Raw genomic sequence first — 59,832 nt, 5'->3', positions numbered from 1 at the left:
TATAGGCAAACATTTGCAGGGAAATAGTTTACAGTCAACAAATATTTAGATATGCAAATCAAGTAACCTATGTGTGATCCCCTTTGATATATAGATGTGATTCCCTTTGATATGTGAGATTTTCATTTCTCCCCCAAAAGGGTATAAAAACAGCTAGTTTTTTGAGTTTGGGGCCTTCAGTTATGTCAGGCTATTGAGGCACAATTGAAGGTCCCAATATAGCTATATTGGCTTAAATAAACCCCATGCATTTGCAGAAAGAGTTGTCTTGGTTTTGTTCTTTTATCTCTCCCAGCCTCCCCAGGGCAGGACCCTAACAAAGTGTGTTAACAGGTAAAACAAGTGTCCTACATGATTATGGTTCCTGTACATAACACAGAGACCTTCCTCTGTATAGTCTGAGAGTGACTGGCTGGCAGCCTCCCTCCCTCACTGCCACTTCCTGGGCTGGCCAGGGCTGTTTTTGTGCAGGAGGCAGCTGAGCAGGCAGGGCTGTGAGGCTGCTGGCACAGAGGTACAGGGCAGAGTCGGCCCCTTCCACGGAGCTTATGTTCAGCTCCGAGCGAGAGTCCTTACTGAACTGTTGGACTGAGAAGCGCGCAGGGATGCTGCCTTTTCCATACTCTTGTTCACCATAATAAGAAACGAGGAAGTCGGGACCCTTTCCGAGGGCCTGTTGGTACCAGTACACATACTCATGCCCGGATTCATAGTTGCATCTCAGGGTCACTGGCTGACCCCTTGCTGTGACCAGGTGTCTGGGGCTCTGAGTGACCTCAGCATCCACAGGGCCTGTTGGGGAGCAGAGAGAAAGGGCTGAGGGCAGACCCAGGGGCGCCTCCTGCTGCAGCCCTCAGGGTGGGCAGGGGCTTCCCAGGCCTGGCAAAGCACAGCCCAGGTCCACTCTGTGCCCAGGACTCACCTGCTCCCAGGAGACCAAGGGCCACCCAGCAGAGGAGCCTGGAGCCCATGGCAGCCTCAGGGCCCAGACAGCCCTAGGCCAGGGCAGGCTCCAAGCTCTGTCCTCCTGGTGCTGATAGGAGCCTGTGCTGTGATGTCACTGTGTGATGTCACTGTGCGATGCTCCCTGCCTGCAGACTTCTTCTACCTTAGACAGGACAGTAAGGACCACTCGGTACCTTTATCTGCCTTAACCAGCCCTAAACCATGTGGACGCTGGGTTCCAGCTGGTTTCCACATCACTTTATGCACTTCTTTTCCTCTGCTTGCCCCTTGCACAGCCTTCCTTACCTACTCTGCTCATCCAGCTCTTCCTCTTTCCAGCTCCTGTGCAGCCCAGAGAGGTGGTTGGCTTCCTGCAGACTGAGATGCTGGAGATATTTGCATTGCCCAGGGGAAGATGCTAACAGTTTTTTAAATCCTCTAGCCCCAGGACACCAGCATTGACTCAAACCACTCCTACCTTGAGAAGATGTGACTTCCTCTGCCACAGCCTGTCTCCCTCCCAGGGGTTTGGCAGTAAGTGGGTGCACAGCATCCCCTGGTGACTGACATCCCACAGACTCATGGAGAAGCCCTCAAGGATTACCAGCTTCACCCCTTTCCCAGCCCTTGTTCTACTTTATTAGCAAAAAATTGTGTGAACAGATGACTAAAATGTTAATCTTTCTTCATGTTCATTTGCTTCATGGTATTTATATTATGCACAAATCAAGCACCTTTTCATGCAAATTTGTTAATGTTTTTGTTTGTTCTCTCAGTTGTTAGTTGAGAAAGCACATCTGAAAACCAGATAGTCTCTTTCCTGGGTGGACGCTGGCCAGCTCCGTGTGATGGCAGTGCAGGGAACTACATTCCTGAAGTAAGGCCATCAGTGGCTATCCTTTGCTTTGAGTCCTGTGGTCCTTAATGTCAAGGACAGAGCTGGGATATCGTGTAAGATTTATAATATTTCCAAACCCACTCTGGCTATAGAAAAAAGAAGAGCAGGTTTTGACTATGATGCACGGTGAAGGGAACACAGGTTTGGAGGGAAACAATGTGATTGAGACCTTCTCCTCTAGTCTAGGATTTGACTTTGCTAATATTACTTCCCGTCAAGCGTGTCAACAAGTTAAACAAGTTTCCTACATGATTATGGTTCCTGTACATAGAGATAGTACATGTATGTTCTATGTATACACATAGAGATTTTCCTCTGTACAGGCTGAGAGTGACTGGCTGGCAGCCTCCCTCCCTTGCTGCCACTTCCTGGGCTGCCCAGGGCTGTTTTTGTGCAGGAGGCAGCCGAGCAGGCAGGGCTGTGAGGCTGCTGGCACAGAGGTACAGGGCAGAGTCGGCCCCTTCCGCGGAGCTCACGCTAAGCTCAGAGCTGGAGTCCTTACTGAACTGTTGCACTGAGAAGCGCTCAGGGATGTCTCCTTTGTCTCTCATTGTGCCACTGAAATACTGAATGAGGAACCGAGGGCCCTTGCCCAGAGTCTGTTGGTACCAGTACACAGACTCATGCCCAGATTCATAGTTGCATCTCAGGGTCACTGGCTGACCCCTTGCTGTGACCAGGTGTCTGGGGCTTTGAGTGACCTCAGCATCCGCAGGGCCTGTTGGGGAGCAGAGAGAAAGGGCTGAGGGCAGACCCAGGGGCACCTCCTGCTGCAGCCCTCAGGGTGGGCAGGGGATTCCCAGGCCTGGCAAAGCACAGCCCAGGCCCACCCTGTGCCCAGGACTCACCTGCTCCCATTAGACAAAGGGCCACCCAGCAGAGGAGGCTGGAGCCCATGGCAGCCTCAGGGCCCAGACAGCCCCCACCCAGGCCAGGGCAGGCTCCAAGCTCTGTCCTCCTGGTGCTGATAGGAGCCTGTGCTGTGATGTCACTGTGTGATGTCACTGTGGGATGCTCCCCTGCTGCAGGCTGGGCCCTGGACCACGTGAAGCATGTCAGTAAGACTCTGGGTACCATTTCCTCAATTGTATGCCTCTTAACAAAGGATGCACGTGAACCTGGAGGACCCCACGTGCCCTTCTCTGACCCTCTGTCACTCTGGCCACCCCAGGTCCCTTCCCATCTCTTCCTGTGAAGCCTTGGGGAGGTGCCTGTTGGGGTCAACTGTGGATCCAGATATCGCTGCTATCCAGGTCAGAGGTGGCCAGAATAGTTTCTGTCTCAACCAGGATCCCTGTGAAGTCAAATCTCCTGCCTCCTCCCCATCAAGACCTCCATTCCCAAACCAGGTCCCCCTTCTGCAGGTGCCTTGCAGTTAATGGGCGTACAGCGCCTCCAAGTGGCCAACCAACCAGTCTCCTGGATTTCTATCTTCCCAGTGATAGAAATGAAGGGCACACATCCTCTCTGTGTCTACTCAGGCGATGCCCAAGATCCTTTCTCTCACACCCCCTTCTACTGCTGTCCCAGATGCTCAATTGTATGATACATGCTTTGCGTCTGGCGTCAGAGACATAGGTAGCATCACTCTGATGCCAGGAATTATTGGTTGCACCATTGCAATCCCTATATTAGAGGGAATGAGACAAGCATCAGGATTCAGGCCAAACAAATAAAGTTTGAGTATCTCAATGGGCAAGGAATATCAACGAGTGCTTTTATGTATGACTATTTATAAAGGACATGAAAAGAAGACAGAGACAAGCATACCCAAAGGGAGATGAAGAACTGTCCCCACAAATATCATCCTTGTATTGGAAACTGCCTGTCCATGAGCAGGTGGCCATGTATGCTCAGGACAGTTCCACGGGACAGAAGGACACGCAGCAGGGCCCTGGGTCCCCAGCCTGGCTGTTCAGACACATGCTCTTCCTCTGTTCCACTGTCTCCTAGGTAAGCCATCCCCTGCCTGTGACTACATGGGGACAGCTGGCCACAGCACATGAGGGTCAAGGTCTGGTTTGAAGGTGAGTTTTCACCTGTGGAAACATTTGACAGCAAAGTTAGAGGCAGACAGAGTATGATTCGATTTCTCCTCTGTGCCGTCATAGCTATTTGCTTTGTTTACGTTGATCCATACGGACATTTTCCCCCAGTTTATTTATTTCTGGATTTGGGGCCACACCCAGAAGTGCTTAGGGCTCACCCCTGCCTCTCTGCTCAGAAATCACTCTTACATGGAGAGTATCATGCTAAGTGAAATGAGTCAGAGAGAGGGGGACATATTTAGAATGACTGCACTCTCTTGTGGGATATTAAGTAGCATAATAGGAGACTAACACCCAAAGATAGTAGAGATACGGGCCAGGAGGATCTCTCCATGGCTTAGAAGCCAGCCTCACATGATGAGTGTAAAGGCAGCTATATAGAGAAGGGACCAGAAGTGAATGATGCTTGGAGGGCTTGCTCGGGATGGGAGATGCGAGCTGAGAGTAGACTATGGACCAAACACAAAGGCCACATAATACCAGTATTGCAAAGCATAACACCCCAAAGGAGAGAGAGAGTAAAAGGCTTTGTGCCTGCCATGGGGTGTGGTGGGGAATGGAGGGGTGGCAGGAGGGATACTGGGAACTTTGTTGCTAGTGAATGAATGGGCAATGGTGGAGGGATGGGTGCTTGATCTTTGAATGACTGAAACATAATCACAAAAGTTTGTAATTCTGTAACTGTATCTCACAGTGATTCATAAAATAAATTAATGAATAAATATTTTTTTAAAAAGAAATAATTCTCATTGATGCTTAGGGAATCACTTTATAGTGAGGAGGATCAAACCCCAGAGGCGGCTCTCAAGGCAAGCATCCTATTGCTGTACCATTGCTGCAGTCTTCAATTATTTCCGTTAAAAATTCAACTAGTAAACATTCAGGGTATTATGGGTTAGTTTAGACTTAAAATAGATTATACTTGCCATAACTGTCCATTAAAAATAGGATTTTCCCCTAGGGATTACCTGCCTCGTAGATAATTAAGCATGCACGTGAATTAACATGTCAGCATTATTTCTTTATATTTTATTCGCACACTGACAGAACTTGTTAGATTCTGGAGTCAACCACCCTCAAGGGGGGAGAAATGAACCAATTATGCAAATCACATAGTGAAGTTTAATTTTTGTTCCAGCTTGCTGGGGTCCAAGTGTCCCCCCAACGCTGCGGGGTTCAAAAAGAAATCTGAGCACTCGGTTCAGCAAGTTCTTATACTTTCATTTTGGAAGGTCAGCATTACTCAGCAGATTTTTATTACCTACAGAGTACACATATATTGTTGTTGTTGTTGTTTGGCCCACAACATCTGGCCCACCTGACAGTTACATTCCAGAGTCGACCTTGTCTTTGACAAAATGTAATCTTGTCAAAAGCATCTGGCTTTTCTGCTTTTCTTGTTCCTGGAAGAAGCCTTGGTCACTCAGAAGGCCCCAAAGCCTGACATGGTAGTTCTACAGCTAGTGGGTCTAACAAACTGACTGAATATTTGGGTGAACAAATAAATTTTAATTTTGAGAAATTGAAGATCTCTAAAGCAAGAGCACATTTCTTTCATTTCTATTTGGTGTGCATAAAAATTCACAGTGATGTGGCTCTCCGCCGAGATGTGACCCATGTGGTCAGACATGTGCGGCCTCTCCGTTGTTAGATGACCATGATCCCGGAGGCCAGCTAAAGTACTTTTGGTACCAGTAGCTTCTTGCAGAAATGTCTCTAGACTGTGAACTAAGTCAAGGCCCCATGCCACCCCAAGTGGGGAAAGGTTTTTCTCTCTCTGCTTTTCCTTTCCAGGGGAGAAAGGCATGGCGACCACCATCTCATAAGGACCACTAAAGAGAGGTACGAGCTTGCAATGATGCAATTTCTGGCAGGTATTTCCCTGGACTTAGTTACCAAAATACTAAAATACAGAAATCCAAAAACCGCACAGCTGCGATGCGGCCTCATATCTCTTCATTCTCAGCATGGAAAATAAATTATCAAATGCTTCCTTTTCAGCAGGTCTGATTTTTTGGGGGTGGGGAACTCCAAACAATCATAGTGAGTTTTTTTTTGATGGAAATATTGAATGTAATCAAAGTGAAGAGAAATTAAAGTGAAAATTATCAGCTACACAGGCAAGGGGATGGGGATGAGAGGGGAGGTATACTGGGGTTCTTGGTGGTGGAATATGGGCACTGGAGAAGGGATGGGTGTTCGACCATTGTATAACTGAGACTTAAGCCTGAATGCTTTGTAACTTTCCACATGGTGATTCAATAAAAAATTTTCTAAAAATTTATAATGATGGGACCCAAATATCTGTTGATTAGGATTAATACAGAAGGTATTCCTGTTCGTTCCCTGGTGCTAATTGCATGTACAGGACATAGCATTTTTCTTGCTAACAGCCTTTCCTGAAAAGACCATCTGACGATCTCATATGACAAACCTTTAGGAAAATGGCTCTTTGGCCACCTTTAAAAACAAAACAAAACTAGATGAAGAAATTTCAGGTTTGTTCATTTTGGGCACAACAAAATCAGTGTGTATTTTTTGCCCTGAGTCATAGGCTCCATGGAGTTCTCAGGAGACATGTTGTCAAATCACGAAAGGCAAATGGTGTTCCCACGTATGCTAATCGGAACCTGGAAAGAGGACGTCAGAGGCGAGGGAGTCTCTGGGGTGAGGAAGGGGTACACCAGCTTGAGGGAACAGAATGTGTGTGACTCCCAGATCCTTTACTTGAAAATGTGACCCAGGGGAAATAGATATACTTTATGTGAATAAGCAAGTGAATGAATATGCTTCCTTCATTATTCTGGGCCAATAAATCTTCCCTTACATGCCCAGAGAGCCTGTCTGCTGTACAGGTTGAGCCCTGCCTCCTGGCAGCCTCCCTCATGCCACTTCCTGGGCTGGCCTGGGCTGTTTTTGTGCAGGAGGCAGCCGAGCAGGCAGGGCTGTGATAAGCTGCTGGCACAGAGGTACAGGGCAGAGTCGGCCACTTCCACGGAGCTTATGCTCAGCTCAGAGCGGGAGTCCTGACTGAACTGTTGCACTGAGAAGCGCTCAGGGATGTCTCCTTTGTCTCTCATTTCCCCGCTGTCATACTGAATGAGGAACTGAAGGCTCTTGCCAAAGGCCTGTTGGTACCAGTACACATTATAATGCCCGGATTCATAGTGGCATCTCAGGGTCACTGGCTGACCCCTTGCTGTGACCAGGTGTCTGGGGCTTTGAGTGACCTCAGCATCCACAGGGCCTGTTGGGGAACAGAGAGAAAGGGCTGAGGGCAGACCCAGGGGCGCCTCCTGCTGCAGCCCTCAGGGTGGGCAGGGGCTTCCCAGGCCTGGCAAAGCACAGCCCAGGCCCACCCTGTGCCCAGGACTCACCTGCTCCCAGGAGACCAAGGGCCACCCAGCAGAGGAGCCTGGAGCCCATGGCAGCCTCAGGGCCCAGACAGCCCTAGGCCAGGGCAGGCTCCAAGCTCTGTCCTCCTGGTGCTGATAGGAGCCTGTGCTGTGATGTCACTGTGTGATGTCACTGTGGGATGCTCCCCTGCTGCAGTCTGGGCCCTGGACCACGTGAAGCTGTCAGTAAGACTCTGGGTACCATTTCCTCAATTGTATGCCCTTTAACAAAGGATGCACATAGGAGGGCCCCATGTACCCTTCCCTGACCCTCTCTCACTCTGGCTGCCCCAGGCCCCTTCCCATCTCTTCCTGTGAAGCCCTGGGGAGGTGCCTTTTGGGGTCGACTCTGGCTCCATATACAGCTGCATTCCCGGGCAGAGGTGGCCAGAATACTTTCTGTCTATGCCAAGATCACTGTGAAGTCTAACCCCCTGCCCCCTCCCCCTCAAGAGCTTCATTCCCTAGCCAGGTCCCCTTCCTGCCAGATGTCTTGTAGTTAGAGTGTGTACAGCGCCTCCAAGTGGCCACCAAACATTCTTCTGGATTTCTCTTTCCAATGAAGGGCACACATCCTCTCTGCGCCCTCTCAGGCAATGCCCAAGATCCTTACTCTCACACCCCTCTCTTTTGTTTTTGGTCAATAATATATGTTTTTTAAATTTATTTATTAGTGAGTCACAGTGAGGGTACAGTTACAGATTTATACATTTTCGTGCTCATGTTTCCCTCATACAAAGTTCGAGAACCCATCCTTTCACCAGTGCCCATTCTTCACCACCAATAAACCCAGCATCCCTCCCACCTCCCCAATCCCATCTCTCCCCTCCCCCGCCACTGTGGCAGGGTCTTCCCTTTTGTTCTCTCTCTCTAATTAGATGTTGAGATTTGCAATAAATCACACCTGCTCCTAATGCTGTCCCATGTGCTTGATCCTATAGTACCTTCTTCGTGTCCAGCGTCAGAGACATAGGTAGCATCATTCTGATGTCAGAAATTATTGGTTGCACCATTGCAATTCTTATATTAGAGGGAATGAGACAAGCATTAGGATCCTGGTCCTGCAAATAAAGTTTGAGTATCTCAATGAACGAGGAATATCCACGAGCACTTTTATATGACTATTAAAAATAGGACACACAAAAAAGGACACACAAACATTCTCCAAAGGAAGACGCAGAACTGTCCCCACAAACGTCCTCCTTGCACTGGAACTACCTGTCCATGTATGCTCAGGATGTCCATGTATGCTCAGGATGGTACCTGGGGACAGAAGGACACACAGCAGGGCCCCTGGGTCCCAGCAAGGGTTCGTCAGAAACAAGCGGTCTCCTTGGTAAGCCATTCCCTGCCTGTGACTACACTGGGACAGCTGGCCACAGGATAGAGGTGACAAGGTCTGGTGTGAAGGTGGGTTCTCACCTGTGGAAATGTGTGACATCAGAGTTAGAGACAGACAGAGCAGGGTTCGGTTCTCTCTGTGCCCTCATAGCTATTTTCTTTGTTTACGTTGGTCCATAAGGACAAATTCCCCCATTTTATTTATATCTGGATTTTGGGGCCACAACCAGCAATGCTTAGGGCTCACTCCTGGCTCTGTGCTCTGAAATCACTCTTGTCAATGCTTAGGGAACCACATATGGTGAGGAAAATCAAAACCCTTTGGCAACCCACAAGGCAAGCGCCCTATCCGCTATAGCCTTGCTGCAGTCTTCAATTCTTTCCCATTAAAAATTCAGCTAATAGGGGCTGGAGTGATAGTTTCAGTGGGTACAGTGTTTGCCTTGCATGTGGTTGACTTGAGTTTTTGCATCTCATATGGTCCCCTGAGCACTGCCAGGAGCACTCCTAAGTGCATGAGCCAAGAGTAACCCAGGCATTGCCAGGTGTGACCCTAAAACCCAAAAAAAAATTCAACTAGTAAGCACATCAATTTATGTGCTAGCTTAGACATAAAGAATAGTTTATACTTGCCATAACTGTCCATTAAAATAGGATTTTTTCCTTATGAATTATCTGCCTGGAAAAAATTAAGTATGAATGTGCATTAATGTGTCAGCATTGTTTCTTTATTTTCACCTGCACACTCACAGAACTGGCTGAATATTTGGGTGAGCAAATAAATTTGAATTTTGAGAAACTGAAAATCTATGAAGCAAGAAGCACACTTATTTCAGTTCTATATTGTGTATATATAAATTTACAATGATGGGACCCAAATATCTGTTGACTAAGATTCATATAGAAGGTAGTCCGGCTCTTTCACTGGTGCTAATTGCATGTGCAGGACATCGCATTTTTCTTGGTAACAGCCTTTCCTGAAAAGACCATCTGATGATCTCATTCGACAAGACTTTAGGAAACTGCCCTTTGGCCACCTTCACCGAAAAAAAAGAAGAAGAAGAAGAAGAAGAAGAAGAAGAAGAAGAAGAAGAAGAAGAAGAAGAAGAAGAAGAAGAAGAAGAAGAAGAAGAAGAAGAAGAAGAAGAAGAAGAAGAAGAAGAAGAAGAAGAAGAAGAAGAAGAAGAAGAAGAAGAAGAAGGAGAAGAAGAAGAAGAAGGAGAAGAAGAAGAAGAAGAAGAAGAAGAAGAAGAAGAAGAAGAAGAAGAAGAAGGAGAGAAGAAGAAGAAGAAGAAGAAGAAGAAGAAGAAGAAGAAAAGAAGAAGAAGAAGAAGAAGAAGAAGAAGAAGAAGAAGAAGAAGAAGAAGAAGAGAAGAAGAAGAAGAAGAAGAAGAAGAAGAAGAAGAAGAAGAAGAAGAAGAAGAAGAAGAAGAAGAAGAGAAGAAGAAGAAGAAGAAGAAGAAGAAGAAGAAGAAGAAGAAGAAGAAGAAGAAGAAGAAGAAGAAGAAGAAGAAGAAGAAGAAGAAGAAGAAGAAGAAGAAGAAGAAGAAGAAGAAGAAAGATAAAAGAAAAAGCAACTAGAAGAAGAAATTGCAGGTTCATTTTTGGCCCAACAAAATTTGTGGGTATTTTTTGCCCTGAGTCATAGGCTCCTTGGAGTTCTCAGGAGACATGTTGTCAAATCATGAAAGGCAAATGATGTTCCCAGTTATGCTCATCTGAACCTGGAAAGAGGAAGTCAGAGGCAGGGCTGCCTCTGGGGGTGAGGAAGGGGTAAGGAGTTCCCGGTACAGGTTGAGGCCGGCTGCCTGGCAGCCTCCCCTTGCTGCCACCTCCTGGGCTGGCCTGGGCTGTTTTTGTGCAGGAGGCAGCCGAGCAGGCAGGGCTGTGAGGCTGCTGGCACAGAGGTACACGGCAGAGTCGGCCCCTTCCACGGAGCTCATGCTCAGCTCAGAGCGGGAGTCCTGACTGAACTGTTGCACTGAGAAGTGCGCAGGGATGTCTCCTTTCTGTCTCTCTTCCCCACTGTAATACTGAATGAGGAACTGGGGGCCCTGGCCCAGGGCCTGTTGGTACCAGGACACAGTATCATGCCCGGATTCATAGTTGCATCTCAGGGTCACTGGCTGACCCTTTGCTGTGACCAGGTGTCTGGGGCTCTGAGTGACCTCAGCATCCACAGGGCCTGTTGGGGAGCAGAGAGAAAGGGCTGAGGGCAGACCCAGGGCCGCCTCCTGCTGCAGCCCTCAGGGTGGGCAGGGGCTTCCCAGGCCTGGCAAAGCACAGCCCAGGCCCACCCTGTGCCCAGGACTCACCTGCTCCCAGGAGACCAAGGGCCACCCAGCAGAGGAGCCTGGAGCCCATGGCAGTCTCCGGGCCCAGACAGCCCCTAGGCAGGGCAGGCTCCAAGCTCTGTCCTCTGGGTGCTGATAGGAGCCTGTGCTGTGATGTCACACTGTCATCTTATTCCTCAGGTGGTTTATGTGAACAAGGGAGGTGGCATTTTAGCAGCCTCAATAAAGGAATCTGGGGGGCAGGAGCGATAGCACAGTGGGTAGGGCATTTGCCTTGCACGCGGCCGACCCGGGTTCAATCCCCGGCATCCCATATGGTCCCCCAAGCACCGCCAGGAGTAATTCCTGAGTGCAAAGCCAGGAGTAACCCCTGAGCATCGCTGGGTGTCACCCCCCCCAAAATAAATAAATAAAGGAATCTACTGCCTTCTCTCTCTGCTCCTGTTGTCCATGGTAGTGCGGGAGATTTAGGAAGGATGAGTCAGTCAGTTCTGAACCCCTGAATGACACAGATGCTCACGTCAGCCTTTAAGCTGCACCGGAAGTCCAGACCAAGACAGGGACAAGGAGTTACTCTTCGCAGGAAAGTCAGTCCTGTTCTTCGCCAGGCCTTCTGCCTTTGTTGCCTTTCCCTCATAAAAAAGAATTTCAGGAGGAGATAATAGTCAGGTATGGCAAGTTTTTCAGGGAGCTAAGGAGAGGAAGGTTGAAGTACATGCTCAGGAGCGAACACAGGCTTCTCTAGAGCAGAGAGAACATCCCGAAGTCAAAGTCTGAAACTTCACATGTGGTGTGGAGGGGTGGTGCGGGCGGCTGCATGCCCAGTGATTCCCGCTTCCTCCTCTGCCTGGTTTATAGATGTTTTCTCCAGCCGTCCCCCCGCACCTCCAATGCTAGGGCGGTTGCCGAGGGGTGGGAGAGCAGTTCATGGTCTTCTATTGATATTCTTTACTCTAGTGCTGGAGCGTCTCCCTGGGGGTCCAGCCCACTCTCCTCTCTTGGACTTGGTCTGGAATTCTGCCTCTCAGTGGCTTTCTGGGCTCCGCGGATGGGTCTGCAGTACCCAGCATCGTCATGCCTCCTTCAAGTCTCTGACAGCTTTTCCCCAAAATGCACTTCCAGGATCCACGTTTCTCCCTGCCTGCTACAGTCACTGCTGTGATGGTCCCCGCCCGGCTCTCCCTGGGCGTGTCAGTAGAGACTCTAGGAGCCATCTCCTGCTGTGAGGTCCCTCCACTAAGGGTCAATCTTCTGTGCCCAAGTACTCTCGGGTACCTTGTGTCTCTGCCTTCCCTTGCCTCCGGTACCAGCTTCTTCTCCCTCTACTTCCCGTGCACCCTCAGGGCTTCCTCGACCAGTCAGGTGCTGGGTGCTGTTCCGCTCTCCCGCACTGTGGATATGTGTCGGCTTCCCTTTTCACAGCATCAACTCCTGGGTACGAGTTTTGCAACTCCCTTATGGGACATGCTCTCCTCTCTCCCGAGCACCTCGGCCCACAATGCCTCCTCGTGGATGTCTGATCCATAACAGGAATTCCCTCCAGCCCCTAAGATGCCAGCCAGCCGCCTCCTGGTTCTCTTACCTATTGAATTTAGGTTGATTTTCAGATTCAGTCTTTGACCGAGAAGGGAAAAGATTCTCCAAACCAGAATTCCACTGACAAGTGATTCATTGTTGCACCCTTGAAATTGCGACTTTAACATGGGTGAAAGTACCAGAACCATTTAGACCACGTATGGTCTTTTGGTCCAGAGTTTTAGAAATGTTGTATTAAGTGTTATATATTCCATAGCTCTTTTGGATCAAGCAAAGTAAAATACATCTATATCTTGAACATAAAGCAATTATTTGAGGAGCATTTGGGGCTACACACCAGACTGTGCATGGGGCTTACTCATGTGTTCAGGCATTACTCCTGGAGGGGCTTTGGGAATCATACGTGGTCCCAGTGATTGAACCTAGGTCAACCACATGCAAGGCAAACACCTTACAGACGTATTATCTTTCCTGCCCATAAAGCAACTATAAAAGATCCCAATAGTGTGCTTAATTTTTAAAAATTTATGTACTTTAAGTATTTCCCTTTAATTTATAATTTTTTTGAAATGAATTGGTAAGATAGCATCAGCATCTAGAGATAGACCAACACGTTCTCTCTTTACCTAGAAATAACTGGTCACATCTCTCTGCCTATAGACACACCCTCCCCCACTGCTTTCTCTAGCAAAACACCTCCAGAAATATATGTTATGAGTTTTTTATTTTGCAAATTAAGCTGTTGCAGGTTAATGTTACAGAAGTAACACAATGTATTATAAACTGGAAACTCTGCTGTCCGCCAGCTTACAGAGAAGATGTTCCTTTGATCTTTGGCAAGAAATCTTCTGTTTTAAAGTCAAAGATGACATTGTCAGACCTGGAACCCCACTTCCCCTCATCTAATCTGGACACTGAACTGGGGGACTGGGATGCCAAAACTATATCCACAAGTGTTGCATCAAAGCTCTATTCTCCATCAGTCGATTTGGAACAGTGCAGAGGAACAACTCAGGTTAGTGAACTGGGGTGATGCCTCAAGAGGCAGAGCCTGACGTGGTCCTTGACACTGCCTGCAGTCGGAGGTTGAGCAGTGTAGGGGTGACCACTGAGCTCACATCCATCAGAATCCCTGAGTGTGGTCTCAGGAACAAGAGCAAAACTTAAGAGCAGCAACATGATCTAGGTACCAATCACCCTCAACTCTGAAATCAAAGTATGCTTTACTGGAAGTCATCTCCCTTTGTTTTAATTAGCAACTGTGTCCTCATGATTACACTTGCCAGGCTTAAATCTGCATCTCTCTTGTCACACACTGGAAGACCCTGGGTGCTCAGACCCTGTGTTGGGGACACAGAATCAAACACTTGGGAAATCACTGTACATGCCTGACTGCTGGGATGATCAAACCCATTAGGATATTTGAAACAATGTCCCCTAATCACATGTTCAAATTGAGGAGGGCCTTATGCTTCCAGTCATCAGTCTCCCATCCATGTGATGCATCTTTGGACAGACTGTTCTTTTCTGGATGTAACCCTGAAGCAACACATGGTGAATACACCCTGAGCATCACCACGTGTGACCCCACCGGATCAAAAACAATTGCAACAAAAAGGACATCGACGAAATCAGCACCAAGGGAGGATCCTGAACTTTCCTGACAAACACTTTCCTTGCTCTGCAGCCTGCCTGTCTGGGGTTCTCTGCTCCGGGAGACAGCTGGGTGCTCCTCAGGGATGTGGGAAACAGCAGAGGCAGAGCAGGAGAGAGCTGTTCCTTGGCCCCACAGTCTCCTGGGTGAGCCCACCTGTGTCTGTGACTCTTGGAGCAATGGGTCACCATTAAACCGGCCCAAGATCCCACTGAAGGAGTCACATGAAGACAGGTTGCAATGCAATAAGCAAAAGGTCTTTATCGGCTAGCTGGAGCGAGGGCCCTCGTCCAACTCACCGACACAGCAGGAGCCTTCTCAGAACAAGCAGCCCTGAGTCTCGAAAGTGAGGGGTTTTATGTACCATAGCGTTATATAACACGGACTTTCCCTGAACCACCCTTTTGGTGGACCACCCTTTTGGCCACAGTCTGAGGGGCTGTTCACTACTTGTACGTAGCTGATGGGTTGTAAGTCAGAGCTGCATAGAGTTACTTAAGGCGTATGGAGCTGGGGCTTTTCTACCTGCACCTGACTGGTAACTTTAGTTGCTCTCACTATGGCAATCTCACTTTGGGGAAATCATGACTCAGTTCCAGGAATCTATACTCAATTCCAGGAATTCTGGAAACGAATCCTAGGCCTAGCTTCTTCTGGCTTCTTTACGAGCCTGTCATGGCGCTGTCTTTGCCTCTGTTTCTCACCACAGGCTCACAGGGAACATGTCTGACTTTGAGGGGGTTTCTCTCTCTGTGGGTGTGTGTGAGGGCAGAGTTATATCTATCCGTGGTACTTCGAGGCCGACAGAGAGCTTAGAATCAACCTCTGTGACCCAGTCACAGTTGCATTTGTTCACAGTTGCTAATTACCTAAGAACAAATTTTTTCAGTTTAGATTTCAAAGCAGTAACTATCGTTTTGGGCTTTACTCTGGTAACTGCTCGAGCAGGAACCAATAACATCTCCATTGTGAGACTTGTTGGGCTACAGCAATATCCCAGCGGGCAGGACGTTTGCCTTGCATGCGGCTGACCAGGGTTCGTTTTCTCTGCCATCTCGCAGAGCCCTGCAAGCTACCGAGAGTAACCTGCCCACACGGAAGAGCCTGGCAAGCTACCCGTGGCGTATTCGATATGTCAAAAACAGTAACAACAAATCTCACAATGGAGATGTTACTGGTGCCTGTTCAGGCAAATTGATGAATAACGGGAAGACAGTACTACAGTGCTACTCTGGTAATTAAAGTTAAAAGTATGGTTTTATTTGTCATAACTAATTGCCAATAAACATAGCCCTAGTTTCCTATGAATTATCTGTCTGGAGAAGAATCAACATGTGCTTTAATATACTCAGCATTTGATATTTATATTTATCCCACACACAGTAATGGGTGGTTTCAAGATAAATATTTGAATAAACACCAAAATTTTAATATTGAAGACATTTAAATTCTCTAAAGGAAGCAACACATTTATTTTCATTTTGATGAGTGCAGTCATTTAAGGATAAGAGAAATGAATACAAATTCTTCTTCTCCTTTCCTCCTGCAAATAGTATCACATACAAACACTATTTTTTTCCCCCAACAGCAAAATCCCTTTGTTTTGTGGCCTAGAATGACCACGATCATCTGAAAACCTCATATTCAAACTTTTTAGGAAAGTGATCCTTTGGCCGCCTTCACAGGAGAAAAAGATGTGGAAATTTCAGATTCCATTTACCTGCAAGGAGAAATCAGTGACTATTCGTATCCATTAGTCATGCTTCTTTGGGTTCTTAGGGAAGTCCTGTGAAAACCACATAAAACATATAAGGTTTCCAGCTTTGCTCATCTGGACCTGGAAGGAATGAGAGGAGGTGAGGACTCTCTCCAGGGTGAGGTGGGAGTCACATTGGTGGAGGGACGAAGCATCTTTGATTCCCGGCTACTCTAGTTTAAAGTATGATCCTAGAAAAGTTTGAATTAGTGCCCAACCATTTTCCCTGAGTAGCTCTGGACATTAAATTCTGTCTCATAAATAAGCCCAGAGAGAATGTCCTTGTACCGCTGGGCCTGGCCACCTGGCAGCCTCCCCTCGCTGCCACTTCCTGGGCTGGCCTGGGCTGTTTTTGTGCAGGAGGCAGCCGAGCAGGCAGGGCTGTGAGGCTGCTGGCACAGAGGTACAGGGCAGAGTCGGCCCCTTCCACGGAGCTCACGCTCAGCTCAGAGCTGGAGCTGTCCTTGAACTGTTGGACTGAGAAGCGCGCAGGGATGTCTCCTTTCTCTCTCTCTTCCCCACTGTAATACTGAATGAGGAACTTGGGGCCCTGGCCCAGGGCCTGTTGGTACCAGAACACAGACAAGTGCCCAGATTCATAGTTGCATCTCAGGGTCACTGGCTGACCCCTTGCTGTGACCAGGTGTCTGGGGCTCTGAGTGACCTCAGCATCCGCAGGGCCTGTTGGGGAGCAGAGAGAAAGGGCTGAGGGCAGACCCAGGGGCGCCTCCTGCTGCAGTCCTCAGGGTGGGCAGGGGGTTCCCAGGCCTGGCAAAGCACAGCCCAGGCCCACCCTGTGCCCAGGACTCACCTGCTCCCAGGAGACCAAGGGCCACCCAGCAGAGGAGCCTGGAGCCCATGGCAGCCTCAGGGCCCAGACAGCCCTAGGCCAGGGCAGGCTCCAAGCTCTGTCCTCCTGGTGCTGATAGGAGCCTGTGCTGTGACGTCACTGTATGACGTCACTGGGTGGAGTCTCTATGTGATGTGCCCTGCCTACAGCCTGGGTCCTGGTCTGGGGCACCACTGGCTTGTCAGGAGGTTCTAGGTGTCATTTCCTACTGTGACGTCCTTCAAAGTAAGGTGGGTGCTTTCCTTCAATGCACCTCATTCTGGAACCTGCTTTGTCTGAGCCCAGTTTCTCATTCCAGCTGCCCTGGTTCCTTTTCCCTCAATTTCTGATCCAGCTTCTCTGCTGTTGACTGACGTTCTTGATGCATTTGCACTCCCAGGGCTTAGGAGTCTGGGTTAGCCATGTACATTCCAGAATCTTCTGGTGAAGCCAAAGCACCTGCCTAGTCTGCTATGAAATCTGTTTTCGTCCTGAGCCTGTGACACTTTCCTCCCATGGAAGGAGGAAATCAAATTGCAGTTTGTGGGTGTATAGCACCTCCACGTGGCCTGCATTCAGCCTGATTGATTCACGTGTGTCCAATTCCAGCACAGAAATTTCCTCCAAGCCCCTCTCCACCAACTCCTTATGTTACTCCTTTTCAAGGATCATTTTTCTGCTTTCCCAATTGGACCATCTCAAAATCCACTGTTAAGTCTTTGGAACCAAAGATTTCTAAAGGAATGTTTTGATAATGGGATTAATTGATGCATCATTGTTAGTCCTTTGCAGGATGGAAAGACATCAAACAGTGGGTTTGAAAAGACATTCAAACCATGAAAATAAAATTTCTCAATTGTGAGCATGTAGGATTCCTTTCTTCCAAAGCTTCTCCCAATCTCTCAATTACAAATGTCACATTTATATATTTATGCCATTTCTACATTTCAGATAGTTCACTCTATGAAGAATGAGCATGTATTTTTCATTTATTTTTCTGAATTCATAGATTCTTAAATCCCTATCAGCGGACTTAGTGGGCTTTTGTTAGAGTTCAGGCAAATTCATTCGGCACTGACCTTTTGTTCTCTTTGCCTGAATAGACAATAAAAATCTCCTCTTCTGACCCTTTTTCCCTTCATGCAGAACTTAAAATATCCTAGTTATCAGGAATTTATATATTGCCTTTATACTTATCCGGATTGGAGAATAAACTATATTAGTGTTAGTCCCATATCAGTTAACTATGACGTCACACAACCTCTGATGTTTGATCAACAAGTGAATGTTCCTTTATAAACTAAGACTGACATCTCAGTTGTGGAGGGACAAATTCACCCTCAAGTGTTCTGAATTCCTACCACAGAACTCAATATGCCATCACAGGACACCAACCAGCTACCTTCCATCACCAGCCAATTGAAGACTAGCAGGGAGCAGTTCCCTCTTATACGTCTTTCTGACTTTTACAAAGCAGCAATATTATTTTAAAATCAAATGTTCTGGATCTTATTCTTTACAATGCTCCATGATTCATAAATTGATTCTGCTAGATAAGACATGCTCAGGAGAAAATGTGCAGGGAGGCCATTTTTCCCGATGTGATCACAGAATGGACAGGACCAGGGATTTTCATATTTGCTGTGTTGTAACTTCATCCTGGAAGACTTGAGATCCTAAGCTCTTAGTTGTAAAAATATGGAGAATATCTGCTCTCAAGAGAACAAGCTGTTTCCAGTAGAGGGGAAGAATATCTCAGATAATTTTGGGGGGCAATTTTTTGACATGATTTTTACTCTTTTGGCTCTCTGCTCAAATTTTGTCAGGAATCAAGTATATTCTTTATTTAAAAAAACTTTGTTTTGTTTGGGGTACACCTGGCAGTGCTTAGGGCTCACTCCTGGCTCTATACTCAGAGATCACTTTTGTACCAGGTTCAGTGCCTGGGACCATAAAAGATGCTGGAGATCAAACCCAAGTTGGCTGCATGCAAGCAAGTGCCATAGTCACCATAAATCTCTCTGGCCTTTCAGGTATACTTTTGGGGCAAGTATCTTTATAACTCTTTTCTGCTATCACCCCAGATATTATGGTTAATCCCTCAACTCCAAGGATGAAACTCTCATTTGTCCTCTGGTCAGAGTTGGTGAGCTCCAATTCCATGAATCCATGATGTTCGAGATTGGAAACTTACCTGGCTGAGAAAATAGAGCCACATTTCCTAGAATACCCTTTCCTTTCAGGGCCTGGTTCATTTGTTTGTCTAGGAGACATTGCTATGCAATTTGAAATATTAAAAAAAAAGCAAAGGAATCACAGTTTATTCCTGAAGGTTGATTTCAGACTGTGAGAACCAGTGACAGGTCCAAAGGTGTCCAAAGGAGCAATACTGGAAAAGGGAAAAAGGTTGATAGCCATCTCCCTGCCAAGCTCTCCTCTTAGCCGTGTCTGGCTAAGATTCCCCACAGAACCAAAGCAACGTGAGTTCCCAGTGCGTGGCTGAAAATGCAGGGCTCCAGGCTGATGACGCTGAGAATCTGCAAAGGCTCTGGGGCCCATGGGGGCAGGGCGCCCTGTGTTTGTGTGCAGAGAGGAGGCAGCCCTGCAGCGCTGTGGACACACTGCTGGCGCACCAGTACACAGATGTCTGGGAGGGCACAGCCGACTCCAGCGTGAGGGGGAAGCTCTTCTTCTCCTCTCTAGAGACGCTGTACCCATCAGCCACTTCTCCTTTCTCCACGCTCTTAGTTGTGACTGAGTAATAGACCAGCTTCAGCCCTTGTCCCTCATCTTGTCGGTACCAGCACATGTAGTCATGATCCATATCCTGGGCACACATCAGTGTCACACTCTGTCCTTCCTTCAGGAGCTGGAATGTGGGGGTCTGAGTGACACCAGCCTGGCCCAGACCTGTGGAAGAAGAAGTTGATCCTGCAGACACAGCAGAGGGCTGAGCAGGGGAGGGGGATATTTTCACCATGAAGGGACCTTGTCCAGGACTCACCTGGCTGTAGCATCCAGAGGATCACACAGTACAGCTGGGGGGCGCTCATGGCAGGGGCAGGGAGAGGAGTGTCTGCTGTGTGGGGGGTGGTGAGGGGGATGGTCTCCTCACAGACCCACCATGAGGTGTCACCTTCCTGGTCTGGTCCCTCCCTCCCCAGCCCCTGTGCCAAGGCCCCGCCTTTTCTCAGAAGGTAAAAATTCATGCACAAATGTTCTGCTTTCAGTGAAGAATACATTTGTCTGAAATAAGATGCCTTGTCATTCTCTTTTCCAATTTGTGACTTAGCGATCTCAATCACATGGTGTCATTTTTATAACGCCCCAGATTTCTTCATGCAAATATGTCTCGTTTGTTCAACTTAGTAAGGAACATATGTGCTCCCAGTGCCCTGACTCCTGCGTCCCAGGGCTCGAGTCCTCTTCTGATTTGGTTACTGAGCATGGGGTTGAAACTGTCCCTGCGCCTGCTGCGGATTTCCTTCCGGGTATCCATCACCTTCTGAGCCTCAGACATGGGTGATCTCCGTATGAGAACTCACTGTTCTTCAAGTCTGCTGTGTTCGAGGAAGAAGAATACTGTGCAATGCATCAGAAGCAGAGGATGTGCTGATGCAAAGGATTTGCTGGTGCAAAGAGGTGGGAAGATGAGGAAAGGGAGAGTGGTAGCCCAGTGAACAATGCTGGTTTTATTAGCGACATCATATTTCTACATCTTGTAAAATCGATGGTGCAAATGATATACAAATATAAGGGAACCCAGAAATACTGAATGTGGTTGCAAACATACGCAGCGCTTGGTTCAATATTCTGCCATTGCATCCCTCAAAGTCACTATAATCTTGGAAACCGTGTCCACGGGAGTGTCCACTTGTCATGTCCTCTAGGGAAGACAGGCCTGTGTTTCAAAGCAGCAGTCCCACTCCCATGCACTGGTACCCCTGGGCAGAACTTTCGATCCCAGACTAGCTAAAGGAATAGTCTTGGAGATAGGGAGAGAGAGGCAGAGAGAGAGGGAGGGAGGGAGGGAGGGAGGGAGATAGATAGACAGAGACAGACAGACAGACAGACAGAAACAGAGAGAGACAGAGACAGACATACTCAGCATTTGTTCCTAGGGTTTTGGTGTGTGTGTGTGTGTGTGTGTGTGTGTGTGTGTGTGTGTGTGTGTGTGAGACTCAGCATTTGTTCCTTGGGTGTTTGTTGTGTGTGTGTATGTGTGTATATGTGTGTGTGACTCAATATTTATTCCTTGGGTGTCTGTCTGGGAATGTAGCATTCATTCCTTCTGAGAGAGAGAGAGAGAGAGAGAGAGAGAGACAGACAGACAGAGAGACAGAGAGACAGAGAGACAGAGGAGAGAGAGAGAGAGAGAGAGAGAGAGAGAGAGAGAGAGAGAGAGAGGAAAAACAGAGACAGGAATGTGAGAAACAGGTGAGGACCTAGAATGTCCCTACAAGCACAGTTTCTGCCGTGGAAACTGGTGTGTGTGTGTGTGTGTGTGTGTGTGTGTGTGTGTGTGTGTGTGTGTGTGTGTGTAATAATAGCTGTGTGGGGGGCTTGCCATGTGTGTTTGGTGGCCATGAGCCACTTCCCCACTCCAGCCTGCTGCTGCCACCAACAGACACATGAGGGAGTGACAGGGCCTCCAGGCTGGTTGGTAATCAGTTGCGTTTATTCCAACCTCTGTCCCACCATTGATTCCGTTCTCCCCACACTCCTATTCCAATCTCACTGGTCGCCAATTCCAGTCTTGCACTGCCCCGCATTCCCGTCTTCTACCTCCCCCCATGCTAGTCTCTCTGTGCCTACAGTCTCACAGCCTTAGTCAAAGACCCAATCCCCTGGAGTTTGAGGTAGCAAATAGAAATAGTGATAGGTCGGATAGCACAACCAACATTTATAAAGCCCTTCCTTCCAGGGAAGCTCTTCTAAGACAAATATCTCATCCTGCTAGGAGACCAGCTCGAGGGTAGAGTTTCATGTAAGGCCTACTTCTCCTTCCCTTAGTCCATAAACAATCATCTTAGATTTACTTAATAATCTTTCTAGCCATCTTGTATGGCACACTAAGAGATATATTAAGCTTAGAGGGTGGCTCTCCTGGGGACATCTCACTATAGATCCCAGACCACAGTACCTGAGTACTTCCTAGCCAGATTAGTCCTTCCTAATCCCTACAGGGTCCTTGTCCAGTCACTTCTCTTTGGGTTATGACAGTATTTGTCCATGACCAAGCTCTTATTATTAACACTTGGCCTGTCCCATTTTTGATGACAGGGTAGGTTACAGCTTGCTCTTTGTCCATCTAAGTCCCCTTGTCGGGACCCTGCTTTGGGGGTGCTAGGAATTAAGGGCAACTGAGGTTTAAGTTGAATAAATATGACACATGCCCAGGAATAAATATTCAGAGTCAATTAACTCCCAAGTTTCCAAAGCATATAGCATTAATTGTCTTCTTGTGTCTATACAAAAAGGGAAAGAAAAAAGCAATATTTCACTTACAAATAAAAAATCCAAACCTCTGAAGAATCTGACTTTACAAGTTAGAGTTTCTGATTAGGGGAAATGAGTGATTAACAGATAGGGGGACCAGAGAACCAAAGGAGAAGCTAAGGATGAGTAATGAGAAAATAGGAGTGCTTCAGGAGCATTGTGATGGGTGTTACTCAGTAAACCTAAGCTCCTTGCCTTGGAGGAGAAAGGGTGGAGGAGAAAGGACAAACCACTGTTATCCTAGACTTGAGTGTGTGCCCAGAGCAGCTCTTTCACCCCACTCCCAGGCTTTGTTCAAATTTTTTTGTTTTGATTTTTTGGGTTACTCCCGGCTTTGCACTCAGGAACCACTCCTGGCAGTGCTGAAGAGACCATATGGGATGCTGGGAATCACACCCAGGTGGGCTGTGTGCAAGGCAAATGCCCTACCTGCCGTGGTTTTGCTCCAGCCCCGGCCTTGTTCAATTTTATTAGCAAAAAATTGTGTGAACAGAAATGTTTGATGACTAAAATGATAATAATTCTTCATGTTCCTTTTCTATTTGGTAATTATATTATGTGCAAATCAAGCACCTACTTTTTCTTTCTTTTTTTAAAAAATTTTTTATTAGAGAATCACTGTGAGGTACAGTTACAAACTTATGAACTTTTGTGTCTAAATTTTACTCATACAGTGATCGTTTACCCTTCCCTCCACCAGTGCCCAATCACCTCCACCAATGATCCCAGTATCCATCTCACCACCCCACCCTGCCTCTGTGGCAGGGCATTCCCCTTTGTTCTCTCTCCTTTTGGGTGTGGTAGTTTTCAAGCACCTTTTTATGTAATTTTGTTATTTTTTTTTCTCAGTGGTTAGTTGAGAAAGCACATCTAAAATGAGTCAAATAGCTTCTTTCCTGGGTAGACACTAGCCAGCTTCATATGACGGCAGTGCAGGGAACTACATTCCTGAAGTAAGGCCATCAGTGGATATTCTTTGCTGTGAGTCCTGCGCTCCTTAATGTCAAGGACAGAGCTGGGATATCATGTAAGATTTATAATATTTCCAAACCCACTCTGGCTATAGAAAAAAGAAGAGTAGGGTCTGACTATGATGCACGGTGAAGGGAACACAGGTTTGGAGGAAAACAATGTGATTGAGACCTTCTCCTCTAGTCTAGGATTTGACTTTGCTAATATTACTCCCCGTCAAGCGTGTTAACAGGTAAAACAAGTGTCCTACATGATTATGGTTCCTGTACATAACACAGAGACCTTCCTCTGTATAGGCTGAGAGTGACTGGCTGGCAGCCTTCCTCCCTCATGCCACTTCCTGGGCTGGCCAGGGCTGTTTTTGTGCAGGAGGCAGCTGAGCAGGCAGGGCTGTGAGGCTGCTGGCACAGAGGTACAGGGCAGAGTCGGCCCCTTCCACGGAGCTTATGTTCAGCTCAGAGCGGGAGTCCTTACTGAACTGTTGGACTGAGAAGCGCGCAGGGATGCTGCCTTTTCCATACTCTTGTTCACCATAATAAGAAACGAGGAAGTCGGGACCCTTTCCGAGGGCCTGTTGGTACCAGTACACATACTCATGCCCGGATTCATAGTTGCATCTCAGGGTCACTGGCTGACCCCTTGCTGTGACCAGGTGTCTGGGGCTCTGAGTGACCTCAGCATCCACAGGGCCTGTTGGGGAGCAGAGAGAAAGGGCTGAGGGCAGACCCAGGGGCACCTCCTGCTGCAGCCCTCAGGGTGGGCAGGGGCTTCCCAGGCCTGGCAAAGCACAGCCCAGGCCCACCCTGTGCCCAGGACTCACCTGCTCCCAGGAGACCAAGGGCCACCCAGCAGAGGAGCCTGGAGCCCATGGCAGCCTCAGGGCCCAGACAGCCCTAGGCCAGGGCAGGCTCCAAGCTCTGTCCTCCTGGTGCTGATAGGAGCCTGTGCTGTGATGTCACTGTGTGATGTCACTGTGCGATGCTCCCTGCCTGCAGACTTCCTCTACCTTAGACAGGACAGTAAGGACCACTCGGTACCTTTATCTGCCTTAACCAGCCCTAAACCACGTGGACGCTGGGTTCCAGCTGGTTTCCACATCACTTTATGCACTTCTTTAACTCTGCTTGCCCCTTGCACAGCCTCCCTTACCTACTCTGCGCATCCAGTCTTCCTCTTTCCAGCTCCTGTGCAGCCCAGAGAGGTGGTCGGCTTCCTGCAGACTGAGATGCTGGAGATATTTGCATTGCCCTGGGGAAGATGCTAACAGTGATTTAGCTCCTCTAGCCCCAGGACACCAGCATTGACTCAAACCACTCCTACCCTTGAGAAGATGTGACTTCCTCTCCCACAGCCTGTCTCCCTCCCAGGGTGTTTGGCAGTAAGTGGGTGCACAGCGCCCCCTGGTGACTGACATCACACAGACTCATGGAGAAGCCCTCAAGGATTACCAGCTTCACCCCACTCCCAGGCCTTGTTCTACTTTATTAGCAAAAAATTGTGTGAACAGATGACTAAAATGTTAATCTTTCTTCATGTTCATTTGCTTCATGGTAATTATATTACGCACAAATCAAACACCTTTTCATGCAGATTTGTTATTGTTTTTGTTCTCTCAGTTGTTAGTTGAGAAAGCACATCTGAAATGAGCCAGATAGTCTCTTCCTGGGTGGACGCTGGCCAGCTCCGTGTGATGGCAGTGCAGGGAACTACATTCCGGAAGTAAGGCCATCAGTGGCTATCCTTTGCTTTGAGTCCTGTGGTCCTTAATGTCAAGGACAGAGCTGGGATATCGTGTAAGATTTATAATATTTCCAAACCCACTCTGGCTATAGAAAAAAGAAGAGTAGGGTCTGACTATGATGCACGGTGAAGGGAACACAGGTTTGGAGGGAAACAATGTGATTGAGGCCTTCTCCTCTAGTCTAGGATTTGACTTTGCTAATATTACTCCCCGTCAAGCGTGTTAACAGGTAAAACAAGTGTCCTACATGATTATGGTTCCCGTACGATAACACAGAGAGACTTTCCTCTGTATAGGCTGAGAGTGACTGGCTGGCAGCCTTCCTCCCTCATGCCACTTCCTGGGCTGGCCAGGGCTGTTTTTGTGCAGGAGGCAGCTGAGCAGGCAGGGCTGTGAGGCTGCTGGCACAGAGGTACAGGGCAGAGTCGGCCCCTTCCACGGAGCTTATGTTCAGCTCAGAGCGGGAGTCCTTACTGAACTGTTGGACTGAGAAGCGCGCAGTGATGTCTCCTCTTTCTCCCACTGCCTCATTGAAATACTGAATGAGGAACTTGGGTCCCTGGCCCAGGGCCTGTTGGTACCAGTACACACTATCATGCCCAGATTCATAGTTGCATCTCAGGGTCACTGGCTGACCCCTTGCTGTGACCAGGTGTCTGGGGCTCTGAGTGACCTCAGCATCCACAGGGCCTGTTGGGGAGCAGAGAGAAAGGGCTGAGGGCAGACCCAGGGGCACCTCCTGCTGCAGCCCTCAGGGTGGGCAGGGGCTTCCCAGGCCTGGCAAAGCACAGCCCAGGCCCACCCTGTGCCCAGGACTCACCTGCTCCCAGGAGACCAAGGGCCACCCAGCAGAGGAGCCTGGAGCCCATGGCAGCCTCAGGGCCCAGACAGCCCTAGGCCAGGGCAGGCTCCAAGCTCTGTCCTACTGGTGCTGATAGGAGCCTGTGCTGTGATGTCACTGTGTGATGTCACTGTGCGATGCTCCCTGCCTGCAGACTTCCTCTACCTTAGACAGGACAGTAAGGCCACTCGGTACCTTTATCTGCCTTAACCAGCCCTAAACCACGTGGACGCTGGGTTCCAGCTGGTTTCCACATCACTTTATGCACTTCTTTTCCTCTGCTTGCCCCTTGCACAGCCTTCCTTACCTACTCTGCTCATCCAGTCTTCCTCTTTCCAGCTCCTGTGCAGCCCAGAGAGGTGGTCGGCTTCCTGCAGACTGAGATGCTGGAGATATTTGCATTGCCCCGGGGAAGATGCTAACAGTGATTTAGCTCCTCTAGCCCCAGGACACCAGCATTGACTCAAACCACTCCTACCCTTGAGAAGATGTGACTTCCTCTGCCACAGCCTGTCTCCCTCCCAGGGTGTTTGGCAGTAAGTGGGTGCACAGCGCCCCCTGGTGACTGACATCCCACAGACTCATGGAGAAGCCCTCAAGGATTACCAGCTTCACCCCACTCCCAGGCCTTGTTCTACTTTATTAGCAAAAAATTGTGTGAACAGATGACTAAAATGTTAATCTTTCTTCATGTTCATTTGCTTCATGGTAATTATATTACGCACAAATCAAGCACCTTTTCATGCAAGTTTGTTATTGTTTTTGTTTGTTTTCTCATATGTTAGTTGAGAAAGCATATCTGAAATGAGCCAGATAGTCTCCTTCCTGGGTGGACGCTGGCCAGCTCCATGTGATGGCAGTGCAGGGAACTACATTCCGGAAGTAAGGCCATCAGTGGCTATCCTTTCATTTGAGTTGTGCGCTCCTTAAGGTCCAGGACAGAGCTGGGATACCATGTAAGATTTATAATATTTCCAATCCCACTCTGGCTATAGAAAAAAGAAGAGTAGGGTCTGACTATGATGCACGGTGAAGGGAACACAGGTTTGGAGGGAAACAATGTGATTGAGGCCTTCTCCTCTAGTCTAGGATTTGACTTTGCTAATATTACTCCCCATCAAGCGTGTCAACAAGTTAAACAAGTTTCCTACATGATTATGGTTCCTGTACATAGAGATAGTACATGTATGCTCTATGTACACACATAGAGATTTTCCTCTGTACAGGCTGAGAGTGACTGGCTGGCAGCCTCCCTCCCTTGCTACCACTTCCTGGGCTGCCCAGGGCTGTTTTTGTGCAGGAGGCAGCCGAGCATGCAGGGCTGTGATAAGCTGCTGGCACAGAGGTACAGGGCAGAGTCGGCCCCTTCCACGGAGCTCACGCTCAGCTCAGAGCTGGAGTTGTCCTTGAACTGTTGGACTGAGAAGCGCGCAGTGATGCTGCCTTTCTGATTCTCTTGCCCATTGTAATAAGAAACGAGGAAGTCGGGACCCTTTCCCAGGGCCTGTTGGTACCAGTACACAGACAAGTGCCCAGATTCATAGTTGCATCTCAGGGTCACTGGCTGACCCCTTGCTGTGACCAGGTGTCTGGGGCTTTGAGTGACCTCAGCATCCGCAGGGCCTGTTGGGGAGCAGAGAGAAAGGGCTGAGGGCAGACCCAGGGGCGCCTCCTGCTGCAGCCCTCAGGGTGGGCAGGGGGTTCCCAGGCCTGGCAAAGCACAGCCCAGGCCCACCCTGTGCCTAGGACTCACCTGCTCCCAGGAGACCAAGGGCCACCCAGCAGAGGAGCCTGGAGCCCATGGCAGCCTCAGGGCCCAGACAGCCCTAGGGCAGGGCAGGCTCCAAGCTCTGTCCTCTTGGTGCTGATAGGAGCCTGTGCTGTGATGTCACTGTGTGATGAGCCTCTGCCTGTGGGCTGTCTCCCATGTGTTGAGGGTGGGAGGCTGCTCTCTGTGCAACCCTTCCGCTCAATAGCCCCTCCACAAAAGATGGGCAGCAATTGAGCGTGGTTCTTGCATTTGTTTTCCTCTGACTGCACCTCTTGAGCCTAACTCACCAGTCTTAGCTGTCCAACCCTTTTCTCCCTCTAACTTCTCTCTGACCTTATTACCATCGCCTCCTTGTTGCAGAATAAATCTCCAGATTGTCTATCTTATCCAGATCTTCAGAGTGTTAATTAGCATATATGCATATGTACATATATATACATATACATATATATAAGGATTTACTCAGCAAAATCAAACAGTTTCCCCACGGAAACAGTGAAACCCCTTCTTCTCCTTAGCTGTCCTCTCTCTGACTCCCCTAGGGCGCCTCACAGAAAGTCCAAGGAATCAAGATTACAGGCCAAGGCAGGTGGAAGAGAAAGGAGTTTATTCATGCAGGCAAGAGTTTAGGTTACCCTGGCAACTCTGGGCCCTGAACAAAGGGTCCACTCTGCAATGAGCTGGTCTACACAGGTTGATTTGCATTTAGGCTGACAAGGTTATGAAGAACAAAGGGTTTTGCATAGAACTAACTGTTCTGCGCTGGCTGTCTCACTCTGTGGTTGGGGGCTCTCTGCATGCAGCCCATCCCCACCTTCCTTCACAGGCCCCAGTGCCCTCAGTTTCTACCAGTTTCTACCAGTTTCCCATATTCTCCTGAGTCATCTCTCTCCCACTCCCCTAGGGCACCTTGTGGCACAGTCCACATTCATTATCTAAGTCAAGATCAGACTTTCCCTTCAACACCCCCCCAAACACAGCCCTGACATACCTCCACACACCCACTTCCTGAGCTGCTAGCCTGGGTTATTTAAGGTTGTTCTTCTAATACAATCTTATGGAGTAAGGGAAAGTGATTGTCTGAAATGATCTTTTTTTTTTAATTGAATTACCATGTGGAAAGTTACAAAGCAAAAATATCCTTTCTTTTATTACATGGGAAAATGAAAAAAAGTGTGAAGAAAATTCTGTCATAATATGCACGTAGATTTTTATCTCACTTGTTTAATGAAAGGGTCATTTAAAACTAGATTTTCCAGTGCTATCTGATAAACCGGTGTACAATCCAACCCTCCTATGCGTATCCAAAGAGTGTTCTTTTATCAACTAAGAGCTGATATTGCCACCCAAAATGGCAGCATCACTCTTATCTGTTCTGTAGACTGAAATGGTCACTGCGACTAAGAATGAAAGCATTGGGATACAAAGTTTTGCATCTAAGATTTTTCTGTAGCAGTAAATTTTAAACTTCTATGGAAGAAAACTACTCAGTTGACTTCTGACTTTTTCAAAGTAAAATTGTATTCGTTGACTCCAACTCATGTGTCCTTGTAGTTGTGCAAATTCATGTTCACCACAAATTCAAGGCTAGACTTCTCCAGAAAAAAGACAGAGCTTTGACTTCTCAAACCAAGTTCTAGAAGGTCAATACAAACTGGAGGGAGGCTTGCCTCTGAAGTTGGTGGGCCCCCAAGGGTGACTAATGTGAGGTGGAGAGGTGAGAGATGGCCACTTTCTCCTGATCCACCTCTGCCACTCCTAGACCGGCTGGGAAGACTCAGAAAAATCTGTGGATGAATCCCTGTGCAGCGCTGGCCAGAGCCCCGCCATCCCCACTAGGTGACCATCAAGCCATACCTGACACCCGCTTAAGCGAGGGAGAAATGCTCTTAAGAGAGAACATGAGCATCTCCCAAGGTGGAGGGAGACCCAGTATACTTCTCAACATTGGATATGAAAGTGCACATCTCAAGAGGGTAGATGCGGGTGACACATGTGTTCAGACAACACATACTCTTAGCGATGCCATATGGAGACAAGCAGTACATAGGCTCGGGCAGCATTTGCAATTGCTTTGTTCAGGTTGGCTTTTGTAGAATTTCTCCCAAGCTGACCCACATGGGGCTTTCTATCTAGATAAAAGTCTGTTGCTAGGGGGATTGTCAAGGGGATGGAGTTGGGATTAACCAATAGTTTTCTTTGAAATTCCTTTTCTTGACCTTTGTTCCTGCTGGACTGCCTCTGGGAGGGGGTCCAGCCTTCTCTGGTCAATGCTGGCACCAGGTAATGGTTTTATCAGGACTTTCTTCCTGTGTCCACAAGGGGGGTCTTGACAGCCTTAAAGCTAGTCGGTTATTACTTCCCAAGAACTCCATTGTGATGAAGGCCCTTTCCTCTACCTGTCTGCTTCCTAGTTATGAAATAGAAGAGATGTCTCTAAGGAGCAACAAAGTATCCACAGTCATGAAGCAAAGTTTAGAGTCAAATCATGGTAAAATCTAGAACAGACACTCCCGGAGGGAAAATTCCTCTGACAAACAGATGTTCTCAGGAGTAAACTGTGACACCACATGCAGATTGAAACATGTATGAGCCTATGTCTCTAGTTTGACAGATTCAAGCCAGATTGTGTAATTCAGCCTTGTTAAGAGTAAAAGTTGCATGTCCATGAACTTTCTTTCCTTTAAGTTTCTGGGTTAGAGTAGAGCAAGGAGACTCAGTTGGTTGAGTCAAGGAGATAATTTGTACTTTGATTTCCATACTAATTGAATCAAGGCAATTCCTAGTCTATTTTTGCCTGGGTTCAGGTTTCCTCCCTTAGAATATTCCATTGTTGCTTGTTTTACTCAGTTGACTACCCTGATCTTGAAGTTGTTATTAATAAGGGGACAATTTTCCACACTCTTAGAAGGTGTCCCAGTGTGATTGAGGCCCCAGGATACAGGTTTTATTGAATCAAGAAGATTCACTTAAATCAAGGAGATTTAATTGGTATGGACTTTGAAGTATAGAAATAAAAGTCACCTTTGCTAATAGAAAATTGTAGACAGACAGACACAGTGAGACACAGAGATGGATGCATAAGCGTTAGTAGACCAAGGATTTCCCTTCTTTACACTGTACAGTTCAACTCTCCAAATGTTGGCCAGTATCAGTCAATGGTGCACTGTGCACCCACACAGGGGTTCCACACAGAATCTTGAGTTTTCCCATCAGCAGATGCCAGAAACTTTTTCAATAATCCCCTTCAGTGGACTGCTGGATGGCCAGACAGTTTCTGTTCACTCATGTCTTGTCATAGCATGTGTTCCCAGAGTTCAGCACTGACAGCAATTGCCTTCATAGGCAGGACTCTTTTCTTCTATATGCGTAGATGGCTTTCTTCTAAAAGCATCTCTTCCCATAAATTTTGTAGATGGCTCGTTTGTATTGAGGAGGACTTTTTTTTAAAAATTTTGAAATATAGGAGTACTGTTATTTATTCAGCCATTGATTAAGCTGATGGAACTGGGCATAAACTCCATATTACTCGTTTTTTAAAAAATTTAATCACCATGGGATACAGTTACAAAGGTTTCATGTTCGAGATTCAAGCATACAATGATCAAACACCCATCCCTCCACCAGTGCACACTTTCCAACACCTGTCCCCAGAATATCTGCTCTCCCTATCCCAGTCTTTACCCTGCCTCCATGGCAGGCAATTTCTCCATTACTCTCTCGCTACATTTGGCCATTATGTAAGTTGCTCAATTTTTCCCACCACCATTCAAGTCTGCCTGCCAGAGGCAGATGCTAGATCATTTATTGCTCATTTTGAATTTCTTCGGTGCCACAGCAACGTGCTTCTGGAATCCTAGATGTAAATGGTTGGGTTCCAGAGACATTTCTGTAGGGCATTAATCCATTTTGATATTCAATTAGGCGTCTCTGGACCAGGGCTGTTTGTGGGCTAAGATGGCACCCGGAGGCATATTGTGGAGTTGACAGCCAGGCCAACAAGCAGGCAAGGAGCTGGGGAGGGACAGCCTGGCACCCTTGCTGCCATGCGACCTGGAGACTTAATCCTGGAACCCACATACTAGGTCTTGCTCGTGGAAGCTCTTGGTCACCAGGATTCCATCTGGAGTAGGCAAGGAGATTCAACATACTCCATCTGGGATGCTCCAGTGAAATTCACTCAATATGGGGCCTGGAGTGATCTCTGGCTCTGTGGTATCTTCTGGGACTTGCTGCTGTGTCTCTGGCTTTTGATATCATTCGAGATTTATTTATGGGTCTCTGAAGCAAGGCCAGTAATAGAGTTTACAGGGTGGCTCTGAAGTTGGTTTGTGGGGGTGACTGCCAGTGCTTCCATATGTATTGGGAAGTGGGGTTAGGTAGCCCATCCCAACCCCGTGAAAGCCTGGAGATTTCAGTCACAAAACCCACATACCCAAATTTTCAGCGGATTATATCTTGGTGAGGTTCATCCTGAGACGCTGGAGTCAGACCAGGGGAATGTTGGCAAATTTGGATTAGGCATGGCTCCCACATACCTAAATTTTGGCCATTTAATTTCTTGGTAAACTTGGTCCCAAGTTGTTGGGGTCTGGTCAAAGGCACAGAGGCAATTTTGGGTGTCAAGAAGTCTGAAGGCACCATCAGGCTGCTGATGCACTTGCCCCATAGGTATAGGTTGAACTGTTGGTGGTATCATACCCCCTAGATTGTTATTAATTAGACATATAGTATTTTATAATATAGTTTTCTTTGTGAAAACATAATACTGAGGAGAAAATTGAGGAAATATCACTGTATTCTAATTAGGGTGATGGTGCAGAAGAAGACAGATGAGGAAAAAGACAAGTGAATGATCATGTTTCTTAGTCATGAAGGAAACTTCAAAATGCATCTGGAATCCATGCGATAGCTTTCCCATCCAGTTTCAAAAGCCACCTAAGCCCAGTCATTATGGCAGATATTGATTTACCTCAACTGGCACTGGCCCTTCGCCAGAAGAAAATGAGGTCGGACATTTCTAGAACTGGTTTTGCCATTCATTCTGGATCATTCACTCACTCACTCACCTTGTCATACACACTCATATACGGCAGGAACAGCTATCAGTAAATGGACGAACCATGTTTCCCTCATTGAATTTAAATTTGTTTATTCAGAAAAGTAACCAAAACAACTGGGGTTGAAGAGAAAGTACAGTGGGTAAGATTCTTACCTTGCATGTGGCCTACCCAAGATTGACCCCCGATGGCCCACCATGCACCAATAGTAGACCCTGAGCATCCTTGTGTGTATCTACCCAGCCCCCACCTCCCCTCCAGTAACCAAAACCTAGCTGGAAACTTTTTTTTTTTTGTGATTAAATGTACCTTTATTGAATGATAGAAGGGAAATCTTAATTATTATTTTATAACACGAATCTTGTTCACATAATAACATTGAAATGTACCATATACATATACACAAATTTAAGCATAGATAATAACACATATAAGTGATAACATAGTGGGGATGAGAGTAGTTTGAAAAGGGTCAGAGAGATCATAGGTGAATACAGTGTTTTCCTTGTATGAGGCTGACTCCGTTTTCATTCCCAGCAACACATAAGCACTTCCACATGTGGTCCCTGAGTACATAGCCAGGAGTAAGCCATAAGCACAGCCAGGTACAACCCCTCAGAAAGTAAATAAATAAATTAAAAGAAACAAACTTTATTGCAACATGATTATTGTACCTTAAGGTGTAAGATTAAATGTTTGTAATTAGAAAAACATACAATGAAGACAAAAAAATATAATAATTTATTTTAAACTGCCCTTTTCTAGCAAAATGGATGATATTTATATATAATAAATTTATTGGACTGGAGTGATAGTACAGCAGGTAGGGCATTTCCCTTGCACACGGCTGACCGGGGTTCGATTCCTCCATCCCTCTCAGAAAGCCCCTAGCTGGAAACTTTTAACTAGGGTAAATTCTAGATCCTCCAGCCAGTAGCTAACACCAAGAAGTCTTATCAGACTTGAGCAGGAAGTGAGGAAATGCTCCTGCAAGAAACTGATGACTTCGAGGACAACTTTGCAAGAGGAATTAGTCTATTTGGACTCAGTCCCTGATTTGTCAGAGGAAGCAGGCTTTGCAGGCCCCGAGAAGGATGGAATAGAATACAGTGAAGGACTATTTTATAGTCAGAGGAGATTGGTCCACGGCTATGCAGACAGAAAGCCAAGGCAGAGCCATCTCCAGTCCAAGCTCTAGTGGGGGCTTCGTCAGGCTAAGACTTTAGCAGGACCTCAGCACACGTGACTTTGCAGTGCATGACTGAAAATGCAGGGCTCAGAGCGCTGATGGTGAGAATATGCTAAGGCTCTCTGGGGCCCGTGGGGGCAGAGCACCCTGCGTTTGTGTGCAAAGAGGAGGCAGCCGTGCAGCGCTGTGGACACGCTGATGGCGCACACATACAGGGATGTCTGGGAGGGCACAGAATCCAGCCTGAGGGGGAAGCTCTCAGTCTTCTCTCTAGAGATATACAGAGAGCTGTACCCAGCCCCCATGACTTTAGGTCCGACTGAGTAACAGACCAGCTTCAGCTCTTGTCCCTCTTCTTGCCGATACCAGGACATGTAGCTATGTGCCATATCTTCGGCACACATCGGTGTCACATTCTGTCCTGTCTTCAGGAGCTGGCATGTGGGGGTCTGAGTGACACCAGCCTGGCCCAGACCTGTGAAAAGAAGGAGCTTCGGATACTGCAGAGGGCTGAGCATGGGACGGAGACATTGTCACCAAGAAGGGACCTTGTCTGGGACTCACCTGCCTGCAGCAGCCAGAGGGTCACACAGGACAGGAGGGCGGTGCTCATGGCAGGGGCAGGGGTGGAGGGTCTGCTGTGTGTGTGTGTGGTGCTCAGGGAGGACGGGCTCCCCAGAGGCTCATTCTGAGGCATTACCTTCCACCCTGAGCCCTAAACCTCTGTCACAGGGTCACAGCCATTTCTCAGAAGGTGAAAAAGAAGATGACTTTTCTACTCCTTACAATGAAAGTTGCATTCTTCTAAATACTTGGGTTTGGTTTGGTTTGGTTTGATTTTGTGAGCGAAGTGGGCAGTGCTCAGGCTTAAGTTTGGCTCTGCGCTCAGGGATCACTCCTGGTGATGCTTGGGGGATCAAATGTGGAGACAGGGATAGAACCTGTGTCAACTGCATACAAGACAAGTGCCTTACTTACTGTACAATATCACTGGCCCCTGGGTGACATGTCTTAGCCGCCTTCTTTTCCAGTGTTTGCGACTTATGCTTTTGTATATGTTACAGCTTTCCTCTTTCAATAGATTTATTCATGTGAATATGTCTTTAGTTCTTGAATTAGTGAGAAGTCTCATAGTTTCCTGATGACCTTTATGATTCTTGTACCCCACTGATTTTATTTCACGAATTTCCTTCATTGATCTAGTAACTGTTACTCCACCTTCAGTGGACTTGCCAGTCTCTGTCTGCCGAAATTCTGGCAATCACCATTTGAAGACATATTTTTTCTTTGTATTTGATTAAGTCCCTAAATAGGGCCCCACCCAGGGGCAGGTGAGAGGGATCTGCTGACCCAGAGGACAGATATGGTAGGACAGAGGCACAGTTCCAGATTCTGTGAAAAATTCTGGTTTCCTATTTCACAGGGACCTTCTCTTTGTGAAAAATGACAGCCACTATGATAGAATGAGTGGAATGAGCCTCAGAAACACAAAATCTGGTTGTACAGAGTACCACACTGGAAATGCCCTGTAATTGGTTTCACAATCTATTGTCGGCTTCATCAAATCCATGATGATGTTTGAAACAAGGTGATACTTGAATGTTACTTTCACTCACTTAAAAATCTGGTGCAACAGTACATATCCTGCATGACTCTGAAACATTGAATCCTCCCCAAACAGAGTGACTGTCCTCATACAGGTGGGTCTGGCTGGCAGCTTCCCTTTCACTGCCATTTCCTGGGCTGGGCAGGGGTGTTTTTGTGCAGGAGGCAGCTGAGCAGGCAGGGCTGTGAGGCTGCTGGCACAGAGGTACAGGGCAGAGTCGGCCCCTTCCACGGAGCTCACGCTCAGCTCAGAGCTGGAGCTGTCCTTGAACTGTTGGACTGAGAAGTGTGCAGGGATGCTGCCTTTCTGATTCTCTTGCCCATTGTAATAAGAAACGAGGAAGTCGGGACCCTTTCCCAGGGCCTGTTGGTACCAGTACACATACAAGTGCCCGGATTCATAGTTGCATCTCAGGGTCACTGGCTGACCCCTTGCTGTGACCAGGTGTCTGGGGCTCTGAGTGACCTCAGCATCCACAGGGCCTGTTGGGGAGCAGAGAGAAAGGGCTGAGGGCAGACCCAGGGGCGCCTCCTGCTGCAGCCCTCAAGGTGGGCAGGGACTTCCCAGGCCTGGCAAAGCACAGCCCAGGCCCACCCTGTGCCCAGGACTCACCTGCTCCCAGGAGACCAAGGGCCACCCAGCAGAGGAGCCTGGAGCCCATGGCAGCCTCGGGGCCCAGACAGCCCTAGGGCAGGGCAGGCTCCAAGCTCTGTCCTCCTGGTGCTGATAGGAGCCTGTGCTGTGATGTCACTGTGTGATGTCACTGTGCGATGCTCCCTGCCTGCAGACTTCCTCTACCTTAGACAGGACAGTAAGGACCACTCGGTACCTTTTTCTGCCTTAACCAGCCCTAAACCATGTGGACGCTGGGTTCCAGCTGGTTTCCACATCACTTTATGCACTTCTTTTCCTCCGCTTGCCCCTTGCACAGCCTTCCTTACCTACTCTGCTCATCCAGCTCTTCCTCTTTCCAGCTCCTGTGCAGCCCAGAGAGGTGGTCGGCTTCCTGCAGACAAAGATGCTGGAGATATTTGCATTGCCCCGGGGAAGATGCTAACAGTGATTTAGCTCCTCTACCCAGGGACACCAGCATTGACTCAAACCACTCCTACCTTGAGAAGATGTGACTTCCTCTCCCACAGCCTGTCTCCCTCCCAGGGTGTTTGGCAGTAAGTGGGTGCACAGCGCCCCCTGGTGACTGACATCCCGCAGACTCATGGAGAAGCCCTCAAGGATTACCAGCTTCACCCCACTCCCAGGCCTTGTTCTACTTTATTAGCAAAAAATTGTGTGAACAGATGACTAAAATGTTCATCTTTCTTCATATTAATTTACTTCATGGTAATTATATTATGCACAAATCAAGCACCTTTTCATGCAAGTTTGTTATTGTTTTTGTTTGTTCTCTCAGTTGTTAGTTGAGAAAGCATATCTGAAATGAGCCAGATAGTCTCTTTCCTGGGTGGACGCTGGCCAGCTCCATGCGATGGCAGTGCAGGGAACTACATTCCGGAAGTAAGGCCATCAGTGGCTATCCTTTGCTTTGAGTCCTGTGGTCCTTAATGTCGAGGACAGAACTGGGATATCATGTAAGATTTATAATATTTCCAAACCCACTCTGGCTATAGAAAAAAGAAGAGTAGGGTCTGACTATGATGCACGGTGAAGGGAACACAGGTTTGGAGGGAAACAATGTGATTGAGGCCTTCTCCTCTAGTCTAGGATTTGACTTTGCTAATATTACTCCTCCTCAAGCCTGTCAACAGGTAAAACAAGTTTCCTACGTGATTATGGTTCCCGTACAATAACAGAGAGACTTTCCTCTGTATAGGCTGAGAGTGACTGGCTGGCAGCCTCCCTCCCTCATGCCACTTCCTGGGCTGGCCAGGGCTGTTTTTGTGCAGGAGGCAGCTGAGCAGGCAGGGCTGTGAGGCTGCTGGCACAGAGGTACAGGGCAGAGTCGGCCCCTTGCACGGAGCTCACGCGCAGCTCAGAGCTGGAGCTGTCCTTGAACTGTTGCACTGAGAAGCGCGCAGGGATGCTGCCTTTCTCATTCTCTTGCCCATTGTAATAAGAAACAAGGAAGTCGGGACCCTTTCCCAGGGCCTGTTGGTACCAGTACACATACCAGTGCCCAGATTCATAGTTGCATCTCAGGGTCACTGGCTGACCCCTTGCTGTGACCAGGTGTCTGGGGCTCTGAGTGACCTCAGCATCCGCAGGGCCTGTTGGGGAGCAGAGAGAAAGGGCTGAGGGCAGACCCAGGGGCGCCTCCTGCTGCAGCCCTCAGGGTGGGCAGGGGGTTGCCAGGCCTGGCAAAGCACAGCCCAGGCCCACCCTGTGCCCAGGACTCACCAGCTCCCAGGAGACCAAGGGCCACCCAGCAGAGGAGCCTGGAGCCCATGGCAGCCTCAGGGCCCAGACAGCCCTAGGGCAGGGCAGGCTCCAAGCTCTGTCCTCCTGGTGCTGATAGGAGCCTCCTCTGCTGTGACGTCACTGTGTCATGAGCCTCTCTGGAAACTGTGCTGGCCTAAAGTACCCTACAATCTACAGCCTAGTTAGGCTTCACCCCAGGTTGGCTACTCTGTGCTATCTCTCCCCTGATATACCCTACGTTCAAATACCTTAAAAACTGGGTGGATAGGAGCTGGCCCCATGTGACCTTAGGTGGCTTGTTTCCCCCTGCTTGTAGCCCTCATTCCAAATTACTCAGCCTTGGCTGACCCAGATCCTTTCTTTTCTCCTTCCCTGGCAGTTATCATCATGGTTTCCTTGATGTAGAAAGAATCTCCATATGCATCCACTGTACCCTTAGTAGAAAGAGTGTGTGTTAAGTCCTATATACACCAGAATCTATTCAGTAAAGTCAAACCATCTGCCCACAAAAGGAACTCAAGCCTCTTCCTCTCTGCCTTCATTCTCTCTCTGACTCCCCAGTGTTCCTTGCTGTATGTGGGTCCACAGTGCCTCCATGTGGCTGTTAATTCACTGTCATTACCTGTGTCATTCAAGGACATGATTCCCTCCAACACACTTCTCTGAAGCCCCTTAACATACCTCCCAAGCACCGACTCCTGAATTTCCAGCTTGGTTCACGTAGGGTTGTTGTTCGAATCCCCTCTTAGCGGGTGAAGGCATATGATAGTGTCTGAGCCAGCATCCATCAGGACGGCGATGATGCTGGCACCATGGCAGTCCCTACGCTGCAAAGGATGAGACAAGCCAGAACAAATCAGCCTCAGGCTGTACAAAACACCCTCTGATCAACTCCTCCTGCTCAGCCTCATCCAAGTATTCTCTAGTTTAGCGTTTACATTGGTTAGTATCAAAGTTCAGGGAGCCTTTTCTACAAATATTATGCATGTGTTTTGCATGTTCATTTGTTAATGCAGACAAATATTGTAATACCCAACCCTGTTATCTATCACTAGGTCTATCCATAGGTCCTGAACTTCCCACATTTTATAGAAGTACCTACACAAATATAAAAAATCTAAAAAAGACTTTTTTACATTTTTACTAAAAAATAAGCAAAATAGCATATCAGAATATTATATAGTCATCATTTCACTTGTTTAATGGGGATGTTATCAATTATACTCTCCAATACCACCTTACAACTGGGTGTGCTAACAAATGCTCCTGTGCTTGAAATAAGGAAAAATGTTCTTTTCTTGAGATTAGGTCAAGATTCTCAAGCATAGGAAACCATCCCTGTCATGTGTTCTGAACACTGTGATGGTCATTGGACCAAAATATGAAAAATATTTGACATAAACTATTTGTGGACAAAAATTTTCCTTATCAGTTAACTTTAGACCATTCAAACCAGAAACAAGCAATTTGCTTCATTTATTAAAATATAAAGCATTTATTTATAAAGATAGTGGGAGGTAAGCCCCCTGCTAAAATTGAAGTGTGTATTTAAGGACAAGAGAAAGAAGCAGACCCCCGACCAGAAGTGTTGGTATTGGAACCCCAGGTAAGGATACCCTTAGCTTACCCCTCAGTTCTGACTCTTTTGGAGTAAATAATAAACTTAGTTTTGAAATCAGTGTGTGGCAATTTACCACAATAAAGTTAGCCGAGTTGGCTGCAGAGGAGACAAACATGCAAGAAGTGTCAAACTTCAGGGTCCCTTGAGCTGATGTGAGTGAGCTCACACACCGGTCATTTATGAAACACGAAATCTTTTCCCCCACCTTGGCTTCCTGTCTCCATGCAATGAGCCAATATTTTTTTTTAAATTTATTTATTTTTAATTAGAGAATCACCGTGAGGGTACAGTTACAGATTTATACACTTTTGTGCTTATACTTCCCTCATACAAAGTTTGGAACCCATCCCTTCACCAGTGCCCATTCTCCACCACCCGTAAACCCAGTGTCCCTCCCACCCTCCCCAATCCCATCTCCCCCCCACCCCACCCTGCCACTGTGGCAAGGCATTCCCTTCTGTTTTCTCTCTCTAATTAGCTGTTGTGGTTTGCAATAAAGGTGTTGAGTGGCCGCTGTTGAGCCAATATTTTTATTAAAGGTACATTAAGAATAGTTACTAGGCATGTTAAGAGCAAGAGCTGGGATATTTCTCATAGCCAAATCAGCAGGCTTCTGAAATATAAGGGCAGGATAATGTTTTATTCCATTCTTGCCTTATTCTATCTCCCCAGGGCACAGGTTTCTGCCATGTTATCTAAAAGACTGAAACTGGTTTTACCCAGGGGACAATGCCAACCTTGGTTTTTTTTGTTAGGGGGATGATACCCCACACATGTATCATTGTCTGTGATTATGAATTTTATGACATTGACAAAGGTATGCTTGTCACCAATTAAAAGTGCCAGCCTAGACCTCTCCAAGGATCACAGAGCCTTGCGCTGCTGAGAATAAGTCCTCAGAGAACAATGGATGCAGAAAAGAGGCTGGCATCTGCATATTTTTCTCTGTGTTAAGTGCCCTGGTACTTGAGAGACCCTGGCATAATGGCTCTACCAGAATCTACAGTTAGGGATGGAAAACTGATTGCAATTAGTCATGGGAATGATGGTCCTTGAAAACTGTCAGTGACTGCCTGCAGTTTGCAATCTTAAGCCTCCTCTCCCTTTCCTGTCTTGGGAACAACGTTTCTCAGAGGGAGCAGGCAATCTGTAACACAGTCTTGCCAACATTCAAGAAATTATGCATGGCTTTTCCAGCTCTGGGGGTTCAGATGATTTTAAGATTGTCAAGCTACAGGTCTATGAGAATTGTTCTCATACCGGGGACACCGAAGTGATACGCATTTGCCTTTGCATGTAGCTGATCAGGATGTATGTGTCATAGATGAGATTACATCCTGTCTCCATGGGTTCCACACTCTTACCTAAATCAGCCCTGACATTGATAACCTGATTTAGGTAATGCCTATCTTGGGCTGTGATTGGCAGGATCAGCTATCTGGATGTAGGAGAGAACGACAAGCAGAAACTCACACATGCAGGGTTGGAGTGATGGGACAGCAGGTGGAGAGTTTGCCTAGCCTGTAGCATGTAGGATCAATTAGTTTGATCCCCAGCACCTCATGTGCCCCCCACACCTTGCCAGAAGAGATCCCTGAGCACAGAGCCAGGAGTCATACCTGAGCATGCTGGTGTGGCACCCAAACAAACTAAAACTAAAAGAAAGTCATGCATGCCTCTGTTCTTGCTGCCTTTGACCTATAAATCCACCAGCCAAGTCTAAAACATTATAAGTTGTGTTTGGGGCAGGAATGCACAAAAAAAACCCAACTAATCATTATTCAGACGAGGACTCAGGTGCCCTATCTTGTCTCTCTTGAGACATATCTCCAGCTTTTCCTCAAGAATCCTGTCTTGTTCTCTCTATAAACCTCTTCTGAGTTTTTAAGAAATAGAAGTTTCCAGGCCCTCCTTTAGAAATATGTTTTAAAGAATTGTATGTGAGTGATATTGGTAAGAGAAATGAGCATTGATGCTCTCTTGAATTCACTCTTGATTAAAATAAAAGCATTTGCAATATTCGCAATATTGTCTGCCATAGAGGCAGGGGGAGGGTGGGAAAGGGGGGTATACCCAGGATATTGGTGGTGGGGAATGTGCACTGGTGGAGGAATGGGTGTTTGATCATTGTGAGATTGTAACCCAAACATGAAAGCTTGTAACTATTTTACGGTGGTTCAATAAAATTTTAAAAAAATTAAAAAATCATAAAAAATAAAAGCATTTGCATTTAAAAAGTTGATATTACAGCTTTTGGCTTTCTGGTGCATTGGCCATGATTTATGTGTCAGTGCAATTATATCCTAAAAGATATCGTGTCTGGGGTCATAAATAAGATGGGTTCGTGAAACAGAGACGCCCTCTGTAAGCAGGACAAATCTGTTTCAGTTGCACAAACAAGTCCAGAGCCAGGTCAGATGAAAATCTAGAGCAGAAACTGTTTCTGGGTAAATGCACTGGATGAGCACAGGCTCCCAGGACAAAAGTGTGGACACCCAACACTGAAAAGGTGTGAGCACCTGTCTCAGGCTGGGTCATTTCATCTGGTGCCCGATGTGGCAGTCAGTATGGATAAAATGAAAGACTATTTATTTATTTATTTTTTTTTAATTTTTTTTTTTTTTTATTGAATCACCAAGTGGAGGGTTACAAAGTTCTCAGGATTATGTCAGTTATACAATATTCAAATACCCCTTCCTTCACCAGTGCCCATCTTACATTCCCAACCCCCCCAGTCTATCTGCCGCCCCCTCCCACCTCCCTAGTCCCCACCCTTATACGTGATAGGTTTCACTTCATTTGCGCTTATCTCGATTACATTCCATGTTTCAACACACAACTCACTACCGTTGCTGGGGTTTCCCCCCAAAAAGAAAAAGACAGTCCTATTGCCAATGAGGCATTTGATAATTCTCCATTACTAAGCATATAGAGATATTAAGTCCTGCTGTTTGTTACATAACTTTTGTTTTTCCCCCTTGCCCCGCGCCACCGAGTTCACGCCTGTTTAGTAATCGCCACGCTGTCTGACAAAGGGAAAAAAAACCGAAGAGGATGGTTATTTCCCGTCATCAGCCGGCGTGGGGCTCTGGCTTAGTTGATAGTCTAGTAGAGTGTCTGGAAGCAGTTTCTGGAACCAAAGCTCTTGCGCTGATATCGGCTCCGGCTCGAGATACCACCAGCGTCCCGCTGGTCCATGTACCTAATTTTTCCCCTTATTTCCCATTCCCACGCCACCAGGTCTGTTTGCTTAATGGACATCACACTATGTTTGACACCACGCCACGTTTCTTCCCGAGAAAGAAGGATATTTCTTCTCAGCCAGCGTGGGGATATAGCTTAGTTCAGTCTAGAGAGATGGCTACCATTTTGATTGCCTTCAATATTTCAACAAAATACTTACTATTCTTGTTAGGATCACCCACAATAGTCCGACCCATTAAGAAGGAACCATTACATACTGCTGATACTAAGATGACATTAGGTCGGTTTTGGGTTTCTGTCTAAAGTCCAGGGAAAAAGTTGAAGGAGAGAGAGAGAGATTTCCGCTCGGGGGACCTGGCGGAAACTCTCAAGTCACATACTGCAGGTTGCTTGTGGGCTGCCGGTGTCCCAAGCAGCTCCGTCCTCTTCGTCAGTCATTCTGGGGGTGCGGGCGCGGAGAAATGGGAAAGCCCACGTGGCTGCACTCTCTTTAAGTGTCCGATGTGGGCGGAGACCGGTACTTCCCCGCCCTCGATCCCCCGCCAGCCGCGCCGCGCACTTGGGTGCGTCTCTCCATTTTGTGCTCAGAAGTGGGATAGATGCTGTGCTGTGCCCAGAGGTTGAGGGGAAGAGAGATAGATTAAAGAGAAAAAAAAAAAAAAGAGAAACGCCAGGCCCCCGCTCGGGGGACCTGGCGGAAACTCTCAAGTCACATACTGCAGGTTGCTGGTGGGCTGCCGGTGTCCCAAGCAGCTCCGTCCTCTTCGTCAGTCATTCTGGGGGTGCGGGCGCGGAGAAATGGGAAAGCCCACGTGGCTGCACTCTCTTTAAGTGTCCGATGTGGGCGGAGACCGGTACTTCCCCGCCCTCGATCCCCCGCCAGCCGCGCTGCGCACTTGGGTGCGTCTCTCCATTTTGTGCTCAGAAGTGGGATAGATGCTGTGCTGTGCCCAGAGGTTGAGGGGAAGAGAGATAGATTAAAGAAAAAAAAAAAAAAAAGAGAAACGCCAGGCCCCCGCTCGGGGGACCTGGCGGAAACTCTCAAGTCACATACTGCAGGTTGCTTGTGGGCTGCCGGTGTCCCAAGCAGCTCCGTCCTCTTCGTCAGTCATTCTGGGGGTGTGGGCGCGGAGAAATGGCAAGACTATTTATTTTTAAATTTTTTTTTTTTTTGCTTTTTGAGTCACAGCTGGCAATGCACAGGGGTTACTCCTGACTCGTGCACTCAAAAATCACTCCTCACAGTGCTCAGGGAATATATGAGATGCTAGGAATTGAACCCAGGTCAGTCCTGTGCAAGGCAAATGCCCTACCCACTGTACTACAGCTCCATCCCCAGAAGACTGCATTTAAAACGTACTCTCTTTCCTTTATGTGTCTGAGTTAGAGGGTCAAGGGGTTACTTGTATGGAATTTGGAATATTAAAATAAAAGTCACCCTTATTCCTGGATGTTAGTGGTCATACACCGTGTAACAAAGAAGCAGAAATAGACGTGTTAGTTGATCAGGGGTACATTTGATTTTTCTCTCTGGAATAGTTCAAGTTTCCAAATGTTGGGCATTATCTGATTTAGCCAGTGGTGGACTGTACTCACACAGCGTTCCCACACAGCATCTTGAGTCACCTCGTCAGCAGATGCCATGAACCTCTGTTATATTTTTGCAAGGTCCCCTTGGAAGCCACGCACTCTGTTCATTCATGACCCGTCTTGGCACCCTGTCCCAGAGTCCAGAACTATGTCTCTGAGAGGACTTCACTCTAGCTCCTCAGTCTCTCCCTGGCTATTGATGGTTTTCATACTGGAAATTCTCTTCCCAGAAATCTGTAAATGGGTCAGACGTCTTTGGAAGAAGATATTAATAGGAATTAGACAAATAGTATTTTATACTGCAGCTCACATCAAGAAAACAGAATACTGAGGGGAAAATTCAGGAAATGTCACTCTATTCTAAGTACGTTGACTGTGCAGAAGAAGTCATATGAATAAAGAGACACGTGGTTGAACATATCTCCCAGCCACAAAGGACACCGTGGGAAATACCTGGAACCTGTCTCAGAGATTTCCTGTTCATTGTCAAGAGCAATGTGAGTCCAGTTATTATGGCAGGGAACAGATTTCTCTCAGCTGGTACTGGCTTTTGTCAAGGAGAATCTGAAATCAGGGAATTTCTAAACTTGGCTTGTTCATCCATTCACTAGGGATCATTCATTCACCTCATCATTCTTTATGTTTCAGTTTCTTTAACTGAATGGATGGATGTCTTTAACTGGATGTCCCAGCCTGAGACATCCATTCACTAGGGATCATTCATTCACCTCATCACTCATTCATAAAGAATGAGTGCCTGGAACATTGTTTATTGAATAGATGAACTATTTTTTCTCCTCCCTTGAATTTAAAACCTGTTTATTCAGACAAATAACCAAACTAGAAACTTCCAACTTAGATAAATCCTGGGCCCACAGGCTGTCGGCTGCAGGCAATCTTATCAGACGTGAGCAGGTGGTGAACTGCTAAGCAGGGCTTAGCCAGCGTGGACTTGGTTCATTCTTCAATCCGGACTCTGGTTGGGTCTAGGTCAGGCTAAGAGTCCCAGACAGGACCTCAACACACGTGAGTTCACAGTGCATGGCTGAAAATGCAGGGCTCCAGGCTGATGATGCTGAGAATTTTCAAAGGCTCTGGGGCCCGTGGGGGCAGGGCGCCCTGTGTTTGTGTGCAGAGAGGAGGCAGCCCTGCAGCGCTGTGGACACACTGCTGGCGCACCAGTACACAGATGTCTGGGAGAGCACAGCCGACTCCAGCGTGAGGGGGAAGCTCTCGGTCTTCTCTCTAGAGACGCTGTATCCATCTGCCACTTCTCCCTTCTCCACGACATTAGCTCCGACTGAGTAATAGACCAGCTTCAGCCCTTGTCCCTCGTCTTGTCGATACCAACACATGTAGTTATGTTCCATATCCTGGTGACACATCAGTGTCACACTCTGTCCTGTCTTCAGGAGTTGGAATGTGGGGGTCTGAGTGACACCAGCCTGGCCCAGACCTGTGGACAGAGGATGTGGATGCTGCGGACACAGCTGAAGGCTGAACATGGGACAGGGACAATGTCACCATGAAGGGACTCACCTGCCTGCAGCAGCCAGAGGGTCACACAGGATAAGAGGGGGGCGCTCATGGCAGAGGTGGGGGAGAGGAGGGTCTGCTGTGTGTGTGATGAGGGGGGACAGGCCCTCGGGGACTCATTCCGAGGTGTCACCTTTTGCCTAACCCCCAAACAGTCAGCCTGAGGCCACGCCCCTTCCCACAGAGCAAATGCACCAATGTGCTGCTTAGAATGAAAGGGTCCCCTTGCCTAAGTCACATGTCTTACAGGTTCTTTCCTTGCAGACCTTTTTATAATTTATATTTTTTCCATAAGGTGAATTTTTCACAACTTAATGGCCTTACGTGAATGTGTCTGTGATTCTGAGCATTCCTAAAAAGTTTTAGGAACTTCTCCTTCCAGACTGTCTGGCAATAAGTGAGTCCACAGTGCCTCCTGGTGACGGAAAGCTCACAAACTCATAGATAAACTCAGATTAGCTCTGTTTCCTATGTTGTAGTGGAAACAGCCCAGCAAACTCCTCCCATACATTGAGCTTATGCTCTACTGGGCCCAGCCTCACTAATTTAGAGTTAAAATCAACACTAGCTCTAATCAGATAAGGTAGAACGTAGAGGGACCAGCAACTCGGTGAAGTGACTTATAACATTATATTTAGTTTGCTGGGATGGGCTGGACCTCAGAAGGATTCAGCCCATGAAAGTAAAGTTTGATGCTGTCAAGTGGATATTCTTGAGAAATGTTATATTTCACTGATCCTCCTATCAACCAAGCCTATGTGTTTCCATAAATAAATGATGAACAAGTTTCAGATAGTACAGAATTTGCTATTGGGCTGGAGTGATAGCACAATGGTAGGGCTTTCATCTTACATGTGGCCAACCCGGGTTCAATTCCTCTGCCCCTCTCTTGGAGAGCCTGACAAGCTATCGAGAGTATCTCACCCGCACGGCAGAGCCTGGAAAGCTCCCTGTGGTGTATTTGATATGCCAAAAATAGTAACAACAAGTCTCACAATGGAGACGTTACTGGTGCCCGCTCAAGCAAATCAATAAGCAACGGGATGACAGTGACAGTGACAGTGACATGCTCTACACATTTATTTTTCTCATCATAAAATCTTGGAATAGTACAGTGAATTATAGAAGAGATCAACTACACCAATATTTTCCCTCACTATCCAAAAACATCGGTGCACGCATTCCTATAGAAAGTCTCTCCTACCGTTTTGTCACTTCAAGGAATATCCTTGCTATGAGAACTAAATTTATAGCTATTATACTCATCTAGTTTAAGTAATAAAGTAGAATGTCGCATACTCCAGGCAGCACCCTTGCACAGAAAACAATCTGATGCAGTTTGACAGGTGAATATTTTCTTTTAAACTCAGAGCTGACTCGTAGCCAGGAATATGCTCAGTGGCAAAGCAACATTCCCTGAAGATCGAGGTGAGGCTAAAAGGACAAACCCCATGTTATGCTACATGTCATCCTACATGTTATCTTACATGTGAGCTAATAATCTGCTTAAATAGTTGTAGTAAATTTACTTCTAATATTTCTAGCAATGTCATTCTCTATGAGCACAGTACAAGATATATCAAACTTAAAGTTTGGTTCTTCCTGAGGACATTCACTATATATTCCAGACCATAGTCCTCAGGCCAGGTTAGTCTTCCCAACCCCAGCAGGGTCCTAGTCTTGTTGTTACTTTTGGATCATGACAGCATTTGTCTATTATAGTTGAATATTGTGGCACTTTGGTCTGGCCCATTTTGATGCCAGGGTAGCTCACAGCTTGCTCTGGGTCCATTCCATCCCTTGTTGGGACCCTGCTTTTGAGGTGCTAGGAACTAAGGGCAACTGAGTCGAGAAAGCAGATGCCCGGGAGTAAATATTATTGGAGTCAATCAGCTCCCAAGTTACAATGCATAATATTAACTGTCTTCCTGTGTCCATACAGAAATAACATTGCTTTAAGGTAAACTAAGTTCCCTGCGGCAAGGCTAAAAGGACAAACCCCATGTTATCCTACAATGGAGGATCTGGAAACTAGACTAGAGTGGAAACCTGTGAACAAGAGAAAATTAAAAAGAGAATTTGGACGGGGAAGATAGTATAATGAATAGGATGCTCCCTTGCATGCAGTCATCCTGAGTTTGGTTCCAGCACCGCTTTTGATCCTCCTAGCTCTGCCAGGACATGAGATAGGAGTAAGCCCTGAGCACTGCTAAGTGTCAGTACTAAACAAAGCAAAACCAGAATTTAGAATTGCAGTTTAGGGAATTGATGAGCTATCATCAAGAGGAATAAAAATGAAAATTGTTGGTTCCAGAAGGGGAAGTCAAAGTCTGATAGAGATTAAAAGCAGAAAGAGAATCGAGGGGTCCCAAGTAAGGAAACCCTCATCAGACTCATAGCAACTAACTCCATTAACCAGAAAGGAAACAAATGATACATCCAAAGTGTTGAATGGAAAAAAAAGCCTCCAATTAAGAATCCTCTAGCCAGCTTGAACATTCCTTACATTTGAAGGAACAATAGAAAGGTTTCAGGCGATAGCAAAGGAGGATCCTGAGTGTCCAAATAAGTAGAGACCTTGCCCTGGAACTTGCCTGTCCATGAGTGGATTCTACATTTGTCTACTCAGGAGAGAGAAGGCCTATAGCAGGAAGGGGGGCCCAGCAAGCGATGGCCAGGGAGGGACTGTTCCTCTATTCCACCCTCCCCTGAGTGAGTCCTTCTCTGGCTGTGACATAAAATTTGAACTGCCCATCAGTTCACAGGGACATATGGGACACATGTCTCATTATATTTTTTTCAGTCTTAATTTTTTTTCTTTTTGGGTCACACCTGGCGATGCACGGGATCACTCCTAGCTCTGCACTCAGGAATTACCCCTGGCAGTGCTCAGGGGACCATATAGGAGGCTGGGAATTGAACCCAGGTCGGCCACGTGCAAGGAAAATGCCCTACCTGCTACCTGTGGCATATTCTATATGCCAAAAACAGTAACAAGAAGTCTCACAATGGAGACATTACTGGTTCCCGCTCCAGCAAATCCATGAACAATGGGACGACAGTGCTACAGTGCTACAGTGCATTCTTAAACACATCTGCTTATTTTTGTTAACTCTAGCTTGCAATAAACATTATGGTGTATATAGTAAACCAATCAACAGTTACCTTATTTTAAATGTATGCTCTTTTAAAATAATTTTTTATTAATGAATCACCATGTTCGATTCCTCTGCCCCTCTCGGAGAGCCAGGCAAGCTATCTAGAGTATCTAGCCTGCAGTGCAGACCCTGGCAAGGTACTTGTGGTGTATTGGATATGCCAAAAACAGTAACAAGTCTTACAATGGAAATGTTACTGGTGCCCACTCAAGCAAACTGATGAGCAAGGAATAACAGTGATACAGTGTTACAGTGAATCACCATGATACACAGTTACTGATTTACAAACTTTTGTGCTTGCATTTCAGTCATACAATGATCAAGTACCCATCCCTCCACCAGTGCCAAATCTCCACCACCAATAATCTCAGTATCCCTCCCACCCCTCATCCTGAGCAGGTCCTCCTAGCATCCTTAACTTGGTGGTCTTTTCTCTATCTGACCTTTTCCCCAGCATGTGAGGTCAGCTTCCAAGATTGTGAGGCAATCCTCCTGGTACTTATCTTTACAATTCTTTGGAGTTAGTTTCCCATTCTGTTACTTTATATTCCACAAATGAGTGCAATCTTTCTATGTCTGTCCCTCTCTTTCTGACTCATTTCACTTAACATGATACTCTCCATGCTGATCCACCTATATGCAAATTTCATGACCTCATCCTTTCTAACAGCTGCATAGTATTCCATTGTGTAGATGTACCAAAGTTTCTTTAACCTGTCATCTGTTCTTGGGCACTCAGGTTTTTTCCAGATTCTGGCTATTCTAAATAGTTCTGCAATGAATGTACAAGTGCAGATGTCATTTCTACTATACTTTTTTGCATCTCCGGGATATATTCCTAGAAGTGGTATTGCTGGGTCAAATGGGAGCTCAGTTTCTAATTTTTTGAGAAAATGGTTTTACCAGTCGGCATTCCCACCAGTGAAAGAGAAACCCTTTCTCCCCAAATCCTCACCAAACCAGTTGCTTTTGTTCTTTTGAGTGTGGACCAGCCTGTGTAAAAACACAAAAAAGAAAAAGGAGCGGGGGCAAGGCGCATCTCACCGCACCGCGCCGGGCACCGGCCACAGGGCAGTGGTGCTGACTCTCCCACCACTTGCGTTCGGTAGTCTCCAGCCACTTCCCCCACCCTGGGGAGGTTGATGGCGATGATGAGGCAGGCGAAGGAAGGAACGGAGGCAAGATGGTTGGTCTCAGTTGCAGTTTATTCCATTCCCATCTCCATTTTCCTCTGATTCTCCTCCTGCTTCTTCCTCTCCCATGTTACTTCATTCTCCTCCTCCTCTGGATTTCCCCTGGAACTTGTCCCCAGCCCCCTCATACAGCCACCCCCACCCCCACCCCCGCATCCAGTGCTGGATCCGGTGGCGCCTGGGGCTTATGCATAGATGTGGTTACAATCAATAGGGGGTAAAGTTCTATCCCTTAGGGGATGCTTTCACTAGGACAGAATCTCTTTCAGCAGGACATCCGCCCAAGAGCGGAATCCCATGGGTGTGTTTCTCCTCTCTTTGTTCAACTAACATATAAGTATTCCTATTATAAATCATTTTGTATGGACATAGCAAGATACGCGTTAAGCTTATAGAATTGCTCTCCTGGGGTCACCTCGATCTCAGACTACAGTGCTCAGGCCAGATTAGTCTTTCCTAGCCCTAGCAGGGTCCTAGTCTCACCGTTCCTTTTGGATCATGACATGACATGTCCATGACCAAGCTCTTAACATATAGTTAAGCATTAGGCGCTTTGGCCAGGCCCATCTCGATGCCAGGGTAGAACATAACTCACCGCTTGCCCTGGGTCCATCTCGTCCCTCGTCGGGACCCTGCTTTTGGGGGTGCTAGGAAGTAAGGGCAGCTGAGGCTTAAGTCCAGAAAGCAGATGCCCGGGAGTGAATAATATTTGAAGCCAATTAAATCCCATGTTACCAAAGCATATTAATAAATGTCTTTCTTTGTCCATACAAAAAGGATATTGTTTTAAAGTAAACTATTCAAAAGACATGAGAGGAGAAAGACAATATTAACTTACAATACAAGTTCACTGTCCTAGCAAGGTCTGACCTTACAAATTAACAGAGTTTGATTAGAGGAAGAGCAGATAAACTGGTAGAAGTGGTTACAGATACACAAAGGAATGGGAGTGACTCGGGAGCACTTTGATGGGTGTGACTGATATACCTAAGCTCCTAGTGGCAAGGGGAGCAGGACATACCAATGTAGTCTAGAATTGTTTAGAGATTATTACCAGATAAACCCAAACTCTGTGGCAAGGGAGAAAGGACAAACCAATGATATCCAACACCAGCCTCTGTGGTGTGAGATGGCATCTCATTGTTGTTTTGATCTGCATCTCCCTGATGATTAGTGGTGAAGAATATTTTCTCATGGCCATTCAGGTTTCTTCTTTCAGAAAGTTTCTGTTCATTTCATCGCCCCATTTTCTGATGGGGTTGGATGCTTTCTTCTTGTAGAGTTCAACCAGTGCCTTGTATATCCTTGATATCAACCCCTTATCAGATGGGTATTGGGTGAATATTCTTTCCCATTCTGTAGATTGTCTTTGTATTCTGGTCACTGTATCTTTTGCGGTGCAGAAGCTTCTTAGTTTAAGATAGTCTCATTTGTTTATCTCTGTTTCCACTTACTTGGTCATTCAGGTGTCCTCTTTGAAGTTACCTTTAGCTTCAATGTCGTGGAGGGTTTTGCCTACCTTGTCTTCAATGTACCTTATGGATTGTGGTCTGATGTTGAGGTCTTTAATCCATTTTGATCTGACTTTTGTGCATGGTGTTAGGTAGAGGTCTCAGCCCATTTTCTTTTGCTTTTACGGTCACACTCAGCGATGCACAGGGGTCACTTCTGGCTCTACACTCAGGAGTTACCCCTGGCAGTGCTCAGAGGACCATATGTGATGCTGGGAATCGAACCCAGGTCGGCCGCGTGCAAGGCAAATGCCCTACCTGATGTGCTTTCGCTCCAGCCCCATCTAAGTCCATTTTTTTGCATGTAGCTTCTAGTTTTACCAGCACCATTTGTTAAAGAGGCTTTCCTTTCTCCACTTCACATTTCTTGCTCCCTTATCAAAGGTTAGATGATGATATATTTGAGGGTGTGTGTCAGGATATTCAACCCTGTTCCATTGGTCTGCGGCTCTGCCTTTGTTCCAGTACAATGCTGTTTTAATTATAACTGCTTTGTAGTAGAGTTTGAGGTTGGGGAAGGCGATACCACTTATCTTCCTTTTCCCAAGAATTGCTCTAGCTTTACAATTCTTGAAAAATTCGTGGGGATTTGTTGTTCCATAGGAATTTCAGGAGTGTTTGATCCATTTCTTTGAAGAATTGCATGGGTATCCTTATAGGGATCACATTGAATCTGTATGCTTTGAGAGAATTGCCATTTTGACAATGTTGATATTCCCGATCCATGAGCAGGGGATATGTTTCTATTTCCTTTTATCCTCTTTTGTTTTGTAAAGTAGCATTTCCTAGTTTTCTTTGTTCTGGTCCTTTACTTCCTTAGTTAAGCTGATTCTGAGGTACTTGATTTTCTGAGGTGTGATTGTAAACAGGATGGCTTTTTTCATGTCACTTCCTTCTCTGCCATTATTTGCATATAGGAAAGTCATGGTCTTTTGGGTATTGATTTTATAGCCTTCGACATTACTATACAAGTCTATTGTTTCTAGGTGTTTCTTGGTAGAGGCTTTAGTGTTCTCTAAATATAGCATCATATCATCTGTGAATAATGAGAGCTTGATTTCTTCCTTTCCTATCTGGATGCCCTTAATATCTTTTCCTTGCCTAACTGCTATTGCAAGTACTTCCAGTACTATACTGAACAGAAGTGGTGAGAGTGGGCATCCTTGTATTGTTCCTGATCTTAGAAGGAAGACTCTTAATTTTTCCCCATTGAGGATAATGCTTGCCAAAGGTTTGTGGTAGATGGCTTTGATTATGTTGAGGAAAGTTCCTTCAAAACCCATTTTGGTGAGTTTTCATCATATATAGATACTGGATCTTGTCAAATGCTTTCTCTGCATCTATTGATATCATCATATGGTTTTTATATTTCTTTTGTTGATATGATGGATTATGTTGATTGACTTCTGAATGTCAAAACCATCCTTGCATCCCTGGGATGAAACCCAACTGGTCATGGTGTGTGATCTTTTTGATGAGTTGTTGGATTCTATTTGCTGATATTTTGTTGAGGATCTTTGCATCTGTGTTCATCAGGGATATTGGCCTGTAGTTTTCTTTTTTTGTGCTGTCTTTGTTTGCTTTTGGTATTAGGGAGGTATGTGCCTCATAGAAACTGTTTGGGAGAGTTCCTCTTTCTTCAATTTCCTAGAAAAGCTTGAGAAGGACTGGCAATAGGTCCTCTTTACATGTTTGGAAGAATTCTCTAGTGAATCAATCTGGACCTGGGCTTTGTTTTGGGGAAGACTCTTAATTAATTACAGCTTCAATTTCCTTGATAGTAATACTTCTATTCTGGTATTCCAGATCTTCTTGGTTCAGCTTGGTAGATGATAGGAATCCAGGAATTTACCCATTTCTTCTAGGTTCTCTTGTTTCATGGCATTTCAAAGTAGTCTCTGATGATCTTTTGAATTGATTTGTTTTCTGTTGTGATATCCCCCTTTTCATTTCTGATTCAGTTTATTAGGGTTCTCTCCCTCTCTTTGTGAGTCTTGCTAGTGGATTATCAATCTTGTTTATTTTCTTGAAGAACCAGCTCTTGGTTTTATTGATCATTTGAATTGTTTTCTGGGTTGCCATGTAGTTAATTTCTGCTCTAACTTTTGTTATTTCTTTCCTTCTGCCTGGTTTGGGCTCTTTTTGTTGGTCCTTTTCTAATATCTGGAGCTGTGAGCCCAAGTTATCTAGGTGGGCCCTTTCTTCCTTCCTGAGGAATGCTTGCAGAGCTCTGTCTTTGGGGATAGATGGAGAAATATTTCTGCAGAGGAATAACAATTGTTTTGTATTTCTTGTCCCTTTGCTTTGGAAACATGAATGTTGGAATGTCATTTCCCCTCAAGCATATGCACAGGCGACAAAAAGACATGTCCTGAGCACTCAGAGATTCAAGTCCTCTCGGTACATAAGCACAGAGACTGTCCTCTGCATAGACGGAGTGTGGCCAACTGGCTGCCTCCCCGCTGCCACTTCCTGGGCTGGCCAGGGCTGTTTTTGTGCAGGAGGCAGCCGAGCAGGCAGGGCTGTGATAAGCTGCTGGCACAGAGGTACAGGGCAGAGTCGGCCCCTTCCACGGAGCTCATGTTCAGCTCAGAGCGGGAGTCCTTACTGAACTGTTGCACTGAGAAGTGCTCAGGGATGCTGCCTTTTTTATACTCTTGTCCACCGTAATACTGAACTAGGAACACAGGGCCTTGGCCCAGGTCCTGTTGGTACCAGTACACAGAGTCGTGCCCAGATTCATAGTTGCATCTCAGGGTCACTGGCTGACCCCTTGCTGTGACCAGGTGTCTGGGGCTTTGAGTGACCTCAGCATCCGCAGGGCCTGTGGGGGAGCAGAGAGAAAGGGCTGAGGGCAGACCCAGGGGCGCCTCCTGCTGCAGCCCTCAGGGTGGGCAGGGGCTTCCCAGGCCTGGCAAAGCACAGCCCAGGCCCACCCTGTGCCCAGGACTCACCTGCTCCCAGGAGACCAAGGGCCACCCAGCAGAGGAGCCTGGAGCCCATGGCAGCCTCGGGGCCCAGACAGCCCTAGGCCAGGGCAGGCTCCAAGCTCTGTCCTCCTGGTGCTGATAGGAGCCTGTGCTGTGATGTCACTGTGTGATGTCACTGTGCGATGCTCTCCTGCCTACAGGCTGTGCTTTGGCCCAGGGTCCCCTGGCCTTAGTATGGATACTCTTGTGGCATTCCCTGCCTATGAGGTGCCTCAGTAAAGCTCTGGAGTACTGTCCTCGGATGCCCTCATGCACTTTGCTCTGCTCTGCCTGTGCCTGACTGTTACTCCAGTACTCCCCCACCCCACTCCAGCCTCTGCCTCTACTTCCTGTGTGGTTGGATCATGGCCTCCCAGGGCTGACTGAGGCTCCAGGTGCCTCTATGCTTTCCTGGACTGTGGTGTCACCAGTGCCACCTTTTAGGCCACAATCACTGAAGTGACATCCATGCTGTCTCTTATCTCCTGGGTCACTGTGTTCCCCTCCACATCCTGGAAACACTTGACCCACAGCGCCTCCATATGGACAAATGTCTGATCAACAGAATTTCCCTAGCCTTAACCCATCCACCAGACAGTCATTTCCTGATGGTATGGCCTGTTGAATTCATATTGATTTTCAAATCCAGCTTTAGACAGTGGAAGGAGAGCATTGTCCAAACCAGCATTCCACTGACAAGTAATTACTATGCTAAGATGGGTGAGACAAAGTAGAAGCCTTCAGGCCACCAATAAATATCAAGCGGACAGACACTTGGTATCTCATCCAGAGCCTAGTCTGAAAAATCAGATTTATACAGTCCCATCTATTGAACATAACTATCAACAAAATTCAGTCAGTGTCCTTTGTATAAATATTTGTATACTTTACCTGTATATTCTCATATTTATAAACTCCAGAAATAAGTAATGATATGAACTATCCATAAGGTAGCTGTACAAAGACTGACACACTTACCCAGAAATATCAGTGTATACATCCCTAAAACTGTAAACAACCCCTTTCTTATCACTGTGCCTCTGGCAAAAATCTGAAGAAATGTCTGTCACTGTCACTGCCATCCCATTGCTTATTGATTTGCTTGAGGGGGAACCAGTAATGTCTCCATTATGACACTTGTTGTTACTGTTTTTGGCATATCGAATACGCCATGGGCAGCTTTCCAGGCTCTGCCATGCGGGCGATATACTCTCGGTAGCTTGCCAGGCTCTCCAAGAGGGGTGGAGGAATTGAAGCCGGGTTGGCCATGTGCAAGGCAAACGTCCTGCCGCTGTGTTATTGCTCCATCCCTGTGAAAATCATATTCCAGTACCCAAACTGATTTTCGTTTAAAACATGTTTTATTAGAAGTAGAAACTCTGGTTCTGCTGACCATGGGCTTGCAGAGATAGTCCTTGGATTGCCTGACAAGAAATCTTTTCTTTTAAGCTCATTGGACATGGAGCCAACTCTCATCTAGTCTGCATCCTGAACAAGGCACCTGAGAACTGAAGCAATGGAAACTGCTCCACTGCTTTCACCAAGCCCATGTCCTCCAGACTTTGCAAGATTTTCTGATTTGCTTTGTGGACCTCGTTGTAATGATCCCTCCATCTTCTATGGATGTCTGGCAGCCATATTTCAATGTTGATAACCAACACTTTTGGACTCATTTTGATTTATACCATGTCAAATCAGTGAGAGGGTCACCTGCCAAATGTAGTACAAGAAGATGATCTACTGAGACAGGTGAATATATATGTGAGGGACAAGACTAGACATAAAAACACTATTTTGATCCTCTGCAACTATATTCCTGGTGCTATTTGGCAGCTCAGTAATTGGCCTGTATATGTGAGAAGTAGTGTCCAGAGAACCATGGAGATCAAGAGGGGAATAATTATACACTTGCTGCTGTAGACCATAACACTCTCCAGGTCAGTAAATATTTGTATTGTCACTGTATATTTCATATAATGCATACTTGGTACCAAAAAAAAAGTCCCTCGAATGTGTACTGAACAGAGAGTAGGGACAAAAACGCAGTCATTGATGTCGCATCTTCTCATGGCCATTGTCTCATTGACAGAAGGGAGTTCTTTCCACGCAGATGGAAATTCCACTCGCATTGCTGTGTACCTGGGATCCACCTGCCCCTGACCCCATGGATGGAGCTCACAGGGTCTCTGTCCATGAGACACCTGGAGACAGGGCTTGGATTTTATTGTTGCCTCTACTTTGTTAAGCATCAGTGACTCTTCTTTACCTTGTGTTGTATATTTTTTGAAGTTTTCAGGGAAGAGATTGTAGTTAATCACTTAGGAGTCAGATGTTTCCAGTCCACTAATCTGGAACTGAAAAAAGGAAACCAAAGGAGGGAACCGTCAATAGGAGGAGGTGAGGGGAACTAATAAGGAATAGCAAAAGTGTTTGATTCCTTGTTCCTCCAGTTCTGAAACATGAACCTGGAAAAGTAATTTCTCCTCATGCATATGATCTGGTAAAACAGTTTTTCTGCTTGACTTTGGAGCATTCAACCTATCCCAAATACCGTCATAAAGGGAATGTCCTTATAGTCTGGGCCCTGCTGGCTGGCAGCCTCCCTTGCTGCCACTTCCTGGGCTGGCCAGGGCTGTTTTTGTGCAGGAGGCAGCTGAGCAGGCGGGGCTGTGAGGCTGCTGGCACAGAGGTACAGGGCAGAGTCGGCCCCTTCCACGGAGCTCACACTCAGCTCAGAGCTGGAGCTGTCCTTGAACTGTTGGACTGAGAAGTGCGCAGGGATGCTGCCTTTTTGATACTCTTTCCCATTGTAATACTGAACAAGGAATTGTGGGCCCTGGTCCAGCATTTGTTGGTACCAGTACACTGAGCTGTGTCCAGATTCATAGTTGCATCTCAGGGTCACTGGCTGACCCCTTGCTGTGACCAGGTGTCTGGGGCTTTGAGTGACCTCAGCATCCGCAGGGCCTGTTGGGGAGCAGAGAGAAAGGGCTGAGGGCAGACCCAGGGGCGCCTCCTGCTGTAGCCCTCATGGTGGGCAGGGGGTTCCCAGGCCTGGCAAAGCACAGCCCAGGCCCACCCTGTGCCCAGGACTCACCTGCTCCCAGGAGACCAAGGGCCACCCAGCAGAGGAGCCTGGAGCCCATGTCAGCCTCAGGGCCCAGACAGGGACTAGGCCGGGGCAGGCTCCAAGCTCTGTCCTCCTGGTGCTGATAGGAGCCTCTGCTGTGACGTCACTGTGTGACCTCACTTCGTGATGTACCTCTGTTGCAGGCTGGGCTCTGGTCCAGGGCACCGCTGGCCTGTCAGGAGATTCTAGGTGTCATTTCCTACTGTGATGTCCTTCAAAGTAAGCTGGGTGCCTTTCAGTCCATGCACCTTAATCTCCAGCCTTCTTGGTCTGACCCTAGTTTCTCATTCAAGCTGCCCCGGCATCTTTACCTCCGTTTCTGGTCCCGCTTCTCTGCTGCTGACTGAGGTTCCAGGTGCATTTGCATTCCCACGGCTTAGGAGGCAGGGTTAGCTCATGTACATTCCAGAATCTTCTGGTGAAACCAAACCACCTGCCTAGTCTGCCATATGAATCTGTTTTTCTCCTGAGCTCATGACAGTTTCCTCCCCCAGTGCCTTGCATTTTATGGGTATATAGTGCCTCCAAGTGGCCTGCAGTTCAATCTGATGAATTTACACATGTCCAATTCAAGCAACAGAAATTTTCTTGAAGCCCCTCTCCACCAACTTCCAAGTTACTCACTTTCAAGGATCATTTTCTGCTTTCCCAATTGGACCATCTCACAATCCACTGTTAAGGTTTTGCAGGCAAAGATTTCTAAAGGAATGTTTTCATAATGGGATTTATTGTTGCATCATTATAAATCCTATGCTAGATGGAAAGACACTAAACAGTGCCATTCAGACCATGAAAATAAAATTTCTCAATTATGAGCATATAGAATTCCGGTCTTCCACAGCTTCTCCCAGCCTCTCAATGACAAATGTCACGTTTATATATTTAAACCATTTCTATATTTCAGATAGTTCACCCTGTGAAGAATGAGCACGTGTTTTGCATTTATTTTTCTGAATTCATAGATCCTTGAATCCCTATCAGCGGACTTAGTGGGCTTTTGTTAGAGTGCAGGCAAATTCATTCGGCACTGACCTTTTGTTCTCTTTGCCTGAATAGACAATATTACTAATATTAAACGTCTCCTCTTCTGACCCTTTTTCCTTCATGCAGAACTTAAAATATCCTAGTTATCAGAAATTTATATATCGACTTTATACTTATCTGGGTTGGAGAATAAATTATATCTGTGTTAGTCCCATAGCAGTTGACTATGACATCACACAACCGCTGATGTTTTTTCAACATGTGAATGTTCCTTTATAAACTAAGGCTGTGGAAGGACAAATTCACATCTCAGTCGTGGAGGGGCAAATTCACCCTCAAGTATTCTGAATTCCGACCACGGAACTCAATATCCAATCAAAGGACACCAACCAGCTACCTTCCATCACCAGTCAATTGAAGACTATCGAGGAGCAGTTCCCTCCTATACTTCTTTCTTACTTTTATAAAGCAGCAATATTATTTTAAAATCAAATGTTCTGGATTTTATTCATTAAGATGCTCTATGAATCATAAATTGAGTCTGCTAGATAAGACTTGTCCAGGAGAAAACGTGCAGAGAGGCCATTTTTCCAGTTGTGATCACGGAGACAAAGGGACCAGAAACCTTCCTGTTTGCTATGTTGTAACTTCATCCTGAGGAGACTTGAGATCCTGAGTTCTTAGCTGAAAAAAGATGAAGAATATCATCTCTCATGGGAATAAGTTATTTCCAGTAGAGGAAAAGAACATCAATACATTTTGGAATTATTTGACATAATTTTGACTCTTGGTTCTCTGCTCAAATCTTTTCAGGAATCAAGAATATCTTTTTCTTTAAAAATTTTTGTTTTGTTTGGGGCTACACCTGGCAGTGCTCAGGGCTCCCTCCTGGCTCTGCACTCAGGGATCACTCTTGTACCAGGTTCAGTGCCTGGGGATCATACGAGATCCTGGGGATCAAACTCAAATCGACTTCATGGAAAGCAAGTGCCATACCCACTGTAAATATCTCTGATAAACTCTTGGGGCAAGCATCTCTATAACACTCTCTTTTGCTATCACCCCAGATATTAGGGCAATTCCTCAACTCCAAGGATGAAAATCTCATTTGTCATCAGATCAGAGTTGCTGAGCTCCAATTCTGTGAATTCATGCTGTTCTAGATTCAACACTTACCTCGCTTAG

The 59,832-nt window shown here is 46.7% G+C and overlaps 13 gene segments (V, D, J or C); all 13 read right to left on the bottom strand.

Moving 5' to 3' along the window:
• Positions 1-355: 355 nt before the first annotated feature.
• On the bottom strand, positions 356-971 carry LOC129402733 (T cell receptor beta variable 5-5-like). The segment is given in 2 exon segments: positions 356-792; positions 923-971. Coding segments are annotated over 2 exon segments (486 nt in total).
• Positions 972-2,025: 1,054 nt separating this feature from the next.
• Positions 2,026-2,743, bottom strand: LOC129402717 (T cell receptor beta variable 5-1-like). The segment is given in 2 exon segments: positions 2,026-2,561; positions 2,692-2,743. Coding segments are annotated over 2 exon segments (585 nt in total).
• A 3,946-nt stretch (positions 2,744-6,689) lies between these two features.
• LOC101539066 (T cell receptor beta variable 9-like) lies at positions 6,690-7,320 on the bottom strand. The segment is given in 2 exon segments: positions 6,690-7,138; positions 7,269-7,320. Coding segments are annotated over 2 exon segments (498 nt in total).
• A 2,989-nt stretch (positions 7,321-10,309) lies between these two features.
• On the bottom strand, positions 10,310-10,994 carry LOC129402686 (T cell receptor beta variable 5-6-like). The segment is given in 2 exon segments: positions 10,310-10,812; positions 10,943-10,994. Coding segments are annotated over 2 exon segments (552 nt in total).
• A 2,270-nt stretch (positions 10,995-13,264) lies between these two features.
• Positions 13,265-16,739, bottom strand: LOC101539589 (T cell receptor beta variable 9-like). The segment is given in 3 exon segments: positions 13,265-13,398; positions 16,156-16,548; positions 16,679-16,739. Coding segments are annotated over 3 exon segments (576 nt in total).
• A 2,270-nt stretch (positions 16,740-19,009) lies between these two features.
• On the bottom strand, positions 19,010-19,749 carry LOC129402654 (probable non-functional T cell receptor beta variable 6-7). The segment is given in 3 exon segments: positions 19,010-19,085; positions 19,330-19,606; positions 19,701-19,749. Coding segments are annotated over 3 exon segments (402 nt in total).
• A 3,746-nt stretch (positions 19,750-23,495) lies between these two features.
• On the bottom strand, positions 23,496-24,036 carry LOC129402638 (T cell receptor beta variable 5-1-like). The segment is given in 2 exon segments: positions 23,496-23,857; positions 23,988-24,036. Coding segments are annotated over 2 exon segments (411 nt in total).
• Positions 24,037-25,236: 1,200 nt separating this feature from the next.
• On the bottom strand, positions 25,237-25,777 carry LOC129402622 (T cell receptor beta variable 5-1-like). The segment is given in 2 exon segments: positions 25,237-25,598; positions 25,729-25,777. Coding segments are annotated over 2 exon segments (411 nt in total).
• Positions 25,778-27,010: 1,233 nt separating this feature from the next.
• Positions 27,011-27,554, bottom strand: LOC129402606 (T cell receptor beta variable 9-like). The segment is given in 2 exon segments: positions 27,011-27,372; positions 27,503-27,554. Coding segments are annotated over 2 exon segments (411 nt in total).
• Positions 27,555-37,238: 9,684 nt separating this feature from the next.
• LOC129402599 (T cell receptor beta variable 9-like) lies at positions 37,239-37,779 on the bottom strand. The segment is given in 2 exon segments: positions 37,239-37,600; positions 37,731-37,779. Coding segments are annotated over 2 exon segments (411 nt in total).
• Positions 37,780-45,251: 7,472 nt separating this feature from the next.
• LOC101541172 (T cell receptor beta variable 6-6-like) lies at positions 45,252-45,754 on the bottom strand. The segment is given in 2 exon segments: positions 45,252-45,622; positions 45,706-45,754. Coding segments are annotated over 2 exon segments (420 nt in total).
• Positions 45,755-53,951: 8,197 nt separating this feature from the next.
• Positions 53,952-54,567, bottom strand: LOC101541438 (T cell receptor beta variable 9-like). The segment is given in 2 exon segments: positions 53,952-54,388; positions 54,519-54,567. Coding segments are annotated over 2 exon segments (486 nt in total).
• Positions 54,568-57,066: 2,499 nt separating this feature from the next.
• Positions 57,067-57,679, bottom strand: LOC101541701 (T cell receptor beta variable 9-like). The segment is given in 2 exon segments: positions 57,067-57,500; positions 57,631-57,679. Coding segments are annotated over 2 exon segments (483 nt in total).
• Positions 57,680-59,832: the final 2,153 nt, after the last annotated feature.

This window comes from Sorex araneus, chromosome 1 (genome assembly GCF_027595985.1).
Source record: "Sorex araneus isolate mSorAra2 chromosome 1, mSorAra2.pri, whole genome shotgun sequence".
NCBI classification, from domain to species: Eukaryota; Metazoa; Chordata; class Mammalia; order Eulipotyphla; family Soricidae; genus Sorex; species Sorex araneus.
Note: the sequence above shows the minus strand (reverse complement) of the source record. Positions and strands in the feature narration are given on the sequence as shown.